Raw genomic sequence first — 72,089 nt, 5'->3', positions numbered from 1 at the left:
AGTAATATCCTACCGGGATGTTACAACACCCATCAGATAACAACAACCCTTGGATCATCTTGCTCATGGCCATGAACTATGGTGGTTCAACCTAATATGATGCGGCGTTGTGCACATATCCTCTGTTGTTACAATTATAATCATGGTGAATGCTCTGTCCGGAGAGTTCATCCCTACATTCGTTGACTTTAGGCTCTGCTCTTGTAGGATGATGGGACCTAGCCGCCCTTTCACGCTAGTGAGGTGAAGCATGATCTCTCTTTGACCTTCGAGATTCTTCCCCAAGTCTACTCTAATGATCCCAACATTCTAGAGTTGAAGATTATCGCTTCTTCGAGTGGTTGTGCAAGACTCTACTACTCGGTCGGAGTTTTACAATTACTTCTTAGGTTATTCCTGTTGGAGCGATCTCTCTTTCTCCATTTTGTCAAGCCTCTGGTTCTTTTACTTCCAAACAACTCTCTATGTTGTTGTTGCTTCTCTTACGCGAGCTTCTTTCCGGACTTCATGAATAAGATATAGATCAACTCAAAGGTTTTCTTCATTGTGTTCTTCACAAAGTGTTGTCTTGTCGATCTCTAGTAGCGAGTGACTCTCTTTTCTTGTGAGGAAGATTAAAGATGATTTTGGTTGAGATTTAGGCTTTAAACGAAGGATGATGTAAGTGAGACCACCGAAATTGCCAACTGTGCAATGCATATAAGTTTTTCTAAAGAGAAATATTGGTCAAAGTTTACCAAGTAGACTCCCAAGAAAGAGAGGTGAGTCACAATGGAAAAACTTAAGAACCTTGTCTTTCCTAGCCAAAGTTTTCCTCAGTGTTTGTTTAATAATTTCCTCTCAGAAATCCTTAAGAAGATCATACCAAGATTCTACTAAAGAGTATCATTCATACCTTGTGCATATCGATCTATTAGCATTCTCATGCAATACAGATTTTGTGGTCATCCTGATTGAGACCAATTTGTAAGTTGTCATCCTTGTAAGCTTTATCAAAGCTTCATCTCCAAGTTGGTGTGTTAGGCTTTCAAGACTCGAGCTATTGCATCTTTTTGGAAGACTTTGAGTTCTGATGAGAGAAGGGAGATCCACCGCTTTAGGCACTAATGTAAGGAAATGGTTTTTTATACAAGCTTGTGCATTTATTCCTGACGCCTCTAAGATAGCTCTTGAATGACTTTTCATCCAAGCTTATGCGTTATTCTTAACAACTCTAAGATAACTCTCGTATGAATTTTCATCTGAATTTACTATCATCAGTTCCTGCTTAAATTTGGGTTTAATCCATTTTATTCTCTTGGTGTTGAGATTTGACCTTGCCATTATATTGTTTATTGAAATGTTGCATGGTGGTTGATAGGCAGGTGAAGTTGGAATTTGTTGAACTTACTGCATACAGGTTGTGTGCAGTCATGCTGGCTTGGTAGATTAAGGGAAGTAGCTTTTGCTACCATAAAAAGTGTTCCTCCAACCACATAACTTTACGCTTGCATGGAAGATTCTCTTGATCAGGCTTGGATACTTCAAAAACGTAATATGGCTTGTTAAGACGATGTTTATGAAGCTTAGTGAAGTTATGTTGGTGTGACCCAATAATTACTATGAAGGGTCTAACATTCTAGTCGAATATTACGTATAAAGAAAAATTATAATTGAAAATAAATTCAAAAATAATTATTATTCCTAGAACATGGGAAAATTTAAAATCCTCAATGGCTGTAAATAAAATAAGTCGTAAAAAATTTATTACACGTTCGAAATCCAAAGCCAACTAGTAATTAAAATTTTCAAGTTCAAAAAACACATGTTTTTCATAAAACCCCAAGCTCTAGCCCTCGCTCCTTCTCGATGCTTCGCCATTAGCACCTGGATCATCAACACCTGGATTCTACTTTTGTGTGACAAGTCACACAATCATCGTCAAATACAAATAGAAAGAATGAGCTAAATAATTAAACATGCATAAATGAAGATAAATACTCCATACTCAAAATAACTTAACCATGTTCTCATTTTAAAGACCTCAATACCATGAGGTACAATGAAAACCCTATCTCATAATCTCTGCGAGATCAAGACATAATCAACCATGGTCTTAGGGATTTCATATGCTTCCACGAACTTACCCGTTCGTAGTCCAACTCTACGATCCTCCCTGTTCGTAGTTCAACTCTACAAATCTCTCCGCTTGTAGCCTAACATGCGTGAACACATCCTATTATGAACCTTCCCGCTCATAACATTCATAAGTGTGAGCACAGAACATACGAACCTCCTCGCTCGTATCCTTACACAAGAGTACATCCAATATGAACCCTATCACCTGGCGGTCACCCTTGTGTCACTATGAGCTATACCAGTAACATGAAATTATGGGTTTTTGCACCCTACAACAAGTTTTAATGATCCTAAGACTCCAGACACCTGATTCTAGAATACATAATAAAGATATATTTGTTCAATGGCTTAAAAATGCACAATCACACTCTCATGCATCAATCAATCACACACACACACACGCACACACACACACACACACACACACTAAGATTCATAAATAGCCATAACAGGGACCTCAATGCATATTCAGAAAGGTCAATATGACTTACTTGTGCAACTACAATTACCTGCACATCAATTTCATCTATATTGATATACATGCACTCACCAATAAAGTAATTCTTAAAATGTGAATAAAACAAAGGAGCATTCATGTTCATGGAAAGCTCACAACAAAACCCAACCATGCTTCCAACTCATGCCATATTGAACTTACCTCCAAACTAGTACCAATAATTTAGTTTTAAACCATTAACAACAATATGAATTGGAAACAATAACAACAATCTAGATTTAAACAGCAAATATCAAATTTATGATAATTCTACATAATAAAGAACAACCACAAGAAGTAGTATTAAGAACATCTCACAGAGATAGAAAGTCTTCTATTTTGAATGACTTTGTGGTTTTACTACAAGAGTCAAAAAATGACTTAAGTATTGATAATGATCCAGTTTCATTTTCAAAAGCCATTAATGGTGATAATTCTGATAAGTGGTTAGATGTCATGAAAGATAAGATTAAATCAATGGCACATAATGACGTATGGGACCTTGTGGAATTTTTAGAAGGATGCAAGAGAGTTGGGTGTAAATGGGTCTTTAAGATTAAGCGTGACACTCATGGCAATATCGAACGTTACAAGGCCTAACTTGTTGCCAAAGGTTTTACTTAAAAAGATGGCATTGGCTATAAAGAAACATTTGCGCTTGTTTCTAAGAAAGATTCTTTTAGAATTATCATGACATTAGTAGCTCTTTATGATCTTGAGTTTCATCAAATGGATGTTAAAACTGTTTTTCTGAATGGGGATTTAGAAGAGGATGTTTATATGTACCAATTGGTGGGGTTCACTAAAGAAGGAAAGGAACACATGGTGTGTAAACTTAAGAGATCAATATACAGACTTAAGCAAGCTTCTCGACAATGGTATCTTAAGTTCAATGATACTATTGTGTCCTTTAGATTTAAGGAAAACATTGTTGATCAATGTATATATCTGAAGGTCAATGGAGAAAGTTTATATTTCTAATTCTGTATGTTGACGATATCTTGCTTGCGACTAATGATCTTAGTGTATTACGTAAGACTAAGAGTTTTATCTCTAATAACTTTGAAATGAAAGATATGAGTGAGGCATACTATGTGATAACAATAGAAATATTTCGTGATAGATTATAAGGATTGTTAGGTTTGTCTTAGAAAACATATATTAATAAAGTAGAGAGATTCAAAATGGATAAATATTCAGCATCTCCCGTTCTAATACAAAAAGGAGACAAGTTTAGTCTCATGTAATGTCCAAATAATGATTTGGAACAGAAACAAATGGAAGATATCCCTTCATCTATTGTTGGAAGTTTGATGTACGCTCAAACATGTACGAGGCCAGGTTTTAGCTTTGTAGTTGGTATGCTTGGTAATACCAAAGTAATCTAGGACTGCAACATTACAAATAAAGTTTTAAGATACCTAAAAGGAATAAAAAATCACATGCTTATGCAAAATTTGATCACTTTGAGGTGATAAGTTATACAGATTTAGACTTTGCTGGCTGTATGGATACAAGAAAGCCTACATTTGGTTATGTGTATCTTTTAGCCCGAGGAGTGATTTCATGGAAAAGTGTGAAGCAGTCTATCATTGCTGCATCCACTATAGAAGCTGAATTTGTGGCGTGCTTTGAGGCCACAATTGCGAAACTTTATTTCAGAACTTGGAGTAGTCAACAATATTTCCAAGCCGCTGAAAATTTCTTGTGATAATTTCACAACAGTCTTCTTTTCTAAGAACTACAAGTATTCTAAAAGGTGCTAAGCATATGGAGTTGAAATACTTAGTTGTTAAAGAAGAAGTTCATAAATGTAGAGCGTCAATAGAACATATAAGCACAAATCTTATGATTGTTGACCATTTGACAAAAGGGTTACTACCCAAATTGTATGTTGGCCATATAAAGAAAATGAGCATTAAGTCTAGTAGTGAATGTTAAATGTTGAATGTTAATGTTATTAATGTTTATGTGACACTTTGAACTCTTTAATTTATAAGTTTCTGGAAGTTGTGTTTTCTTCTTTATGTTTATACATGCAAATTATGATGAAGAAAACAAATTATGTTATGTTATTACTATTGGAAAAAAAGGACATTATGTTTGAACCCATTATGAACTTCTCATCGTAAAGTCATATTAAGGAGAAAAAGATGATACAATAGTATATGGAAGGGATCATGTTGAGTGAATGATATGTGACCGTCATGACTCTTATTATGTTTGTGTCTTTAATTATGAATAATGATGGAACCAATTTATGTAAGGTCCTTTAATGCATATTATGTTTATGTATTAAATCACATAATGTTATGATATCATATGAGTCAAGTGGAAGAATGTTATAATTAATTGACGAATTAATTTTATTATGTGCTCATTTGAAATATTATGATGAGCCCAATTGTAATTCAATAAAATATAAGGACATATTACTTGTTAGGGGAAGTGGTAATAAAAATAAAATAAAGATAAAATAAATCCCAACCCAACTTGATGGACGTTGGCTTATAAAAGGGTATTAGGGGTTTGTCTCTGACCATAAGATTCTTTCATAGTCAGCCATCAAGAAAAAGAGTGTGAGAGGAGAAAGAAAGACAAAGAGATAGATTGGGAAAATGATGTTTAAGAACAGAGATTAAAGAACACATTCTCATTGGATCTCTCATGGATCAAGGGATAACAAAGATCGAAGAACACATTCTCATTGGATCTCTCATGGATCAAGGTATAATAGAGATTCAAGAACACATTCTCATTGGATCTCTCATGGATCAAGGTTATTATCCTATTATGATTTTTGTACGAGAATGTGTGAGAACAATGAATCTTAAAATCTTAAGATCCTAGAGTAGTTTTCTGTAATGAATTATTATCCCATACAAACTACAACATTAATTTACATTATTTGTTAAGCTATTTTTATCATTTCTTTAAAAGAATTCAAAATGTTAAATATTTTTTTCATTGTTGTGTACAATTTTTAAATTTTTCGTACTTTTTTACCAACGAGACAACAAATCAGTTAAATAATAGCTAGATAAGAGTATATTTTTGTGCACCCTATAGTTTCTTTTGCAATACTATAAATATGAAAATATTGTCTTATAAAATAACCACTTTTACATATGGTACAACTTGAAAGTCATTTCCTACTTTAAAATTATATAATTTGAAAATCAATTCTACGTTTCAATGGAGTGTGCAATTCAATTTTTTTTTACTCTTGGATTGTGCTGTAAGGCCCCTTATTTTTCTACCCTAAAAGTTTAAGGGCCTAGCCTCATCTGTTGGGCCTAGCCTCATCTGTTGGGCCTAAGGGCCAACCCATAGGGTGCCCCCAAGAACTCCCTTTTAGTCTCTTCGTTTTCCATTCTGCCCACTTTGCAAAAGCAGTCCCTTTGCTCATTTATAGTCAAGCTAGCAAAACTCCACTTCCATTTCACGTAAGTTGGTCCTCGACTCACACTTTCTCTGTCTAGCTTGTTTTTCATGGTTCCAACTAGGGTTCCTCGTAATGACTTCATTTTGTTCTAGTCTTAATATTCTCAACTCACCAAACTGTTCCTAGAACTGTGGTGCTTCTCTGTAGGGTGCTTGTGTTGGTTAGCCATCATCTGTCCTGGTAAGGTAAGCTAGGGTTTGCTTGTTGCTTTCGATATTCTGCCTAATTTGGTTCTATTTCATGATAGTGTGGCTTGTTTGATGTTGTGATTGCTTGGGAAATGCTAAAACACTGTTTGGTTGTGAATGTATGGCTGTTGCACGCGTGAACTGTGGAGGAACTTAGTGTTTTCGCTCAAGCGAGCGAGTCTCACCCAAGCGAGAGTACTAGAAGTGCTCCCTGGGACATGCACGAGTTGTCGCTTAGGCGAAGAGCTCTAGTTTTGAGCGAGAGTCCATCTCGCTCAGGCGAGGAGGTCTCGCCTAAGTGAGAAAGTGCAGAAGGCCACTATTTCTGCTTGTTGAGCTCTCACCTAGGCGAAAGGAGCTCGCCTGAGCGAGATACCCTCTCGCTTGAGCGAGAAGCTGGGCGAGAGGGTGTCTTGTTCCGCTTTCCCTCTGTTCTTTGATGAATGCCACTTGTTTGGGTTGGATTATTAGGTTAAAGTATGTTTTGAGTGATGTTGCATGTATTTACTGGTTCATAGATTGGATTGTGATGTGTTTGGTATGACTTTAGTATGGAATATGAATGAAGGTTGGTTATGAATGTTGGCATGAGATTAATATGCATGATACGTACATACTTGGTTGGTGGAACGTGATTTGTATGTGGTTAGGGCGTAATTCCACAATAGTTTTTTGGTGGTGCGTCATGGGTTAGGACATAATACCATTAATCTCTAGGTGAGATCTCATGGTTGTGCCTCAGTTGGTCAGGACGTAATTCCATGACCCCTGTTAGTGGGAGTTCATGGTGGTGACTCATTTATGTAAATTAGTAAGGATTCAAGGTAAATATTGCATCCTAACACTCTAAAGAGATAGTTAGTCTCACATAGAGCGTACTGACTCGAGTGGTGAGAGTAGCAGGAGGCCTGGAACACTTTAAGGGTTAACCTTGTGTGTGGGGGATGAGACACTGGAACATTTAGCTCGGTAGAGCAGTAAAGACCACCACAAGTGCAAGCATCCGCTGAATCTGACTGATTATATGTATCTGGATGAGTCGTGCCATGAGTCTTAGTGTATTGTTATGTGTGTGTATCTGGATGACTGATTATATGTAACTGTATGATAAATTGTTTTCTGCTCTAGGTTACCCTTTTGCTTGTTTGATTGTTATGTGTGTGGTTTTCTCTCTTTGCAATGATCATCAAATTATTGATGTGAGCAGATGCGAGAACTCCTCGTGGATTCCGTTTAATTGGACTTTCTTGTAGGGCTATGACCCATGTATTTATGTTGTCCTTTAGTATTAATTTGATTACAGTTGAACTTTACACTTTGTCTCGTATTGGTATCGTGGTGTGCCTTAGTATTCCATTTTTGGTACCCTGGATATCTTTAAGGAGCTATTTTATACTCCGCATTTTGGCTCTTTATATTATTCTGTGTAATATTCCATTTGACTATATTATTATTTAAATGAGGTGTTACAGTTAAAACATTTAATTTTTTTAATTTATTAGTGTTAAAGAAAAACAAAAGTCATGGCTAAAAAAACTTAAGTTTTTCGCATTCCTAAATTTGATAACAAGATTGGTAAAGTTCCAAATATGAAAAGTTTGTTTCTCTCAATCTCATCTCAATGTTTGGAACTCGACATACCAATGATGCATGTATTGCCAAAAGAAAAGAAATATGAATGAAGATTGAAAATAATTAACACTTAGAAGAAAAGTATTTGAGATTTAAACTTTAAACAAATGATGTAATTGTGACTCAATTTATTTGTGTTAATAAATTTAAGATGAATTTAATATATTTGGTTTTCCTCCATCAACATGGACATGCAGACCTGAACCATTTGGGCTGAGAAGCCCAGGGAAATGGTAGTGTATTTTGCTTCCTTCAAATAAATGGATTTTTGTTTTCAATTAATGACTTGTAGTGGTGTATTAATTCCATGTGGGGGTGATGATTAGTGTTTTTGTTTGCTTGTGTTGTGAGAGGTAAAGGGTGGAATAGTGGATGATTAATGATTTTGTTGCCCATTGAAATATCAGCCCATGTTGTCATGAATGAAGTTGTAGAAGTGGAATCTGCCAAGAGATGAACATAGCTTAGGCCTATTGCTAATCCACCTTCTTCAAATTCAGTCACCTGAAATTTATACCAAAATTCAAACCCATATAAGGATTCACTATTTCAAGATAAAAAAGAAAGTTAAGATTTTCTAATGGATCTTTCTATTTTATCTTCTATCGAAGATTAAAAATACACCGATGATATTTTAAAAATACCAAAATCAATGTATTTTGAAAAATACAACATAGGAACAACACAAAATACCAACAGATAATCCAAATTGAATTGATTAAAAGATTTTTAACTAGAACATAAAATGTGGACCAATAATAAGGTTAGTGGAACATGTCCTCCTAATGCACAAGTTGGATTTCCTTTTCCCTATCAACATTTGCAAGCCATTCTTCCACACTCCCTTTGGCTTTGGCCTCCACCACTCTCACACTTGCATCATTGCACTTGATCTTCCAATGTCCTCTTTCATCTCTTGTCAACCTTCCACCCACCATGGGGAAATGGGTCAGCATTTCTAACAAACTCTCCTAAACCTTGGTAATAACACACCAACCTAATGTGGTTGTGCTCCATGTGGTGATCCAAAGCTAATAAGGGAAAGTACTTCCCTGGCTCCACTGCCTTGGTGCTCACCATAGTTCTTTTGCAGATGATATGATTGGAAATGTGATAATGATGTTATACATGTGTGGGGTTTTATAGATGTGTTAGTTTTAGGCATAACTCAGTCACGACATTGGAGGAAATGAAAAGGTGCATGGAGTTCAACTATTTCTAAAGGAAACAAAGTTTTCATGCATACCATAAAAACAGCCCACTAATACATGAGGAAATGATGTTTTCATGAGCCATGAATGTTGTTGGCTTGATTTTGGGGTTTACACTATATGTGGAATTTGAAGTATCATGTGCATGCATGGTTTTCACAATCTCATTACAACAAAACACTTTTATAGATAATTGCAATAATTCTTAAAGATATTCTTGCAAAATTGGTGAACTCTCAAAAACATATAAAAAAGTTGAGTTCATCGAATCATTCATGAGTCATGTATGTTGTCAAAATCTTAAAGAAAACTTAACATGGGGTATTATAATGATGTTGTTCTCCAATTAAAATAACAATTTCGCATCAATGATTCAAATAATACAAGATTTCAGAACTCTCTTAAAATTAAGAAAATAATTTTTGGATTTCCAAAATACAAAATGGATAGAGAATTTGTTACTTCTGAAAAGGAAGTTTCCAACTAAAATTGAAGGTTTAATTACTCTAACGGTACTCACTTTGGTACAAATGTGTCGATATGGTACCCGTTTTTAAAAAAGTGTTAATTGCATCCCAACTTTTGAAAAAGTGCTTCAATTAGGTCCCTTTCAGACGGAGTTGACTAACGTCGTTAGTCAACGTGCCACGTGTCAGTTTATGGTTTTTTTTAATTTTTTTAAATTTAAAAAAAATAAAAATAAAAGTGCCATGTGTCAGGTCCCCGTGTGTGATACGTGGTATTTTCAGTGCCACGTGGCAATGCAATGCCACGTTTCAATGTCACTATCAGATGTCATTGTGTTGATTGCGATTTAGTCCCCATATATGTCTTTTTGTTTCAATTTAGTACCTACTTATGTGTATTTGATTCAATCTTAACCTAATTTTTTTAATAATTAAAATCCATTTTTTATAAAATTAAAAGTAATTAAGTATAAAATTTTTACAAAAATTAAGTATTTGATATTTATATTAAAATTTAGTTGTAAAAGTCATTTTATTAAGTCATTTTTAATAAAAAAAAAATAGTATAACATTCAGACAAATAGAAATTTTGGTTTAAAATTAGTAAGAGACAATATTGTTCTATTTTGAAAAAACAAAATAATTAACAAAAACATGAGTACTTAATAAAAAAGTAATTAATAAAGTAATATGTTAAAAAGTCATTTTTAATAAAAAATATTAGTAAAACATTTATGCAAATAATAAATTTGGTCTAAAATTGAGAGAAACAATATAAATATTAGTACTTAATTTTGTAAAAATATTTATACTTAATTAGTTTTAATCTTAGAAAAAATGGATTACAAAAATATTTTACTTATTAAAAAAATTGGGACAAAATTGAATCAGATAGACATAAGTAGGTACTAAATTGAAACAAAAAGACATATATAGAGACTAAATCGAAATCAACACAATGGTATCTGATAGTGACACTAACACGTGGCATTGCAATGCCACGTGGCACTAACAATGCCACGTGTCACACACAGGGACCTGGCACGTGACATTTTTTTTTAAAAAAAAAACACATACTGACACGTGGCATGTTGACTAATAACGTTAGTCAACCCCGTCTGAAAGGGACATAATTGAAGCACTTTTTCAAAATTTGGGATGTAATTGACACTTTTTTAAAAGTGAGTACCAGATTGACACACCTATACAAAAGTGAGTATCATCCGAGTAATTAAACCAAAATTCAAATATACACTTCACTTACTCTAGTTTAGCATGTTTGTAATAGTTGCAAATCTCGATCTTAGTTCCCTCTTGGCAAATGTTATTAACTAGTTAAAATGAACATGTGGAGAAAGTTGAATTTTAAAATTAAATGCCTTGAAAACTGTTTAATTAATGAACATGATTATGTACTTTTAGCATGCACAATAAAATGATAATGCGTGTATTATCTTTTTGGAACCTATGGGATCTCATCTTACTAGCTTACACTAACGTATTCCATAGCAGATTACCTCACTAAAACTAACTCTTGTCATGTTATTTATCAGTATACATTATACAATTTAGGGAAATAAATATAGTTCAGAAGTCAATATACTAAATGTTTTCAGTCATATATATTCTTCTTTCCGGATTGTGCTAAAAATGTCTACCAAATTATACATTATGAAAATCCTTTTTATTCCTTAAAAAGAAATCTTTTTATGAAATACAATCTAAAATCTGGAAATCAGTTTTACTTTCGGAGAAAATTTTTGGAATTGTAAAGTCAAAAAATAACTTTCAAATCATACAATCCAGAGTGCAGGAAGAAAGTATCCATTTATTTCGGTAATGTCACTTAAAATTTAGAAATTGATTTTCTGGAATTCTAATTTTTTAAGATATTGAACAATACGCACAGCAGAAACAAGTAAAAACTCAAAATATAATATACAGAGACAGGTAAAAGATTGGCATGATTCGAAAATTAACACTATATTAGAAAAGAGTTTCACAGAGAAGTATCATAATGATCTGATCCAGTTACAATGGAAATGACGCCATAAAAGATACCAATCACTTCATCTTAGCCTCTGTAAACAGAACATGACGATTAACCCTAGGATCAAATTTTCGAAACTCAAGCTTCTCAGTAAATTGCCTTGGCTTCCTCTTAACATAGAAGAACCCAGTGCCGGCAGCAGAAACTAGTTTTACAAACATCTGAGCCTTCTTCTTCTTGTCACCCATTCTTTACCCTAGAAAAAGCCAAATGAATCAATCTCATAATTGCAAGAAATGTACACCGTGATTAACCAGATACTCTTTTGTTCCATTAAAACGAAGTCATATATGGTAAACTAAAAAGCAAGTTCTCGTAAAAGCACTGAATCAGCTAGCAGTGCCTTTAACCAGGGATCAACACATTATACATGTAGTTGTTATGAGTATAGAAGTAAGAATCAGACCCAGATCATAATTTTATATTCCAAATATTTGACAATTTCAATAGATTTTTTTCATACCGTTCCACTAACCAGATTATTGTAACAGGAAAAATATCACAAGACAGATAGAATATTAGTAATGAATCCGAAGAATTGCAAATGAATGTATTAGTTCCATTGTATCAAACAATAGATAAAATATCCAGAAACAACTGAATTTTCTTTCAGACATAGAATTTACTAGTCTAACAGCAGATTGCAATGTGATCAAAATAGATTTGAGAAGCCAAGATTTTTTTTTTCGACACACTGCGATTCAAATGCATTTCTCTCTCTATAAGTTCTCTAAATATAAATGTTAAATCGTTAAGAAATAAGGGGGGAACTGTTCAGTTTTTTTAACAGAAACGAATCCCTATATATCATTTACACAGATAACAGAAGTGGATTAAAAAGGAAGATAAAGAAAAATTACAGCACTGAAGTGAACTAGAACAAAAAAAAAAAAATTCGATTATTGAACTGAAAAAGGAGTCATTTAAAATTCTAGAAATGTGCAAACAAATGCTTAAGCATGAAATTCTAAGTTCATTGGAAGATCAAAGTCCTGGAGAGAGAAGGTACCTTCGATGGATGTTACAATGAGTGAACCAAGTGGGTCGGGGGTTTTGGGAATTTAGGGTTTGGAATTTCAAAACAATTGAGTTGAAGCCTTTTTGAGGTTTTGGACCATGTTTATTACATTATTATTCAAAGGCAAGACAAAAGCATAATTAATCGATTTTTCTAATTACAAAAATTCCCCAAAATAAGTATATATTTCTGCAGGGAATGATATGTGTCACAACAACAAAAAACTGTAACCAGACATAAATATTGATTTTAAAAAATATAAATTTTAGAAAGGAAGTTGCGAAACATTTATCAGGGAGAACTGAGGAAAACTATGGAAACAAGGAAAATTATAGAAAACCTGAAAAGAAATGCTCTACGAAATCAAAAGAAATGTTCTGCTGCGAAATCAGTCTAATTTCAGTAGTCGATTACGTGGAGAATTTACCAGCACTCCTGTCTGAAGACAATTCTCTTTTAACTAAGTGTACAAAACTAATCAAAATTTCGAATATTTGTTTTTTCCTAAAAATCAAGAACAGACAAATGTGAAATAAGAAAACATTTTTAAATTTTTTTAATTGTGACTGACAAGGTTACATAGTTATTTTAAAAAAATAAACTATTTTAAAAATCTTGATTTGATTAATAATTATTTTAATCTCAAATTTTAATATATTTTTTATTCATACAGCAAATTCGAGACTTAACATGATAAAAAATTATTATCAGACAAATTTAATGATAAAAAATTATTATCAGATAAATTCAAGACTAGATATAGATATGATAATTATTTTTTAACTATATGAAAAAATTCGATTATTAAATAAATTCGAAACTTTAATAACCAAATTTTATTTAAATCGAATGAAAACTATAATTATCGAATAAGTTTGAAACTAACATAATAATTAAATTTTATTTAAATCAAATCAAAATTATAATTATCAAGTAAGTCGAGATTTAAAATAGTAATCAAAATATTTTTAAATCAACTTAATAATCAATAATCTCTAATATTAAAAATGCAATTTTGATTTAAAGAAAAAAAATGGATATATATGTCCTGAAACCCAAATAAAAATATGAAATGATATCGAAAACAGATGCAAATAACATAAGCCTCTAATTAATAATACAGGGTACGCAAAGTAATATGAGTGTAGTGTAGTCTAATTATTAATACATGGGAGTGTGAAAGTTTAAAATTGGGTATAGAGAGAAAAATAGTTCCTACCCAATCCTTTTTCTGCTAGGTTTTGTTTATCATTTTTTTTTTTCACTTATTCATTATCTCTTCTATTTTTCACTTAACCAAGCGAACGACTTTCGTTAGCGAGAGTAGCAGGAACCCGTCTCTGAGATTTTGCGCGAGTGGTTGCATAGGCGGTGAACTCTAGTTTTGAGCGAGAGTAATCTCGCCCAGGCGACGAGAGCTCGCTTAAGCGAGAACTCGCTAAAACTTGGGAGGCCACTGTCCGAGCTCTCGCCCAAGCAAGATGGGCTCGCTTGAACGAAAAGGTCTCTTTCACCTGAGCGAAAAGGTCTCTTTCACCTGAGCGAGGATCTCTGGCTTGAGCGAGATCAGTGCAAGGACTATTTTATTGTTGTTTTCTCCTCTGAATTGGTTGTTGTCTCTAGTATTGATCCGTACCTTTCTATTGCATGAAGCATGATTGCCATGTGTGTTTAATCCGACATGAGATGATTGCAACATATGTGGTGCTTGAGATGGCAAGTGGAATGTTATTGGTACAAGAGTTTCATGGGAAACTCTTGGTGATGGTGTGGTTAATGTATACCTTTATATAAGAGATGTCTAGATAAATGAAGTTATCCTGAACTTTAATAATCATTCACGCTCATATAGAGTAGAATGATTGATGTGGTAAGAGTGGCAGAAAGTCCTAGTCTTTGGTAGATTAATGGCCTTAGAAAATCATGGGATTAACCTTGGGGTAGGGTTGGATGATAACTCCTTGTGTCTAGACTCTTCAAAGTTTAGAAACTAGCACATGTGCATACTTCCTTTAGAATTCTATATCAAGAGTATAATCCGAATAATTCAGTCATAGGGTTGATAGAGACCGTACCCCACCAAATTAAAATAGTTAAATGCAGTATATGAAAGTTGAACTAAGTCGTCTCCCAACGACCAATATTTTCGTCCAAAGTTTCAATTTCCAGATGAACACAACAATATAACACATGGGGGTTGGCAGATTTAGATTGTAGAATTATGAAAATATATTTCAACAGTTTTGCAAATGTTAATAGAACGATTAAAATCAGTATTGACTCCTTAAATTTGAATGCAATTTTACTCATCATAGGTCTTGTAATTAGGGTTTTTGTCTCACCCAATCCACTCATCCAGACCCACTAAGTGAGGGTTAAAAATGTGTTTCAATATGCAATTAAGCAATGCATACATCCATTCATCTATGACAATTAATCCAATTCATTAAACATGAACGAAATCAACATGAACAACCAACCCAATCTGAAATTAAGCATTAACAGATTAAAAGTAACCATTCACCACAAAATCAAGATGAAGAGAGACAAAACATGAATCCAAAACAGAACCTCAAAGTTCAATTGCATCTCCTTCAAGTAGTCAATACATTAAGTTAAAATCAACCTTGCCACTAGTGGGGAAGATGATGGGTGCGACTGCATGAGCTAAGAGACCTCCCATTCATGTGGTCAAATCAACCTTGCCACTAGTATTTACAAAAATGTCACTCTGTCACTTAGAATTACAAAAATGCCACTACTAGCCTCAAATTTGGCTCATTCACTTAGATGACGTGGAAATGACGTGGAAATGACGTGGAAATGATGTGGCAACTCTATTCAACTGAATATTAATATCCAAGCTCCAAAATTGCTTCACCCAAATACCTAAAAATAATTAAAAACGAAAATTAGACCAAATAATGTGAAATTAACCCAAATTCGGAACAGTGGCCCAATAAAGCCCAACAGATGAAAACACACTAAAGATGAACAATTAAGCACTAAACAACTGTCAAATGGGTACACAAAGGCTAGTGAAATGGAGGAAAATGATGACTCATCAAGGGTCTTGCATTTGTTGGATACCACATGTTTGAATGCCTACTATTTTACCTATCTATGAGATGCTTTAATTATCTACTTGCCATACATGTTGAAAATTTTCTTTTACTCTAGTTTACCCTTTCTGCTTGATGTTTGTTTCTCTGTATGACTTTTTTCTTTTTGCAATGATCACCAACGTATTGGTGTGAGCAGATGTGGAAGCCTCTAGTGGTCACCAAGATGATGGAAACGTTACAATGTAGCATGCATGATTTGGAAATTCTACTCCATGAAGCATCTTTTGGGGCACTATTGCCTTGTAATTTCTTGCTCTATGAGCATTCTTCTGTGAAACATTTATACTCTTAAATTATGTTTTGTTCATGGCATCGTGGTGTGCCTTAGCCTCTCTTTCTAAGTATATTTATGGATAATTGTAAGGGTTGATACATATATACTCTTTGTCTTATGCTCTGCTTTATATTATATATATGTGATGTTTTATTTAGTAAATTTGTTCTATTTAAATGAGATGTCACATATAATATTGGATGTCGATATTTATAATAGGAAAAAAATTAAAAAAATAAAAATAAAGTATCGGATGTTAATATCCGTAGAATAAAATTAAACCCTTGATGTTGATATCCGTAGATAAAAAAATATAATACTAGATGTCGACATTCGTAACGGGCAAAAACATAAAAAAATAAAAAATAAAGTATCGGATATTGACATCCGTAGAATAAATTAAGGCAACAGATGTCGACATCGATTGAAAAAAAAAAGCTTGGGGTGGGTAAGTTAGAGAGAGAAAAAATGTAGTTACTTTTAACTAAGGGGTAAAGTGAGAATTTAAAATTTCATTGAAGGTGTAGAAGAACTGTTTGGAGGTGTAGAGATAAGCTCTTTACGTGAATGAATGAACAGGTTAGTGTGTGGTTATTGGGCTAGGTATTTTACTATTTGAAAAAAATGTGAATATAAATAAGGGGACTTCTTCTTGCACCTCCTATAGCTTCTTTTGTACCCCCAAGTGTCAGTTTTCATTACCATTATATCCTTACTTACCATGGTAGTTGAGGTAATTAAAAGAAGTTATTGAATTTCTCATGTTTTTAACCGAAACATTGAACCTCCAAATTTATCCCGTTTTGAATACATATTATGCTCTCCACACAAACCCTGCACCTCCAAATTTCTTACGTTTTAAATACACTCTGTGCTCTCCATCCAAACGGAGTTTTTCTGAAACGTTTTGCTTTGGTGCGCGTGGTCCCTAACTATTTGAACCTCTGGTGGTCGCCCTTTCCCTCTGGAGCCTTTCTCTTTCTCATCGTTCTTATTGTGTATCGTTTTGACACAGGTTAGTTAGCAGTTAAATTTCATTACACCTTATTTTGACTGTGTAACATCCCTACTTTTAATAAATTATATTATTTACTTTATATTTACTTTAAATATAAGAGTTAGCAAATCTTGTGTTTTTATTAGTGCTTTGTATTATATTTAGATATAGTTTGAACATTGAGAAAGAAATTAAGTAGTTTTTAAGAAACATTAAGAATAAATAAAATAAAAATAATAATAAATGACAACAATAATATATATATATATATATATATATATATTATCAAAAAGACAAGTTACTAATATATAGGTTAAAAATAAAATAAAATAAAGGAATATTCTAATCTTAAATCTAAGAGATAAGAAAGGATAAAGAAAAAATAAATAAGTAAAAAGAAAAAGATAAGAATATGGGAACATAAGAATAAGAAGTGATAAGATTGCATTTAATGCATGCAATATCACTTTGACACGACACCTAAAGCATATGTGTGAATGTGATAGGAAAGTGCAAAAGAGATGAGGGAAGAGTGATTAAGTAAGAAAAAAAAGAAAGATATAAGGTTTATCTCTTCATTAATGAAAATAATCTTTGCATTAATTACATGTTATCATGATTTGGAATAAGTGTGCACATGGTTTGCTTATAAAAGAATGGAGTGAAAGAGAGAAAGAAAAGAAAAAGAAAGAAGTAAAGGAGGTAAGAAGGAATAATGTGCATTTAAGGTAAATGTGATCATGCAATTAATGCACATGTATGAATCCTTGCACTTTGACTTATAAATATTGGTGAAATAGGGAGAGAATGTGGAAAAAGATAAAACTTATGTGAGAAAGAAAGAAGGAAAGAAGAGAGAGAGAAAAATACATAAAACATAGAGTGAAAAAGCGCAAGAAAGTTTGGAGCAAAAGATTCGAAGAGATCATAGTTCTCTTCAAGTATTACTAGTGTGTCCTTCAATCAATTCGAAGAGATCATAGTCCTCTTAAAGTATTATTAGTGTGTCCTTCAATAAATTCGAAGAGATCATAGTCCTCTTAAAGTATTACTAGTGTGCCCTTCAATCAACAAGGTAAGGGGGAGTGATGTTAAGTTCTTTCTATATTAATCTTGATAAACTCATGGATGTTATATTAACCTTTTATTTATTTTGAATCTTATACTATTTTATTTACTACCATTTAACTTATTTTCATTTATTATCCTCTTTAATTATTTATATTTATAGTATTTATTGATCTCTAGTTAAGTATTGGTGTTATTTATTTATTTACTTAATTTAATTTACCTTCAATTACTCACTAGTCATATCTAATTATTTTATTTAATTTAATTTACCTCAAGTTATGCATTATTCGTATTTATTTATTTCATCTTTTATCTCTAGTTATGCATTGGTCCTGCTTAATTATTTCTCTTACTTTATCCCCAGTTAGGCACTCCTATTTATTTATTTAATTTAATTTTTCTCCAGTTACGCACTGATCCTATTTGTCTATTTAATTCTATCTCAAGTTATGCACAGATCCTATTTATCTATTTTATTTAATTTATCTCTAGTTATGCACTAGTCATATTTATTTATTTCATTTAATTTATCTCTAATTATGCATTGGTCTTGTTTATTTATTTTATTTTATTTATCTCTAGTTATACACTAGTCATGTTTATTTATTTATTTAATTTATCTCCAATTATGCACTGATCCTATTTATTTATTTTAGTAATTTATTCCCAATTATGTATTGGTCTTATTTATTCATTTCATTTCATTTATCTTCAGTTTTGCACGGATCCTTATATTAATTGATAATTTATTTTATTTTATAACATTTTAATCCGTATATAGTTAATTATTTAAAGTTCTTTCTTTGATTTTTATTTTGTTTTATCATTGTTTTATAATTTGAAAAATATCAAAATAAAGTAAAAGCAAATATTATTTTATTCGGTGAGCTTGGATAAAAGAAAGTTACCTATATGTTTTATTGTTATTTTATATTCCTTGTATATCGTGTATATATGTTATTGGTCAAGGATCATATAACTTGATAGTCATCACATTTTATGATCTTTGAATATGTCTAAGAGTATGTCAATGAATAAAGAATCTTAAGTCTGGTTCAATAAGTTGAGATAAAATCAATGTCAGAGTGTTTTACCAAGTAGGTGAGTATCTAGATAGTTTAGAATAACATCTTGAGCTAGGATATTCATAGGCCAAACTTAGGACTATTTGATACCTACTTGGCATTGCCAAGGTTAGGTAGTGAGTATATATCTCTCTTATAGGCCTATAAATGGCTAGTATTCTTGAGAAAGCAATAATTATGATTGTACCAATGTTTTTTATGATAAATACTTAACTACATAATCATTTCCCAAAATAGTTTTTGCTATTCGTAAGTGGATCATCAAAAGTGGAATATGGATCTGTATGTCTAATAATATGGGATTGAGTTTTGTGGTTGTAACTCAAATTATAGGCCCTAAGTGTCTCTATTGTTTGTTGAGTTCATTAAGAGTAATATTTAAGGTTTATAAAGACCTCACTCATTTCTCATTTTTCTTTCATATGTACTAATATTAAACAAGCAGTTGGTTATTTAGAGATTTCTTTATTACCTACTCTTGTAAATCATTGCAAGATTTATGAGGATGATACTCAAACAAGACAAACTCAGTGGAGGCAAAGAGAGCCTTTGAGGCATAAAAGTAATGATTTCAATAATAAGAAACCCTTTCAACGTCCATCTCATGCTTCCTAGAATTCTTTGGGACAAAAACATTCCGGGCATAACCAACCCTATCAAATGTTTCCACTGTGGGGGACCTCATCTATCAAGAAACTACACCACAAAGATTGTAACTTGCTCCAGTTGTGGGAAGTTGGGTCATTATCGCAATGAATGCAAAAAATTAATTAAGGAGAAAAGAAATGGAGGAAGAAACAATGGAGGAAAGAATCAACTTGGAAGACCAAAGACAGCCGTAAGAGTCTTCACAATGAATGGTACTAAAGTTGTTCAATCTAAAGATCTAATCCAAGTTAAATGCATCATAAACGGTCACCTCGTTAATGTTCAAAGCATTCATTTATACCATAGAACACAAACGAGAAAGCCAAACGCAGCAGATCAAAATAATGGTTAACAATCTGAAATCTAACCAACTTATTCTCAAATATAATACGTAAAAATGAAAAAAAAAAAAACTTACTTGAAGGAAGACGCTTACGAATGTGGGAGCAAAAGCTTGCAAGATGCACTACTCTCGAATCTAGGAAAGCAAAAAGAGGCAAGGAAGGAGAAGGAAACATTTGTGGATGTAGAGGAGGCACAACTAGGTTAAAATTAGGGGTGGGCACAACTATGGGGGCATTAAACACGAAAGAGAAAACAAAATTTATATTTTAACAAAGGATAAACTGATAATTTTAAAATCTTATGGGGTACTAAAGAAGTGATTGGAGGTGTAGGGAAAAGTCCCCCTATAGACAAAAGGGGTTATGAATCAAAAAGCCTTTTTAACCAACATTGGACAAACAAGCACAACTGAAAAAATATGATTTTTCTTTTGATTTCTAATTAACTAATTAATCTTTTTTGTAAATTCTTAATTTTCTTTTATAAATCTTAATTCAACCTTTTTTATTTATCCATTATCATTTTTTCTTACTTATTATTATTATTATTCTTATTTTCTTTAATATATTTTATTTGTTCGGACGAAATTAGATGTTTACATTATGTCAACAAAACCATTTAATTTCATCTAGTAATAACATAAATCAATTATATATTACTTTTCAAAATTTTTGTTTTAACTAACTGTTCCGATCCAACCCAAGTTTATCCGGCACCCATCGTTAGGAACAACCACTACGTTCCTGAGGTATTGTCTACTTTGGAGCAGTGTGGAGCTCCGTCACGGTTTTGTCCTTAAAAGGCGCCTTAGAGGATGGAGGGAGCATTTAAACTATGCTTAACCTCGACTCCTGAGCGATGTAGGACTTATAGGGTGTACCGGAACAAGCCCCCCAATCGAGGGCAAGGGGAGTTATTAGTCCCACGATGGGCGCCAATGTTCCGATCCGACCCAAGTTCGTCTGACAGCCATCATTAAGAACAATCACAGCGTTCCTGAGCTATTGTTCGCTTTGGAGCAGCGTTGTGCTCCGTCACAGGTTTGTCCTTAAAAGGTGCCTCGAATGGTGGATGGAGTATTTAAATTGCGCTTAACCTCGACTCCTAAGTGATGTGAGACTTATTGGGTGTACCGAAACAAGCGATCTCAAGAGTCTCCTTCTCTGACTTATGCTCCTCATGACTTGTCTCTGATTGCTGCCTTGACGATACTCCTGGAGGGTGGGTACCTGCAGGCACTCTGACGCTCAAGTTAGGAATATTTTGAAAAGATATCTAAGGATGATTGAGCTTAGAAAAGCATACCTTTTGTAAACATGGGCCCTTACATTTATACTATTTGTCACTAACCTTAACTTTATTACCTTCCATTTTGTTTATATCCTTTCATAAATGTTAATAATTTTATCAATATCGTATCACAACTACCGATATTGTTGAGCGTCCCGTTATCTTTCCTTACTTCATTTGGAATTGCCACTACTAGTACGCCCATACATTGCTCATATTAGGCCAGGACACTCGTGCCCTTTGCCTTGGTCGAGATAAACCCGACCTTCTCTTTGCCTAGCTAGGCCAAGATATATATGACCCTTAATGGTGACCATCTTGGCCATCCTGGCTAAGCCATCATCCACCTCACCAATTGGAATAGGTCGAGATATAATCGACCCCCTAGCTCCTTTGTACACCTCTCAACTACTCCCGCACCTCCAATATTGGAATGGTTGTGTCTCCATGTTCCCAACCTACTTAGCTCTTTTGTACATTCGAGCTTACTTAGCTCCTTTGTACACCCAACATACTTAACTCCTTTGTGCACTCTAACATACTTAACTATTCTGTACATTCTAGCCTACTTAACTCCTCTGTATACCATTTGAAATAATATTTCAAATATCAACCAAGTTTCTTATAAAAGATCCAGAAATATCCATAATTCTTCGTATAGAAAAGTTATAGAACTATCAATTATATTTTATATATTTTATAGAATATGTATTTTTATAAAGCATTTCTTTAGATAGTCCTTCACTAAATATTATTTATCTTTGGACTGAATATAAGGATAGGCATAATTGTTTCTCTGATGCATTGGAAAGCGGTAAGTAAATAGAGATTAGAGAAATTATAAAACCTATGATTACGAAATGGCTAAATCAATCTAGAGATTGTAATTAAAGAAAGAATAAATCAATTATACAATCAGATATTTTCTTTTCTATTGCCGCAAAATCTATTTAAAATTATAAAATTGTGAAAATGTTCATGAAATCTAAATCTAAATCTTAAATCTTTTATAATTTTAAACTTTAATAAATTTTACGATAACTTTTGGATCTGTAGAAATAATTTTAAAAGTATGAGAATGTACTAATCATATTTCTATAATATTGGTATAAATTATAATAACTTTTGATTAATTATGTGGTCACTTCAGTTAGCTATTCTGTAAAAATATAAAAATTATACCACCACTTACTTCTTTTTTTTTTTAATTCTTTAACTAAAGTGATGCATAATAATCTTTAATTTATGTGGATTTAAACAATCCGACTACTTACAAATAGCATAAAATGATTTATTTAAATCTAGTGGACAATGATTTATTTAAATAATGTAGCTAATAGTTCAGCACTGGAACTACCCGGCAACAGTTTTGATATAATAGTTCAGAATATCTCAAATGCTTCCTTTAATGCCTGCAATCTTTCTTTCCCTCATTACCCTATCAAATTTTAACTTCCCTTATTACCCTTTCAAATTACGACAACCAGGTTTACCCTTATTATCACTCTCTTACCTCTCACTATGACATTTGGGAAAAACACCAACGCAGAACCTTAGAGAAAACCACCAACTAAGATCTGTGAGATAGGTGAATGCAAGAGATAACCAGTGAATCACGCAATTGTTAACCAGGTTCGTTCTGCATAAATCCTGACCTAGAAACAAACAAATTTACTGTAGGTTTTTACTATTATCTAGTGGTTAACTGAACTCGCTGAATCGACTCCAAACTCGCGATGTTACACGAGATTGAGCGAATTTGCTTAAGTTAATACGAGCTTACTCAAAAGTGATTCTACGTGCGAGTTAATTAGGCTCGAGGGTTTACGAGTTGAATAGCGATTTTGATGTGTGTAATGTGTTGATTTTAACTGATTCTCAATGTTTTTATATGATTTTCTTTTTGGGTAAAATGTATAACTTTTTTTAATTGAAAAAAAAAAATTGTAGTTGACCATGGTGAATATTTCTTGCGTTTATAATAGTGATAGCTTTTTCAAGAGTGAAGAATGGGTGACAAGAAGAAGAAGGCTCAGATGTTTGTGAAACTAGTGTCTGCTGCCGGGACTGGATTTTTCTATGTGAAGAGGAAGCCGAGGCAGTTCACAGAGAAGCTTGAGTTTCGAAAATTTGATCCTAGGGTTAATCGTCATGTTCTGTTCACAGAGGCTAAGATGAAGTGATTGGGTATCTTTTATTGGCTTCATTTCCCTTGTTACTGGATCATTCTTATACTTCTCTGAAAGGGTTTTCCAAGCTGGTGTTAATTTTGAATCGTACATATCTTTTCACTGTGTCTGGATGTTATATTTTCTTACTTCTTTCTGCTGTGAGATTTGTCCCTTTGGCTATGTGACTATTATTCCTTCTTCTTTTTTTTCTTTCTTGTTTATGGAGAAGTTGATCTTATTTTTCTTTTTTTTTCTTCTCTGTACCTAGAGAAGTCTTCCTAGAGAACCTGATCATTCGTTCAGGTCTTAGAGAATTTTCAGTCTATTTTTGTGCTTGGTTCTAGTTTCAAATCAGATAATATGAACAGAATTAGTAGTGATTGAATGTTTCTCACTTGTGTGGCTTTGAATATGTATGTAGACAAACGAATTTCTCTTCATAAGTAAAAGTTCTCTGCTGGCACAAGCCCTCAGTAGGTCCTTTTGGTTAACACAATACTTCTTTGTGGTCAATGCATTTGGATGGCATTTAGACTTATCAAATGGAGTAGCTAGCTCCTCTCCTACTTTTTTTTCCCTATGTGAAATAATTGGAATGCTTCAGCGAAATTCTTTACGGTGACAAAGTTGTAAGTTTCATCTTTACGTACCCAATATTGGCTTTGATCCTTTTTTTATGTAACCTGTTGCACCCCCACAAGAACAAAATTAACCTTCAATCCATAAAATATAAACAAGAAAAGCTTTAAAATCAATACCAAGTGAATCGCACTCATACTTGTAGGAAGTCAGCAGCTCCTTTTCTTTCAGGACACTTGAAACCCATAGATTCCAAAAACTCAATTACATTTTCCCCTTTTCTTTACAGGTTCCCAATTCTTGTTCTAAGCTATTTTTCATGGTGTTATTGATAAACAAAAACTACTTGTTGTGGTTCTCTTTTGCTGCCCTCCTAAGATCCCTCTTATCATTCCATCTCTACCATAATGTCAGCACGCACTATAAGTCCAAAAATCTACATTATTTAAAAAAGTAAAACATGAAAATATCATGGTGTTTCTTCATAAGCCTTCTATATTTTCTTTATTTGATGAATCTGAACTCTTACCTTAAGAATGTAATCAGTGACTAACCTCGTTCTCTGTCTTCCTAATGCTGCAGCCTACACAATATGATCCTATGAGTTCAGAATTTCAAACAAAGTTCATTGTCAAACCTTTTTATTTTCTCACCTTCATATAGGCATCATATAGGTATTTCTTCTTTTTTAAATTTGCTTTTATTACTATAGGAAAGTTTCATAGAAATGTTGTGACCCTTTTGAGATATATTTTCAAAAGAAACTATGCCTCAGTAGGTCATGTTTTCATTTTCAAAAGAGTAAACAACTCAGCTTTTGTTTGAATGTATGCTGCAAATAAAGTGGTGCTTTCATTCATAAAACAAGTCTCTAACCTGTCCATTCTCTCCCCGACTTTACTAACACACTCTATACACAATTTCTAAAATTCACCTTAATCGTGCTAAATATCAATTTCCTCCTATTTCTAATATAAAAAGAATAATTTATACTCACTAAAAAAATAATTAGTAATACTATTTTATTTTAAAATAAATACTTTTCTTTGCATTTAATAAAAAAATAGAAGAGGTTCATCGACAATAAAATGCCAATTAAATGAATAATATTTTAGATATGGTTTTGTTAAATAAGATCACTTTAGTTGAAATTTATATATATTTATACTAAATATTTAGTTATTTTTTCTAAAATAAGTAATGACATCTATTTCGCATCAAATTAGCAACTCACAACAGAAAGAGTATCAACGAGTGTTAGTAATCGCTTGCTCTTCGCTATGTACCAGAGATGTTAAAAAAATTCACACTTGTGGGTATTTATGGATAAAATCTGCAACAGGTAAGAAATGAATATTAAAAATGGATATTCGTGAGTAATGAGGTGGATACAGGTATTATAATATTTGTACTCGTGAATACTCGTACCCGTTATACTATAATTTAAATTAAAAAAAATAAAAAACAAGATTAAAATATTAACACATTGATTTTGAATGAGTTATGTTTCTGCGGAAACAAATAAGGGATGTCAAGGAACATAAGTAATGCCTTACCCCAATCCTTGACCTCTCGAGCTGGCTTCTTCTTGAGTTGTACATGTCGTCTCATAACGTAGGCGGTTTGGACCCTTAAGGGGTTACCTACGGAAAGGACTCCAACGATCAAGTCAGCAAAGGGATCTCAAAAGTCAAATCTCAGATTAGAGAATTAATGAAAGTGTACCTCTTAATTGTTGGGGTCCACGTGTATTTATAGAGTTATTAATTATGTTTGCCCCTTCTTATGGGTTGGGCCCCTTAATTGCGCTAGGCCAATTTTCAAATTTTGGATGGGCTTGAGCCAAGCCCAAGTATAGTGTCAACGAGTAGATGTAAGGGGCCTCACTTGCAATTTCCTAGGTTTTGAGTTAGCGACTCTTCATTATACGTTATCCTTTATATAGGTGGTCTGAGCCATCATGTGTGTTATGTTGTCTAGTTAGCCATTTGTCTACTCTATTTTATACTTAGACTATACGTAGGCGGTTTAGACCGGGTAGTTAGTTATCTGGGTATGCCTAGGTATAGTACATCAGTCCCCCAGCCTTTGGCGGGATATATCACGTTGAAGGTTTGGATGTTATCGGTTTGGAGTAAGTGATGAGCCGTATCAATGTTAGCTACATGTGTTGAAAATACCGGTTTGTTGATATTTGGTGATGTGGGTCATGTAGCAATCTGTGTGTTTACTTTGACGGTTTTTGGTTTTTCGCCAAGAAATAATTACTTCTTGGTATGGTGGTACGGTAGTCCCCCAGTCTTGAGATGTGATGAACATTGGTAAGACTATATCATAAGTGATGGAGGTATGTGAAGGGGTGTTAGTTGTCAAGGGTCCTATTAGAGGGATTCGCACAGCCATTTTTAACTTGCGATATTTCGCCTTCGTCGTGGCGTTTCCTCTTCTCATTGTTTTGGGCGGGAAAACCTTTTTATTGTCCAAATGTTAATTATAAATAGATTCAAATAGAAGCATTTGTTCATCTTGCCTCATTTGCTAAAGTTTGAGAAGAGTGATTTGTGTGCGTGAGATCTGTCTGATACATTCATCCTTTCTGTCGTCATCTTAAACTTAAAAAGGAATGTCAAGTGTTACCAGTAGCGTGTCAACATCTAGTTCGGGTAGTGGGAGTGGATATTCAAGGGGAGGGGGTAGTGGTCGGTCAGGGAGTAAGATTAGTGGTCAGTTAGCCGATGAAGGGAGGACCCCAATGGAAGTGACTACTGAAATAAGGGAGGATCCGCCAGAAGAGATAGCGGAAAGTAGCTTGCCGGCGAGATCCGAATACAAATGGGTGGTCGAGGACGTGTGAACCCAACATTCCTTGTTTAGATGGTCCCGGCTGTTAAACTCTTGGCTAAACTGTATACCTGTTTTGGAGAGGAATATCAGGCAGGATATCATGACTTTGGAAAGAGTAAGCACGATTGACTGCGTATGTCATGGCTAGGAGGGAGCATCAAAGGCGTTTTTCTATATGTAAATGTGTCACTTTTCTCAACTGTACGTGAGGTTGCCCCTTGATGATTTCACAATGGGGGTATTACGTTTGCTCAATGTTGCCCCAACTCAGCTGCATCCCAATGGTTGGGCGTACCTGCAAGCCTTCTGGGTACTATGTCGGTCTTTGTATTTGTAGTCGTCGCCACAATGTTTCTTGTATTTCTACGACACTCGCCCCAAGAGTCCAACTACCTGGCTGTCGCTGATAAGCCGACCCGAAATAAGCAGATTGAAGGCCTTCACTCAATCATTTAAACACTTTAAGGATGGTTTCTTTAAAGTTGTAGTAAAGGAGCCAGGATGCTCCTATTTTTATAACGACGATGGGAGTACGAAATTTCCATTCAGCTGGACCGACGACCCTCGACGTTATGAGGATATGAAGAGGGAGGAGTTGTCATTACCTAATATAGGGAAGTGGTGGAGACCTTGATGAAGTTTAATGATAAGATGACCACTAAGGGCTTAGTGAGAGTTTATTATTCTGTGCATCCCATTCTTGATTTAGAAGGTATCTTTTGGTGTTTTAACTGTTATGTTATGTTTGAGTGAACTAACCAGTGTTTTACTGCCATTGCAGGTCACATGGCGCAACTTGGAAAGAAGAACCTAAATCTGTTCTAGGCCCTTCGTAAGGAGAAAGCTGTCAAGGCCAAAAGCGCTGGGAATACTGAAGTCCCCAACCTTCAGGATCCGCTGGTGCAAGCGCATGTCCATGGTGGTACGAAGAGAAAAGTGGGGGTGCTCGTGAAGCAAGGTGGTGGGAAGGATGTAAAAAAGGTGAGGGCCACGTTGTTGGGGCCGAGATCTTCTTCCGATTCAAAAAAGCCTAAGGTCGGGTTAATCGAGTTGCTGGAGACTACAGTCCGACGTGATATTGAGATTAATCTGGCAGAGTCTTTGGTTAACTCTATCGACAAAATAGAACCCAACGCCAAAGTCAATGTTATGCTGGAGTTTAGCAGCAAGGCCTTGATCTTGGGACGCAGAGTGGGTAGCTTGTACCAAAGAGAGTTGAAGGAGGGTAGCTGGTCCAAGGTGGAGGAGCTCAAAAAGGAGTTGAAGGTCCAAACCAACAAGCACGCAGAGGAAAAGAGGCTTGGAAGAATGAGATGGAGGAATGGTTAGAGGAGAGGAAAAGGTTAGGGTCATGGAGAATCAGAGGTTTGGACTCTGAGAAAAAACTCAATGACAAGATTATTGACCTTGAGACCGATTACGACAAACTGAAAGAGAAACATGATGGGCTTGAGAGCAAATTGGAAGAACTGAAAGAGCACACTAACGAATTTAAGAAGGGTTTATGGCAGGCGGCCTTCTTCCACAAAGATATTGACGCGTTTGACGCCAAATTTGACATGAACAAAGATGTGGTTAATGGGCAACTCGTGAATGAAACGGAATCAAGCCCGGAGGAGGAGGTTGAGAAGGTGGCGGAGGAACCTGATGCGAACCCTGATGAGGCTGTGGCCGTGAAGGTGAATGTGAAGCAGACAAAGACTTAGGAGTTAGGGATTTGAACATTTGATATTCTTTTTTCATCCTAAGTCTGTAATAATTTGTACATTTTTTCTCTTGCTCTTTTAATATGATGAATGCTTTATATATATTTGTCGGATGAATGCGCTTTATGTACCTATTGCGTTGTATGATGCCACTAGCTCGTGTTATAGGCACATGTTGTTTGATGATCTTGTTGATTTGGACTTGTTATATATGTTTGATATTGACGTCATAGACCTTATTCTTTGCTAATTGGTGGGAAATTTTTTAGAAAATAACAAGAATGAGAAAATGACGTAACAATCTTGGATGTTCGACCCAAGTTGTCTACTTAGGTAGGTGGTGGGGAATTTAGAAAATCACTTAACGATTTTTGAGAAAACAACGCAATAGTTTTGATATTCGACCTAGGTCGCTTACCTTAGTAAGTGGTGGGGGGAGTTTTAAGAAATAAACTTGACGAGTTTTGAGAGAGTAACGCAATAATTTTGATATTCGACCCAAGCCGCTTACTTTGGTAAGTGGTGGGGAGCATTAAGAAAAAAAGTTAATAGTTTGTGTTCGACCTAGGCCTCTTACTTTTGGTAGATGGTGGGGAACTTAAGAAAGAAACTTAATAATTTGTGTTCGACCCATGCCGCTTACTTTGATAAGTGGTGGGGAACTTAAGAAAGAAACTTAATAATTTGTGTTCGACCCAGGCTGCTTACTTGGGTAAGTGGTGTGGAACTTAAGGTAGAAACTTAATAACTTATGTTTGACCCAGGCCGCTTACTTGGGTAAGTAGTGGAGAACTTAAGAAAGAAACTTAATAATTTGTGTTCGACCCAGGCTGCTTACTTGGGTAAGTGGTAGGGAACTTAAGAAAGAAACTTAATAATTTGTGTTCGACCTAGGTCGCTTACTTTGGTAAGTGGTGGAAAACTTAAGAAGTAATCTGTGAATCTGTTGAGAAGAGGAAAAACCCTTTGCTTTTATTCATGAAGTTTGGGTGCCTTGTTAAAAACTCCCTGGCCAAAACCCTCCTTAGGGAAAAAATGCCAGGTGAGGAAAAAGAGTATACAAACTATGTTCATTACATTGGCAGGATTAACTAAAGCAGAACTTTAAGTTAGATACATTCCACGTGTTCGGTATCTCTTCCCCTGATAATTGCTCAAGCTTGTAGGCGCTTCCTCCTACATCCTCTCGTATTCGATATGGCTCATCCCAATTGGTTGAGAACTTGCCATCCTTCTTCCTTGCACTACTGGTCATTCTCCAAACTAGGTCCCCTTTGACGAACGTTCGCGGGCATAGATTCGAGTTATATTTCCTGGCCGCCCTCTGTTTTACCGCTATATTTCAGATATGCGCTTTCTCTCGTAGCTCAGTCAGCAGGTCTAGGTGGGTGCATAAATTTTGTTCGTTGTGGTTGTGGTCGTACATTTGTCGGTGTAAGGAAGGTTCTCCAATCTCGACCGTTATCATTGCTTTTACTCCGTAAACTAAGCTGAAGGGGGATTCATTGGTGGCAGATTGAGAGGTGCATCTGTAAGCCCATAGTATTTCCAACAAATCCTCTGGCCATCGGCCTTTTACGCCATCTAATCTTTTTTGCAATTCGACTAGTATGACCTTGTTGGCGGCCTCAGCTTGCCATTCGTTTGTGGGTGTTACACTGAGCTGGTGATGTGTTTGATTCTCAGTCCAGTGTAGAATTTGACGAGTTCCTTATCTATGAACTGTCGGCCATTGTCGGTTATGATAGTGTGCATTATCTATGAACTGTCAGCCATTGTCGGTTATGATAGTGTGCGGGACTCCATAGCGGCATATGATGTCCTTCCGTACAAATTGTTGGACTTGTTGTGTTGTGATGATGGCTAATGGCTTAGCTTCTATCCATTTCGTGAAATAGTCAATGTCAACGATGAGGAATTTCACTTGTCCTTTCCCTGGGGTGAATGGTCCCAAGATGTCCATTCCCCTTTTTGCGAATGGCCACAGGGAGAGTATGGACTGCAATTGTTCTTGTTTCTGGTGAATGAGGTTGCCATACTTCTGACATGGTATGCATTTCTTAATGAAGGCTTGACAATCTGCCTCCATGGTTGGCTAGAAGTAGCCGGCTCTAAGTATTCTTGTAGTCATGGTCTGCGCACCTGAATGGTAGTCGCATATTCCTTCATGTATTTCTCTAAGTTGTTAGATTTGATGCACCAATATTTCACAACCAAGAGGGGGGTGAATTGGTTGTAACAAATTTTGCCCAGTTTTAGCAATTTCGAGACTATTTCTCTAAGTTGTTAGATTTGATGCACCAATATTTCATAACCAAGAGGGGGGTGAATTGGTTGTAACAAATTTTGCCCAATTTTAGCAATTTCGAGACTGTTTTGATAAACTCTTTGCTTGTTGAATCAATTGAAATAGTGTGATTGGATGCTTAATGTTTAGAGCATTTATACCATGTCAAAATATAGAGAAGAAGAGATAAAGCACACAAAAGATTTATACTGGTTCGATTCCTTAGAATCTACATCTACTTTCCCCTAGCAAACCACAGCTAGAGATTTTCACTATATCTCAAGAATTACAAGATTTACATATACACTTGGTAAATCTAAACTCTAAGATAAAAAGATCACACAAGCAAGGTTATACCACACACTTGCTTCAACAAACAAAAACAACAAGGCTATCACACACACTTGCTTTAACAACTAAAAACAACAAGTTTATCACACACACACACACACACACACACACACTTGTTTTAACCAAAAAATAGTAAAACATAGAGTTTCAAAGTATACTTAGAACACAACCTAAAAATTAGATTGAATACACCTTTTCCAAGTCTGAATTTTCTTCTTCTTGGCAAGCCAATTTGATGTTTCTTGATGAAATTCTCAAGTGGATCTTCCAAGATTGCTCCAAGTCTAGTGTCAACAAGTAGACGCTAGGGGCCTCACTTGCAATTTCTTAGGTTTTGAGTTAGCGGCTCTTTATTACGCGTTATCCTTTATATAGGCTACCTGAGCCGTCATGTGTGTTATGTTGTCTGGTTAGCCATCCGTTTACTCTATTTTATACTTGGACTATGTGTAGGCGGGTTAGACCGAGTAGTTGTTTGGGTATGCCTAGGTATAGTACAAGTTATTTTTTATCAATTGATTTTAAAAAATCTCCATTTATTTGTAAATGGTCATTGAATAATATTTAAATGAGTTATTTAGACTTTGTTTGAAATTTATAAATGTTATGCATTATATTTTTATTTGAATTTATAGTTAAAATTTGTTATTAAATATTAAAATTTTCTTTTTGTAAATACCCACGGATACCCGTGGATATCCATGGATTTTAAGAAAATATACTGGTATGTATATAACGGATACCCGTACGAATATGGATACCGGTATATGACAGATATTTATCCAATGGATAGGGTACGGAGGAGCTACTACCCGTGTCATTGACATCCATACTCTATACTTTTTTAATCTTGATTAGTTTCATATGTTTGTTTTATTTATTACTTTGTGAGTTGAACAAACCATTGACTATTTTTTATTAATTATCTATTCACCTCTTTACCTAATTTTTAAACAACTTATATTACTATTATTATTATACAGAAAGAATAATTAAGTGAATAGAATAGAATAGAAAAAAAATTGTAACTGTTTTATTAAATTTTAAAAAATATTATATTTCTATAAATAAAAAATAGTTACCGTACATATTGAATTTGAATAACATGTAAAAACAACTTTTAAGTTTGGCATTTGCATATATTTATGTGAGAAGATAGGCTAAGCAATATTATCTGAAAGAAACGTTACTTATATTATTATTAGGTTAAATCATTCCATAGGTCCTCAAATTTGTAGCGAATTCTTAAGTAGGTCCCCCAATTTTCATTTGTCTCAATTGGGTCCCTAATTTTGAAAAACTGCAACAATTCAGCCATAACCGTTAAAGTTGCGTAAACGGCGTTTTTAGATGATGAAGTGGACAAGTAAAACGGATACGTGTCAGTGGTATTTAAAATTTACTGTAGCCTACGTGTCAAATGTCAAATAAATCCAATGAAACCCTAAATGGATTCATCTTCCCCTCAACATCTTCTCCACTGAAGTCGTCTTCTTCATTGGATACATACCTGGTGCATTTCTTTCTTCATCCTCAAATGTCGTTTTGCCATTCTTATTCCTCTTGCACTTGTAATGGTTGGGGGAAGAAGAACCCTAGTTTATCTTCACGTGGTGTTGGAGGATCAAGGAGTTTGGGTTCACACCGCTTTGCTACTGTGGAGAGAAATCAGTTTTACGAACTGCGAAAATAGTAAAGAACAGGGGAAAACAATTTTGGGGTTGTTCAAAATATAAGGTGAGAGAGGTTGAAGGTATTTTTTTGTGTTTTTGAATGGTATATTGGATAACTGTTTCTGTAATTTTGTCGCAGAGTGGAAATGAAGATGGTGGATGCAATTACTTTAAATGGTGGACTGAAGATACAAATGAAGAGATTGGTAACAGTGAGAATTGCGAAGGAAGGGGTGAAATTTTGGTGAAGACTGAAGAAAGTGATGGTGATAGGAAAACGATTACTAACTTGGAGAAATAAGTTGCCATATTTGAGAAATGGATGAAGGTGTTGATTGGGATGGTTATCTTTGTTTCTGTGGTTAATGTAATAGTGCTGTCAGTGCTGATAAAGAATGCGTGATTAGTTGTTGTAGTGTCCCTTAGTGGTTATAACTTGGTATCTTATTTGGAATGGTTATTTCCAGTACTGTATTTATGTTTGAGTATGAATGAAATTGGAAGCTATTTCGATTTATTGTTTTAAGTGTATCCACATATGGTAATTTTAAATCTGATTGTACATACAGTGAATGAAAAGCATGAGACTTGTAATTGATAATAGATTCCATATCAAGAGGTAATTCATAATAGATTCCATATGAAGAGGTCCTGAATTAACACAAAGTACATCAAAAAAGTGGTCATCCCACTGAGTAGCAATATTAAATTACATAACAAAAGTGGTCCACCGACTGAGTAGTAATATTAAAAGATGTGTTCATGGAAGTAAAGAAATTCAAAAGTTTCAAAAGGACCTTAAAGGTTCACAGCTGTTACAAAACAAGATCACAAAAAAAACAAGACATGCAGCTTCATGCCATTCAACCCCTTCTAGCATCCAGTTTCACTCTGGCATTTGATGCACCTCGTGATGGTTGGTGTGATGGTTGTGGTGGAGGTGGCTGCTGAGATGGTTGAGGTGGAGGTGGCTGCTGGTATGCTTGAGGTGGAGGTGGCTGCTGGGTTGCTTGTGGTGCTATTAGCTGCTGGGTTGCTTGTGTTGGAGTTGGCTGCTGGGATGCTTGTGGTGGAGTTGGCTGCTGGGACGGTTGAGGTGGAGGTGGCTGCTGGGATGCTTGAGATGAAGGTGGTTGCTGGGTTGGTTGAGGTGGAGGCTGGGATCCTTCACCTGGACGACGTTGTTGGGCTTCCCTTAATTCAGCCATATGAATTTCAATAGCTTTCAGACAAGCCCTTCTGTTGTGCCCAATTTGCTTACAGAGACGACAAGTTTTACGTAAACCACCTTTTCTCAGTCTTGTCTCATCTCTTCTTATCTCCCATTGCTCCAATCTTCTTTCTTTCTTCGGTTTGCCTGGTAAAATTCTCTTCGAGGGGGGCAAAACATCAGGGTATGGAGTTTTCTCCCACAAACTCTGGCCATTGATGGGAAATATAATGGAAGTGTATATCTCTTCATAAGTGGACTTCCTAAAGACTGCTGGGATGAAGTCTTCTCCATTGAGGTTTAGAAACTGCATTGCAGATAGTGAATGACAGCAGGGTATACCAGTTATACTCCATTTCCTGCATGTGCAGGATTGTTGATCTATATTGATAACAAACCTCTCCCCTAACTGCGAGACGTGCCTAACTTCAAATAATTTCTCTGCTGACCAGCTGCAAGAACACACAGAACACCAATAATTAGACATCTTTCATTTTTTCAAGGTAAACAAAGTTCAATCCTTACCTAGGAATCCAATACTTTGTTAATTGTGACTCCTTTTCAAATCTACTCATAATTCTGGGACAAATGGATCTTGATATTGATTGTATCTTCATTCTGTTTTTTGCCCACCTTCTCATCAAGTATACCCGAATATCCTCCAACATGCTTATCACAGGCTTAGTCCTTGTATGCAGCAATACACTATTGAAGGCCTCAGACATATTGTTAACCAAAGTATCAGATTGAGCCTTTGTGGTAAATCTGGATCTCGACCAATATCTAAGTACAACAGAAATATTCCAATTATGATAGCATACAATCCCATTTGGTTGGATATAAAATCACTGACCATTGAAAACAATGCATTGAAAATTGTATTACCTGGGTGGGATTGCAATTAGATGCTTAAATGCATCTTCATTCACATCTTTTATATTCCTCATCTCCCTTTCCTATGCTTGTAGGTGTGTGGCTGCAGCTGCTCTCCACATAAGACGTCTCAGACTTTTGGCTGGAAATTTCTTTCTGAAATTGGCATACAAGTGCCTTACACAGAAACGTTGATCAACTCCAGGCAGAAGTTCTTGTATGGCTGGTAGCAGCCCCTGACAATATCATATATATAAGAATAGGTTAAAAATTTTCATATCAAAAATAAGTGGGAATTGAACTTGCATTTGAATGTACCTTTTGCTGATCAGATATAAATGTGTAGGATGTACACACTGTAGGTCCACCCAGGTCCTCAATAAGCAGCTCTAAAAACCACGACCAGGAATCCTTGTTCTCAACCTCCACTACTACATATGCAATAGGCAGCATTTAGTCATTAGCATCTCGACCAATGGCTGTTAACAGCTCTCCTCCGTATTTCCCTTTCAAGAAAGCCCCATCCAATCCAATTATAGGTCTGCATGAAATGAAATTGTCTTTGCATGCTTTCAAACATGCGTAAAACCTCTTGAATATTGTCTCCCCTTCATTCTCCTCCACATTAACTTTCACTGCTGATCCTGGATTTCTTACTAGAAGCTCATGCGCGTAATCATATATCCTTTTGTATTGTTCTTTAAAGGACCCTTCAACATTTTGTGCTGCAATGGCTTTGGCCCTATAAGCCATACACTTTGAGATACCAACATTCCATTTTCTACTAATTTTTTCCCGGATTTCAATTCCTTTTACTCTTGGATTTTCCCTAACAGTTTTTTCCAGTTTCTTACTCAACCACTTTGAACTAAGTACACATAGGTTGAATTCCCTACTGCATGTGTGGTTATCTACAATTTTACGCAACTGCTAGGTTTTAATAGCTTTAATGTAACCACAATAAGCTGTCCATGGGCATTTTCCTTTTCCACCTATACATCTCAACCTCACTCGTCTTTTGTCATTCTTAACAAACTTTATGTTTCTCCCATTTTCAAGTGCATAGCATTTGATAGCTTCTAAAAGTTCCTCCTTTTCAGTGAAATAGGTCCCCACTTCCCATTTATAATCAGTCATTGCCTTGGGCATTGTAAAAGTCCTAAAATTTCCATACCCCTCGTCATCACTATCTACTACATCACTCATATATTCATCAAATATCCATTCATTGTCCGACAACCCCCTAACATCATCCTCCACGTCAGTGTCATAGCTTTGGTTCACTTGTGGCCCACATGCAGTTGATTGTCCACGGGGACCAGATTCAACTTCAACTTCTACATTACCAGACCACTCCTTATGACGTAGTTCGTCATCAATATCACAATCAATATTAACATCAAGTAGGTTGTCAGCACTCTCATCCATGCTATCATCTGGTCCAGACTCAGTCCAACTGTGAACATCACCATCTTCTTCTATCTTAGTATGCCCCACATCTTCTGCAACTTCTTTAGTAACTTCAACATCCCTTAAATCCTCCCTCATCTCACCTGCAGGTTGAGGTTCACAATTGACTTCAACATCCCTTAACTCACCATCACCTTGAACTTCACAGTCAACTCCATCCTCCCTCATCTCAGCATCACCTTCAACTTCACATTGCACTCCATCATCCCTGATCTCACCATCACCTTCAACTTCATACTGCACTCCATCATCCCTGATCTCATCTTCACCTTCAGCTTCACACTCTAAACCGTCACTTAAAACACCACCAATATCAGCCTCAGTTCCCACTTCCCTTATCTCAACATCACATTCACCTTCACATCCAATATCATCTACTGCAACAGGAACACTCTGATTCTCAGCCTGAGGTTCACCCTCCTCCTGTGTCTCAGGTTCATCCGGATAATACTCCAACATTTCAATGACTTGGGGTTCAGACAATGAGTGTTCCACAAATAACACTTCACCATTCAGTCTTGCGATATTAACCATATGCAACACACCACTATCATCACACAGAAGCTGCAGTTTGTCATCCAATACTGAAGAACCTCCAACTGAGAACCACAACTTATTTTCTCCAACATACCCCATCCCTTTTATCACGTTTAAAACAACAAAATAGCTCCACATGTCTGGGTCGAACGATAACCTAGTAGTTTCCCCATATTCGTACCGCAACTTCCCATCACTTATGAATTTACCTCCATGGTGAAAAACCACCTCAAATTCCTCGTCCATCACGCAAACACGTATAGAAATAGATACATAAACCTATACATTAATCACATACCGACAAAAAAAAATATGAAACATATATTAAATACAGAACACACCGAAAAAGACACTACAACGGCACTTTAAACATGGGGACCACAACGCAAAACCATTTACACATAGTGGGCCAAAAAATGTATATTTAAACACCGACAAACAACAATCAATACTCCGGTTCCCCACACAAGAAACATCAGAACATGCACCGAAAAAATGATTCCCAAATTCAGAAAACCCATACAGAGAAACTCACCTTCTACGCTTCTATTTATACCAAATCGCGATTCAGATGATGGAAAACCACTAAGCAACTCGATTCCAGCACCTTCTGCCCCTTCTATTCTCTTCAGATTGTTTCGCTTCCCTTCACGCAAGAACCCTAGGTCGCTGCTTTTCCCCCAAATCTCTTTCAGAACAAACACCTCTGGTATTCTTGAGCATTTGTATTATTAATTTTTAAAATATAATTTTTAAAACTTAATTAGTAATTAATTGTGATCGAGCCACGTCAGTAAAAAACAACACCTCGACAATCCCATTCACTGTTTATTTACGAGTCTTTGACGGCCGTTAACGGTTATGGCTGAATTGTTGCAGTTTTTCAAAATTAGGGACACAATTGAGACAAATGAAAATTGGGAGACCTACTTGAGAATTCGCTACAAATTTGGAAACCTATGGAATGATTTAACCTTATTATTATTATTATTCAATTTTTGTAAAAGTAAATTTAAATTTAACCCAATGTTGAAATATATTATCTTGGTAAAAAAGCTAGTAATATTCAATTAAAAAATAACTCTCAACTTATACATATTAATCACTTCTAAACAATTAAACTTAGTGTATTATTTTAAAATTAAAAATAAATGTCAAATCTTCAAAATGACTTCCATAAGTTTAACATGTAAATCTCTATGAGCACCAATCCATCTCATCTCAAGCATCTTCAAAATAACTAGTATAGGCCTTGTTTTTTATTTTTCCCAATCTTGTTTGAATTTAAAACAACTTCAAAATAGAAAAATCATTAATGTCATTGATTATAAAAATGATAAATGAATTACTTGTCATTTTGATATGCTAATGGGTTGTGTGTATATAAGCTATGTTGAAACTAACACAACTATAATCACGTGAATAATTCACTATTTAGTACATATACTAAAATATTTACAACACAATCAATTATGTTTAAATATTAGTTATACAATTAACATCTTAACTTTTTCGGTGTGATTACTTTTATTCTTAATCGTATTTTATAAATAAATAATTAAAATTTAATATCAAAATAATAAGTAAAATTAATTAACGTAAATTTTAATATTAAGTAAAATAATTTTTTTGTATATATTATTATTTAAAGGCTTAATTAATGTTTCGGTCTCCTAGTTTGTTGGTTTGATTCAAGTTGGTTCCCTTATTATTTGTTGGTTCAATTTGGTTTTCTAATTCTTTAAAAATGTTTGATTTGGTCCCTGCATTAAGTTAAGTTGACGTTATACCGTCTTTGTACATGTCATTTTGTGGAATTTTCAATTTTATTTTTAATTTTGTTTTTAATTTTTTAATTTTTTTAATTTTTTAAAAATTAAACTGCCACATGTCACTTTATGGTTGTGACACATGTTAATTTGAGAATTTTTTTATCTTTTATTTTAAAAAATATATACTACCATGTGGCATGTCATTGTACCACGTGTGAAGCTAATATTGGTTATTTTCAATTTAGTCCCTTTATTTGAAATTTTGATTCAACTTAGTCTCCTAAATTTTTAAAATGATTCAATTTTGTCCTCTCTAATTTGAAACCAAATTAATAATTAAGTTTAATTATAACTTTTATAGTCATGTTAAAATAATTTTTATCATTTAAAAACAAGTTTAATTACTTCCTAAATACTCATGCTATTTTATTTCTTATATTTTTTGATTTATAATTTTTTATACTTGAAATTTTATACACATGTAAAAAAAATAATAATTTGAATAGTTAGGTGGAATAATTTGATATATAAATATATTAAAAATTATTTTAGCACGGAGAACTTGCTTTGGAGGTCATTGGTAGCCTAATCAACTCATACTCTTCCAAAGCTGATTGAAGGTTTTGTGGTCCCCATTCCTCCATGCATTTTCCTAACACAGTTGCATCTAATATGGACATGTTTGTGCTTCTAACACAGTGAGGAGTGGTGGGGTGAGCTGCATCACCTACCAATACCACTCTCTCCCAAAACATCTTCTCCAAGGGATCACTATCATATATGAAATTCAAGAAAGGTTCCCTTGTTTCTTTTATCACCTTTACCATTTCAGGAATCAAAACCTTTTCTGCTTCTTCATGCATCTTCTAGATCATCTCACTATTTACCTTCATTGTCACAGATGTCCCATGAAAAAGTGCCAACCAATGGAAGCATGAAGAATGACAGAAAAATCATTTCAGGATTATTAGCAATCAGGTTTTTAATATTGTAAGTAAAAGGATGAGCAACAAATTTACCTTCACTTCAGGCTCAGGCTGATTCACATGCCAAACCCAATTGAGTGTTTTTCTATGCAGCTCATACAGGATAGTGTGTGAACCTGAGGCCAAGTCAAAGTACAACATTTTCCTAAATCAGGGTATGCCTTTCTGATACCAGCCATTTTTTCTGAATTCTCAATTTTTGAAAAATCAAGAACCCCTCTCCATGCACAATAAAGAAAAAATAAAGGAGAAAAAAATAGACACGGAAAATTTAACATGGTTCGGCGTACAATGTGTATGTCTACGTTCATGACTACACTAGGAAGTATTTTTATTTCTAGTGTATCTCAAGCTTTACATAGGGTCTCTTATATAGTAAAATAGAGAACCACATCTCACAATTCTAAGTGATGTGATACTAAATCAAGCACCATAATACTAACAATTTTCCCACTTGGGGTTTGATTTACATTACCACCTAGTGTAGTGTCTTCATCATCAATTTTCTTGAAGGCCAGTTGAGGCAATGCAAAACCTCAACTTAGTTGTTGTGACAGTCTTGGTCAACATATCAGCTAGATTATGTACACCAGGAATGCTTCGAAGGACTCATCCTTGAGAGAAAGATTGTCAGGAATCCAAGTGTGAGTCTAAATCCCACATTGGCTATAAATGAGAAAGTAGAGCACTATATAAGGATAAAGACCCATAAATCCATTGCCTTAAGGTTTTGGGTTGAGAGTGGTGTCAATGCCTTATGTGGTTGGACTCAAGTCTCATTGGCTCGTGGTTGGGAATGCTTCTACTGGAGGGGGAGTGTACCAATGTATGGTTAGACTCAGTCTCATTGGTGTTTGTTCTTCCCAATAAAATCTCCTATGTAATCCTAACATAGCCTGAATATCTTTAAAAGATAAAAGATCTTATTAATGGACCTTTTCCAGATTAGATGTGTTATTCATATTACAACTCGTACAGCAATTATTCATACACAATTATGTCCATCTCTCTCCCTCGTACAATTTATTATATCTCATTCTTCTTTCTCTTTTTCTTCTTTTACTTGTGTTAGATTTTTTTCTTACTGGGACTGGAACAATTGACCACATCTGTTGTCTGAGTTGCTCATATAATAAACCTGAGACTGCCTCTAACATAAAACCTTAAGATTCAGTGTTTTTGGGTCTTCTTTTTTTCATAAGTTGTAAATTTGTGCATTAAATTTATTGTACAAATATCGTTTACATTTCCATATTGAGGGATAAGAATTTTGAAATACAAATGACAGGCAAAAGTCTTATCCCACTGGGTTGAAATACAAACCTCGGTTTAAAGTCAGGGAGATATTTCTGACGGATGGAAGAGAGACAACCATTTGCTGCAACAAACAAATCCCCTTGTATCTCTACAACCTCACTAGTTTATAGAACCTTGGCCTTTACTATGACAGAACCCTTATCATATAGAAGATGGAAAGAGAGAAAAAGATGACCCCACAACAATATATTTGATGGCAGAGCATTGTACAGAAGGCCATGAAGGTCTGCCCAATGCGCTGCTCTGAAATTCAAACTCTCATCCCTTGTCAATGTATTGTGAACCTTCCTCTCACTATCAGTTACACAGTTCTACTCAGGCAAAAAAGAAAATCATAACGGTATCTTTTTCTATTCTGCATATAAAATAAAATAAAAAATAGGGTTAAATACTTTTTTAATCCTGAAATCGGACAACAAAATTAAAATTTTTCTTTGATTCCTAAACTTAAAAAATGAATAGAGATAATTTCAATTAGGTTAAATTTAGTTGATATATTTTTGTTTTCAAGTTGATATTGAAACGGAATTGTATCAAATGATATAAATAACTCAGATATTAATATAAAACGTGTTTATCTCGTCGATTATTCATTTTTAAAGTTTGAAAATCATAATATTTCAAAGTTTGAGATATAGAAAAATTTCAATTTTATGTCAAAATTTATGAAATATAAGTTGAAAATTTGACAAAGGACTAATAGAAGTGATGAAAGACCTGAACAATGGTTAGAGGCAGAGTGGTGTTGTGTAGGAGTTGTTGTTGTGAGTGTGGAAGCCATGATTGAATGATTTGTTTGGAGAAAGAGTTGAGTCCAAGACCAGAACCAGTGAGTGGGGCTTCCGGTTGGACGTAAAGGTGTTTTCTCAAGCACAAGGACATTCCAACCAGCTAAGGTAAGAGCATGTGCACATGATATACCTGCTATGCTTCCTCCCACTATCACTGCCTTTCCTCTTTCTCCTTCTTCACCAGCCATTTTTCTGGGCTACTCTCTCTCTCTTCTTCCACCACCAAATTAATATCACTCACATCATGAATAATATATGCTCCATAACACTCAAACGCACTTTCTTTCTGCACCTCCAATATTTTCTTCCTGCACCCTCATGAATTCTTGCATTCTAAATTGTCTAATCTCAAATGTAAATTTTACTTCCGGAATATATAATTTGGACTGTATTTTTTTTTTATCCTAAAGAAAATACAACCTTTTATGCAATGTCTACAATATTATTGTACAATAGAATCATCAATTACAACCTTTTATTCAAACCTCGTTTATTTGTCTGAATATTTCCAATGTCTTCATATGGTTCAGGGACTTTATTTTTCAGCGTCAAATTAAGAGAGATTAGATTGTTTCGTCAAAAGTTAAATGAGATTCAGTGTAATAAAACTGTGTGTCATTTAGACTTTATTATTCAATCAAAAGCAAATCCACCTACATTAAATTAAATTAATACTAATTTCTGAAGCTAACTTCCATTCTAAAATCGAAAGTATCTTAAAAATCTTAGTCTGTAATGAAACTCTCTCCAGCTTACCGTAAGTAAGCCAAGACTTTTAAGTTTATCATTCTTGTTTCAAGCTCGATAAATTTCTTCCTGCACCCCATAAATTATAATATTTAAGATTATGCAATTCAATATATAAACTGAAATTTATCTTTTTTCCTACTGCTATAGCTGTAGCCAAACATATACGATGGCATGTATATTTCATCAAATTACGTCAGTATTGTGTCTTTGTGGATCTATCATTTTTCTTCTCGCGTTTTTGAATCTTTGGACCTTACCCCACATTAATGGCATGTGTTTGTTTAGATGCATGCTTCCTTCTCAGCAATGGTTGTATCCGTTCGTTACATAAATTACGATATTGATCTTCCAAAAATTTTGTCATCAAATTAGTCCCTTACATTTTTGTATTAAGTGTGTTATAGTGTCAGATTTTGAAATGCAGAGTAATTCAATTGAAGCAATGAAATTCCAGCCAACAGTGAAATTACATTGTTCTCTTCAAATGCTTTATCTCAACACAGTTTTAGTGATTCTTTTAGTCACCATTGTCATCCTATATAAAGACCAATGTGGTAATATAGTATCTATGGGACTAATTTGACCAATTGAATCCTTCATGGAATAATTTAGTGACAATCTTTGGAGGACAACTATAATGATTTAAATTTTGTCGGTCTAATCTGATTTGGTGGCCACAGTTTATAAAGAACTGATGTGGTGACATGTGTCACTTTGGAATATCAAATTGAAGGTTTTCTCAAATATAATATATTAACTCCAGAAAAATCAATGGTATTTACAACAAAAGGTAAAAATAAGGTCATGAAACCAAACAAGTTGACCAATAAGTTAGTCTACAAAATTAGCAATCCTCAGAATTTTTTTACCATTTTCATGCAACCTGATTTTGTACAATAGGGTTCGAAGAAACTGGGTGAATGAGTTCCACCTTATAGAATGTGAGGCCTTTGGGAGGAGATCAAATCAAAGAATAATGGATGAAATCAATTAATTTCACCCACTATAACCATAACTATCAAAGGGATTCTCTGTTTCACTCACTCTAACAATTGTGGAGTGAAAGTTATGTGACTATCCTTAGAAGAGCTAACATCCATTGCATAGAAAAGGATAAAAATAATTATTAATTGTTTTTAGCTATCAGTAAATCACAGGCTAAACCATTAAAATTTGAAAGCAATTCCACAAAATCACGGTAAACAAAACATGTGACAAACTCTTTCCATATCTTGTTCATCGTGATAGCAACTCACTCATTTGAATAAGGTACATAATATCCTTAAAGCTCAGGCATTCCCCTTCCTGTTTTAGCATCGTAAGTCTTCTCTAGCACAAGATCCATCGGAGTATCTTTGGGACCAACTGCCAAAAATAAATAACAAAGGATAATATTTTGGATTTAAGAAAAATGTGTTATAACGTATGTTTGAAATGACTGAGAATTGAAAAGGCATAGGTTTCACACTGAATTCTAATTTCATATGTCCATACAAATTTTGCAAATTTTTTACAACTGGAATAAGTAGTTTCTAACAACACTACGTTAATAATATGGTTATGGAGGATGAACAGGAGAATGAGTTCATGCCACTTACTATACTACGTTAAACCTAGCTTCTTACTCAAATATAACAGAAGAATTAATTCATCAATCCACATTACTCTGTCAATAAATTACAGTCTTATACCATACATATGTGCGTTTACTTACCCTTCTGCATATAAAACCATGTTAGTGGGTCAATATGAAGGAGCGGGGATCAACTAACAAAAGTACACAAAATAGAAACATGATTTTAAGGAAATGGAAGGCACTTAATGAATCCCGAATCTTTATGATTAACTCCATCCAACACCCTTTCCCAAAGGCTTTCTTTCTAGTGCTTACGACTGTTTTTTTTAGTAGTTTAGAGCACTTCTTTTGGGTGTTTTCTTGTTTTTATTTTCTGTTTTTAGATCATTTTCATTCTTTTTAGTAAAAATCCTAGTTTTAGTGAAAATGTATTAAATAGGGTATTTTTAGAGTAAATTTTGGTTTAGTAAGTTGAGTCTTTAGAATTAGCTTAGTGTAGTTGTAACTTTGCTTCATTTTTATTTAACCTTCTTGACTTGACTAACTTGAGCTAAATTTGTATTTTTCAGTGGATCTAAGATGAGATTTGAAGACTAATGAAGCCTAGAAAGCTGGCCGAGCAATGAATAGAAGCTGCCAAACCAAAGTTTAAGTGTCAACATCACAAATTCTAGGCGGCAGCAAGCATGGACAAAGCATCAAGCTGACTTGGACAGACTCATGGAATTGGCATCAAGAAGTTAGGAAGTAAAAAAGATTGGTCAAAGAGAAGCTTAGTCGGTTAGGATATACATTGTATACAAAAAGAATTTTTAGTTCTTCATTCTTTGTATTCTTTTTCTTTAAATAGATTAGAGTAGATAGAAGAAAAACAACAACACCATATACCAGCTCTTAAGTTTTTACGTACAAGCATAGTGCAGTTCCTTAATTTTAGATTTCTGAAGTTTTGGAGAGCTTTTGCAGGAAGGAAGTTGGAGAACCAGACTACAATGTGAGCAGAGTTTTTCCAACTATCCCATAGTAATTGTGATCTTGACTCCTTTCTCTTGTATTCAACTCTCAATTCAATGCAGCATTTTATCTTTCTCTTTACTGTTTTTCATTGATTTACTGCTTTTGAATCTACTTTTAGTTGTCATTTATGTTTCTTGCAATTTATAGCTTTCATTCATGAGTTCTTGCAAGTCTGAAGTTTCATGACAATGTTATCCAAACCCATTTGTCAGTTTAGCTGTCAAAATCTGTTCGTGAAGCTTGATTAATTGATTCCAGCCTTTATTTTATTTTTCTAGAATTGATTTCTGGATTCAGGATCAACTTCTAAGTAGTTCAATGTCACTAATTCAATCCAATAATTCCCAATGAATTGATTGATGTCAAAGGTTGAAACCCAAATTGATCAAGATTCAAGTTCTTGGTTTTGTCTCAAAACCCATTTTTCTGTTTTCATAACTCAATACATGATTTCTGTTTTTGATCTCTGGTTTTACTGATTCTTGATGTCTTTAATCTGTTTTCATGATCTTTGATGTGTTTCAATCATTAGTTTTAGGTTTAGAAATTAAAATCTCCAGTTTCTTGAAAGTTAGGTAATATAGTTACTTTTAACGCCTTTGGTTTTACCATTGATTTTGTGATTTTGTGATTCCGATGGCGATCTGAGCATCATAACATGTTTGTTTAGTGTTTTGAATCATGTTCGTATTGAGAATTACAGCTCTACATGCATTTTACAGATTTTCAACCATGTTTAAAAGTTAGATTTCATAAGCTTGGGTAGAATTAGGCATTTCATCTTTTCATTGATTCTTCTGATCAATTCACTGTTTTAGAAGTCAATTAGCATCATATCAAACATGCTTAGATGATAAAATAACACATTCATGCATTACATTTTATTCAAACCCATATCTGCATAAAAACCATTTGCTGTGAAAACTGGTTTAGTCATTTTGCTGTCAAATCTTGGTTTGATTAGTGAATTTGAGAATTCTAGGCATTTTGGCAATTTTAAACACATATCATGCACACATATATCCATTGAAACATGCTCCATACTTCAGTTTTGTACATTCTACATTTTTACTTCGTTTAGGCATTTCATCAAACACTTGGTGAACACTAGGGTTTCTTTTAGGGCTTTTCACAAACAGTTTTAGATTCTGCATTTTTACACTGTTATAGGTAGAACTAGGTCTCAGACCACATTGCATTCATAAATTCTTGCTGTCTTGCATATAAACCATCTATGTTACACCATTCCAACATCATTTGACCATTGAATCCACCATTTTCACATTCATTTTGGCACACAAACACTGTCATGTTTACAGCATACACTTTTTGCATCATTTTGGACTTTTTGCATTAGTTTCATTCATCATTTAAGAATAGTTTGCATATTTTATATTTCCCCCATCATTAGTTTCACTTCTCATGATTAACATAACACAATATAGTTACTAAGATTGGAGTTGCATTGGATAGACACCTAGGTTGCCACTCTACTACATTAGAGGGGGGATTTGGGATTTTTGTTACTCTCATGCGACTAAAAGAGTATTAACACTGTTAGAAAAAAAATGCTTTCTATTGTCTTCTCGGTTATTTTGTAAAAGCTGCTTTGGCTGTGGTTGTAAATCATACAGGGTCCTAGGTGTAGGTTTTCAGTCAGCCTATTTATATTTTGGTTAAGAGATATAAAAATAGATCTTCTGAGAGCCCACACTCTCAACCATTTTTCTCTAAGACACTTCTACTCTCATCTACTGCTAACATAATTACGGATTTCAACTAAAAAAGGACCAGTTTAAAGAATGTCTGTAATGTGCAAGGAAGCTCCCCTTCAAGGCCAAGTATAATAAAAAGCTTATGGATAATCACATGTGCTAGCAGCCTAACAGAATCGTAGCGAAAAAGGGCAGAGGTACATCAAGATAATTGAAAGAGAAATGTCAGCTACTATCACCAAAGGTTTCTTAATTTAATAAGTAACTATGTGTTTGGAGGATTGGACTATTTTTAGAGATTATGGTATGCTTCCACATAAAAACTGTTATAATCTTGTTTAGTAATTATTGTCTCTCTCTTTCTGCATAAGCCATTTCATTAGCATGTTGACACACATTCTGCATAGCCAATTTCTCACTTTCAGCCAATTCTCTCTTAGTTCTTGCCATTTTTAATAATAATTCAGACAAGAAACATGTATTAGCCTTTGGGATACTTACGGACAGTAGGTCTTGGGGTAGTTCGTATCTTTAAGATCTCAGGACGAGGGATTATAGACCCAGATGCTCCTATTCCTCTGGATACTCTGACTTTAGTACCATCTTCAAGATATTTAACTCCAACCTTGCAAGGCTTCCTGAAAAAGTAAAACTTTGTTAATTCAGTATATGTTATCCTCAAACCCAGAAGATGCAATCACAAGCATGCTCTTTAACAAATGTGCATACCCTGTCACTGGGTCAACAACTTGCACGTTGGAGGCATGGAGTGGGGCTTCGACTGCAAAGATTCCCCCTTCATGACCTTGCCCTTGCTTAATATGCTTCTTCACCTGCAAAGAGAAAGTCAATCGGCATTGGAAATAGAAACCAGTCAGGCAAATTTACACAATAACATGTCCAAATCTCAATTAGACAATTAACAAAGTATTTAATATTAGAAACATCGGTAATGGAATTGAAAATGCAACACTTAATCGAAAATTCGACAAGGAATAACCAAATTGTTATGGTGAGAGTTGTGTTAATCCCTCACCAGATTTTTACCCTCAACAATGACACGATTCTGAGAGCGAATAACACGCTTAATAGTCCCAGTCTCACCCTTATCTTTGCCTCTTATTATCATTACCTGTTACAAATGAATAAATGAATGACTGTAAAATAATAATTGTTATCATTTCAAAATAAAAAAAGTGGAAGTGGGAAAGAACAAGCAACAATATATATATATATATGGTGGAGAATTTGGCTTGGCTTACATTATCCCCTCTGAGAACTTTCCAGTGCCTAATGAGTTTTTCAGCTGCTTTCCAACCCATTTCACGATTCACTCTAAAACCACAAAAGCAGAGTCAAAAAACACAAAAAGAAATCTTTCACAAAGAGCTTCAATGTGTGATAAACTGTTCACAAATAGTGTTTCATGCGAACCTTCTCAGTTCCCACACAAATTATTAAAACCTAGATATTACTTAATACACCAAAAAGCTTAACCGAAATGGTTTTGATAAATGAAACTGATGAATTTAAAGGAAAATGATTTTGAGAAGAAAAGTACCAGAAGAGAGAAAATTGGTAACAGCAACCAGGGCTTGAAGCTTGAAGTCACTGATACAAGAATCGTGGTTTCGCGGTTCAGAGATTTGGGTTTGATACGCGACTCAAACGATTTGGGTTTCTCTTATAAGATAATATTTTAATTAATATTTTATATATGAAAAAAGTAAAACTAAATTTCCTAATAAAACTAGCTTGAGTTGATTAAAAGTTAGTTTGCCTAATATTAGGACTTGGAATTGCAATTACGGTTGATATAACTAGCCCACTTTAAACGATCTTACTTATAGAAATGCACATAATTTTTCAGCCAAAAACAGAGGATTTTATAGAATAAATAACTGCCCCAAATGACTTGGCTATTGTTTTTATTGATTTGGCTATTTTTTGTAAAACGAAAAGAATAAAAGAAACCATATTTTCTCTGGTATATCATGAAATGAGATATCACCCTTGTTTGAACTCCAATCACAACAACCCACAAAAGAGGATATATCACAGGGAATACATATTGACAGTATTTTCAAATTCATTTATCAAAATTGTTTCAAATATCAATTTGATTTGCTTTAAACAAGCTGTGCAAGTTTAAATTACGATCGATCATCATTTACTTTACTCCCACTTTCTTTTTATCTCTTCCAGATTTTCGTACTATAAACTTATCAAAACTTGAAGAATTACTATTTAGTTCATATGCAACTTACTATAATAAAAAACATGTCACTAATTATTACAAACATCCAAGACACAAACTATTATAAACATCTCTCAAAAAACAGAAACAATGTCAACATAACCTAGTTTATACAATGTCAACAATCAATAATAAGGATAATTATAAGCATACACATTAAGGAGTGAATCTAATTTGACTGCATCAGAATTTAAACTTACACCACTCGTAGCCAACCACATTAATATTAGGGTTTATGAGAAGTTGAATATTAAAAAAATTGAATTAGAAGATGATTTAAGAGAAAAATAACCCACAATAACAGAAGATCAACTTACAGAAAGGGAAACACTAATGAAAATAAAAATGCACAAGGAGAAGATGGTTTACACGGAAAGAGAGGATGGTTTATGGAGAGAAGAGGATGTGCTTCCGGGAAGAGAGGGAGAAAAAGATCAAATACGAAAAATACTACATTGAAAGAACTTTACCTAGCAAACCCTAAATACTAAGGTTGGCAATGCAGGCCGACCCAATCCATTTAGGCCTGCCTTGCATTTTGTGCACTTTACCCACAAAATGCAGGTCAGGTCGGTCTGTCCCGCATCCTTCTTGTCTCGTGGGCATGCAGTCTGTCCCGCATCCTTCTTGTCTCGTGGGCATGCGGGCTGGCCTACATTTCATGGTTTAGTAAAGACATATTTTATGGTATTCAGACACATCCCGGTTCATGATTTTTCGATTCCATTTTGAACAGAGTAGAAAAAGAAGAAACTTATTTTATTGCATCTTTGAATTGATTGTAGACTCTGACTTAGGATTGGGGGCGCAACGTGCAAGAGCTAAAACCATTTGAGTGATGCAAAAGTCAAACTTTTTTTTGGAAGCAGCATCTTCAAAGCCTCCTTTATGTATTGTCACAAAGATTTATTGTTTCACTAAATGTGCATAAACAACTGTTATCACAAAAAGCATGAGCTAAGTATTGCTGTTTATCACAATTTTTTTCATTTAATGTGCATAAACAACTGGTTGAATACTAATAATTGTGAATTAAAAATGATATCACATCATGCTTTGGACAAAACACATGAATTCATTGGTTTGGAAAATTTGTTATTTTAAATCATATTTAACCAATTATAGATTTATAATAATCACTCCCACCTCTCACTTGTCCAACTTACAACACCTTCATCTAGAACTGCAAAAATCATGTGCATTTAAATCTGATGTACATTTTTTGTTTATTTCCAGCACACAGCACGCTATAAACCTTGGTATTATTTGGTTGTTGAGAACATTTGATGAATGTATTTTCTTGTTTTGCAGGTACTGGGGCATGTCAATATCTAATCACTTGGTGGCCCTTCCTTACTCGTATATAATTATATATACTTTCAGTTATTTATTCTTTTTAGTATGCAAATATAGTTTCATTTGTTATTATGTTGCAACAATTGGAAGAGAAAATATTATCATATATTTACTAACTTGGTGTTTAAAACTGCAGCACTAGTACACTCAAACGGTTCAAACGTTTTTGGTTCAGTGTCAATGCCCACAAACCCCTCTTCCTATGCTTCATCATCTGACACCTTAAATAGCTTTGCAGACATGTGTTTCATTCTATGACTTAAAATTAAAGAGAAGAAGATTTTAGAGTGAATTTGAGTGTGTGTTCTCTCCTCTTAGGTTTCAATATTTATAGTACATGAGATACAATGGATGAGAGGAAAGAGGAGAATTCTAGAAGATGCTCCTAGGAACTAGAACTAAAGCATGCTCCTAGGAACTAGGACTAAAGCATGCTCCTAGGAACTAGATCTAAAGCATGTTCCTAGGAAAATGAATCTCTTTTAAGACTATTTATTCTAACACTCCCCCTCAAGCTGGAGCATACAAATTGTATGTGCCAAGCTTAGAACATATAAATTCAATCCTAGGACCTCTCAAGAATTTTGTTAATACATCTGCAAGTTGTTCATTTGATCCTACAAATTCTGTGCAAATTTCTTTGGTCATCAATTTTTCTCGAATAAAGTAACAATCAATTTCAATATGTTTGGTCCTTTCATGGAACACTGGATTAGAAGCGATGTGGAAAGCAGCTTGATTATCACAATACATCTTCATTGGTTGAATGTTGCAAAAACCTATTTCTTGTAGAAATTGTTTAACCCATATAAGTTCACATGTTAGGGATGTCATTGCTCTATACTCTGCTTCAGCGGATGATCGTGCAACAACATTCTGCTTTTTACTTTTCCACGAGACTATATTTGCTCCAAGAAAAACATAATATCCCATGGTAAAACGTCTATCCATAGGAGAACCAGCCCAATCAACATCACAATATCCAAAAACTTGAGTATTCCCTTTATCCTCATAAAGTAGTCCTTGTCCTGGAGCTTTTTTAAGATACCTTAGAATACGAATGACAGCATTCCAATGATCGATAGACGGATTCTGCATGAATTGACTCACAACACCAACTGCAAAGGATAAATCTGGCCTGGTAATAGTAAGATAAATAAGTTTTCCAACTAGTCTTCTGTACCTTTCTGGATCAGAGAAAGCTTCTCCCTATTCTGCCATTAATTTCTGATTTGGATCCATGGGACAATCCATTGGTTTACAGTTGATCATACCTGTCTCTTTAAGGATGTCAAGAGCATATTTCCTTTGAGAAATTACAACTCCTTCCTTTGATTGGGCTACTTCTATGCCCTGAAAATATTTTAGAGTTCCAAGATCCTTGGTTTGAAAATGATGGCATAAGTGTTCTTTTAACTGAGAGATTTTACCAACATCATTGCCTGTGATCACTATATCATCGACGTACACTATTAAGTACACACATTTTCCAGGAGAGGTAAGGCAATAGAAAACAGAGTGGTCTGCCTCACTGCGTTTCAGCCCAAAGTTTTGAACAATGTGGCTGAATTTCCCGAACCAAGCACGTGGAGATTGCTTGAGACCATAGAGAGAGCGACGTAACTTACAAACCAAACCAGACTCCCCCTGAGCAACAAATCCAGGAGGTTGCTCCATGTAAACTTCCTCTTCAAGATCTCCATGCAGAAAAGCATTTTTAATGTCTAGTTGATGAAGGGGCCAATGACGAATGGCTGCCATTGCAAGAAAGAGTCTGACGGTAGTCATTTTGGCTACTGGTGAAAAAGTATCACTCTAATCAAGCCCATAGATTTGAGTGTATCCTTTGGCCACCAATCGTGCCTTAAGTCGATCAATTTCACCGTTGGGTCCAACTTTAATGGCATAGACCCATCGACAACCTACTGTCTTTTTCCCAAAAGGAAGAGGAACTAACTCCCATGTTTTGTTGTGTTCAAGAGCCTGCATTTCAGAAATCATGGCTTGTCGCCACCCAGGATGATCAAGTGCTTCTTTCACAATTTTAGGAATAGTAATGGAAGAGACAGAAGAAATAAAAGAGAAATAGGAAGGAGATACCCTGTGATAACTAAGAAAATTGTAAATAGGATGAGGATTTCGAGTAGATCGTGTACCTTTGCGGATATCAATGGGCCAATTCAAATCATCATGATCAAGAGTCGTGGTACCAGGTGATGATGGAGAATGACCTTCAAAAGAGGACTCACCTTGGAGTATTGGTCTAGCCATTTGGTTCCTGTGTTGATAAGTAATAATGGGTGGTGACAATGGCTCAATAGGATCGGGTACGGTATTTTGGACTATCGGAGTCGGAGACTCAATGAAGGGAATAGGTAGAACATGTTGGATAGAATTTGAATCACAAGTAGCAGTAGGGAAGAAGGTAGATTGCTCAACAAAGGTGACATGGGCTTTGATACCATGTTGGAAGTGGGCTTTAAGCCTAATTCAACCCCACAAAACCAACTTGTAAGGTGAGGTTTGCACCTCACTTATATACTATGAAATTGCCTTATCTCTAGTCGATGTGGAACTTCCAACACACCCCCTCACGCCGAGGTATATTCATCTCGTGCGTGGGACAAGAAATTAGTGGGTGGTCTGTTAGCGGCCCGATATCGGGTGGAACAGAAATGTCCAAGAAAGTTCGCTAGGATAGGCTTTAACTTGGCTCTGATACCAACTTAAAACTAAAGAGAAGAAGATTTTAGAGTGAATTTGAAAGTGTGTGTTCTCTCCTCTTAGGTTTCAATATGTATAGTACATGAGATACAATGGATGAGAGGAAAGAGGAGAATTCTAGAAGATGCTCCTAGGAACTAGAACTAAAGCATGCTCCTAGGAACTAGGACTAAAGCATGCTCCTAGGAACTAGATCTAAAGCATGCTCCTAGGAAAATGAATCTCTTTTAAGACTATTTATTCTAACACTATGGATGGTTTCATTTTTGGAAAGAAAATATCTCTAAAATGGTCGAGAGTTGGATGCTCTGAGCAAACAAAATCTTGGATCAAGACCAAACTAGGCGGGCATCAAGACACTATCTACTCTAAAAATCTGAGATCTGCAATTCATATCTAAACATCGTTTGACTAATATCTTCAGTTTTGCTTCTATCACATTACATAACATCACGATTCAAATGAAAAATACCATATTTTTTCCACCACACCAATATTTTGTTACAACCATTACACTTTTGCCTTTTCTTTTCCATTCTTACCCACCCCAGTCTTATTAAAATACCTCCAACAATCAGAATCGGTTCCATCATTCTTTCTCTTTTTGTTAGTTTCAACAGTTTCATATATTGTTTTTCAATATCATCTTTTCAATCTCATTTTCACAAGAAGGGCACATTAATATCTTCTTCGTCCATTCTAAAAATAAATTAATAAATAAACATCCTAATCGGGATGAATAATGGAACAATGCAATATTAAATAGAACAATGCAACAACAATATAAATCAACAGAGATAACGAAACCCAACAGGTAATATCAGAACCACCAACTTAAATTAAGTAAGGATAAATCACAATTCAATTCTGTAACACAAAGCAATAATTAATTGAAGCCAAGTGATTGTCGTACACATTTGAAATACGATCAAGATGAGGCACAATGTAAAACTCCAGAGACGCGCGATTCTTAACAAGCACGAAAGTTTCAACAAAGTGCGATTGGCCATCTGACTTGCAAAACCTTAGGAAGAAAGAAAACAACGAATATTATAGAAATAAAAAAACATACCTTTTTGACAGAGGCAGACCAAGAGAGGGTGAGGCCGAGCAAGACGATGAAGAAGACCAGCTACAGATTGCTCACGATTCTCGAGAGATCACTCTTAACGCCGGTGAAGAAAAAGAGAAGACGCCGCTGGCTGGGGATAGGAGTTCCTTCCTCGTCGGCGGTGAAGACAAAGAAAAGAGCCGCCGTCGCTCACTGGAGAGAAGAAGAACAGCACGTTGGTAGAGAGAAGAGCAGCAGCGCAAGTCTCTGTGTGCGTTGCTTTTCTGATTGATTTCAATTTTTTTCGTTTAGGCTTTGTTGGCTCCAATATTATATTAATAAAGGATTTGATGGAGTGAAGTATGTAATTTATTTTTTTAAAGATTTAAAGTTACGATTAGATTTTGAAGTAAGGTTTATAGAAGTTTTTGAATTACTTAAATAATCTCATAAATAAAAATAAAGTTTTAATATATTAAATTGTAAAATTACAATTTTTTTTATATAGTTAAAATTAAGGGAAATGATACCTCGACAAAATTTTATCTGATAAACAATCATTTTTTATAAAATAAAATCCTAAATTTTATTAATTTGTTTTATAACATTTTTAAGAAAATAAAAAGTTACTTTATTTGATAACTTAACTTTTGTCAAAAGTTGGTTAGTTAAAAAATTATTTTTCTAAAATTAATATATTTTAACTATAATTATTTAATATTATATATATATATATATATATATATATATATATATATATATATATATATATATATACTTGGAAAAGGATCTAAGCATCATGAAATTACATCCAACATCAACATCAGTATCAACATCAGTAGGATCGATCCAATTTCATTACCTTGGATTCAATATCATTAGATTGGATTGATCTAACCTTCCTTGGAATCAGAACTAGTCTCACCCCTTCTCACTCGAATCAGATCCACCTTCTTGGAATTCGTCCTTCACCACCATGGAATCTACCACAACCTCCATCTTGTTAAGATATGTCAAATATTGTATTAGCTATAATTTAGGCATTATTATATTTGTGAGCAAATTTGTGCACTCATTCCTTTACTAGATGAGGAATTATAGCACTCTTGTATGTCTATATATGGTACCCTATTCTTTGAAATAATACAGCATAATTATTCTTTAAATCTTTTCTATATGGTATCAGAGCCAAACATCGTGATAGGGAAAACAACAACAAAAAATATACCAGAGAATGCAGCGGATATAATTTCCCCTAACTTGCAAGAATCTATGACGAGCAATAATCAAAGAGCAGCAATAATAAATCACCAAAAACACAAATAAAGGCACCAAGATTTTTAACGTGGAAAATCCCTCAAATCAAGGGTAAAAACCACGAGTCGTCCAGACCAAAGAAATAGCTCCATTATGATCAACAAGAGTACAAAAGAGTCTCAATCAATAGCACAAATTAGTGCCAACACCCAACCAAATAACAAAGCAACAAAGCTTTCAAAATAGAGAAGAACAAGAGAGGAAAACCTATAATATCACTGCTGCAGTGAGAAATTAATATCTCCCAACTCAGACCTCGTATCAAAGATCCGACCGGTCAGAATGAAAAGCAATGAGTTCCGAACCTGCTGTAAAAATTTCAGCCCGATCCAACGGTGAACGAATCCGCAGCGCCGATTCTACTGTGACATCTCTGTGAAAAACGTGAACAGAATTTTCCCTCTACCTCTCATTCTGTGTTAGGGCTTTCAGTGTGTTCTGATTGTATTATTCTGCCTCTCTCTTTATTTTATAGCCCCCTCTCCACTAGGTTAAATGAGACATGGACTTCTTAAGTTTTGGGCCTTTTCTCCACATAGGAAGGGAGCCCAATACCCAACAAATCTCCCCCTCACAACTATGTGGAGATGACCGCCAAACCGGCGATCTCACAACAAACTTCAAACTTCCCTCTTGGCAATGCTTTAGTCATCATATCAGCACCATTATCGTCTGTATGAACCTTTTCCAACTCCAATAACTTAGCATCCAAAGCATCACGTATCCAATGATACCTCACATCAATATGTTTGGATCTAGAATGAAAAGTTGGATTCTTACCAAGATGGATAGCACTTTGGCTATCAATGAACAATGAATAGTTATCTTGCCTAAAACCAAGCTCCTGCAAGAATTTCTTCAACCATAAAAACTCCTTGCATGCTTCAGTAATAGCAATGAACTCTGCCTCTGTAGTAGACAACGCTACACACCTCTGTAGTCTTGATTGCCAAGCCACAGCTCCCCCTACAAACTTTATCAAATAGCCCGAAGTGGACTTTCTGGAATCAATGTCCCCAGCCATATCTGAGTCTGAGTAACCCATCAAAGTAGGTTTATCACCTCCAAAACAAAACTTCATATTATCTGTACCATGAAGATACCTCAAAATCCATTTCACAACATTCCAATGCTCTCTACCTGGATTTGACAAAAATCGACTAACTGTACCAACAGCATGTGCAATATCTGGTCTTGTACACACCATCGCATACATCAAACTGCCCACCGCAGATGCATAAGGAACTCGACTCATATTGGTCTTCTCAACTTCATTTGAAGGACTTTATTTAACACTCAGTTTAAAATGAGTAGCAAGAGGAGTACACACAGCTTTAGCATTTTCCATCTGGAATCTCTGCAACACCTTCCTAATGTATTGCTCTTGTGATAGATAAATCTTCTTTTATCTCCTATCATGTGAGATATGTATGCCAAGAATCCTTTTGGCAGCTCCCAAGTCTTTCATGGCAAAAGACTCGCCAAGTGTCTTCTTTAACCTGTCAATTTTGGAAATATCTTTCCCAACAATAAGCATGTCATCAACATATAATAACAGGATAATAAAGTCATCATTAGAAAAACTTTTAACAAAGACACAATGATCAGAAGTAGTCTTCTTGTAACCTTGCTCACACATAAAAGACTCAAACTTCTTATACCACTGCCTTGGGGCCTGCTTCAAACCGTATAGACTCTTCCTTAGTCTACACACATAATCTTCCTTGCCTTTAACAAGAAACCCATCAGGTTGCTTCATGTATATCTCTTCCTCCAAATTACCATGAAGGATAGTTGTCTTCACATCCATCTGCTCAACCTCCAAATCAAGAGTAGCAGCTAAACTTAGCACAGTTCTGATGGATGACATTTTCACCACAGGTGAGAAAATCTTATTGAAATCAACACCCTTTTTCTGTCTGAAACCTTTCACCACTAATCTGGCCTTGTACCTTGGAAGTGTAGAATTTGAATCTTGTTTCACCTTGAAAATCCACCTAGTTTCCAATGCCCTTTTGCCCTTAGGCAATTTTACCAATTCGTAAGTGTGATTGTCATGCAAAGATTTCATCTCATCTTGCATTGCATCCAGCCACTATTTCTTCTCTTCACTATCCAAAGCCTCTTCAAAACACTCAGGTTCTCCACCGTCAGTCAAGGTTATGTACTCATCACAAGAATACCTTGTAGAAGGTTATTTTTGTCTATTAGACCTCCTGAGTTGGACTTGAGGTGATTCAGGTATATCACCAAGATCATCATCATCATGTTCCTCTTAAGCATCATCAATTGGAACCTCTACTCCACTTCCAAACTGTTGATCATCAATATCACCATGTTGCTCATTGTCTTGAGCTTCCGTTTCAACATTCTCCAAATTGTGAGCGGGCAACCTCATCGGATTACTATCAGTGAGATTACTATCTTTCTCGGGTGTGGTCTTCTCCACCTTATCAATGTCTTTAATGGTCTAGTCTTCCATGAATTATACATCACGACTTCTAACAAGCTTCTTCTCAACAGGATCATAAAACCTGTAGCCAAATTCATCCTCACCATAGCCAATAAAGATACATTGCCTTGTCTTTTTATCTAACTTGGATCTTTCATCCTTAGGAACATGAACAAATGCCCTGTAACCAAAGACACGCAAATGATCATAGCTAACATTCTTACCAAACCAAATTTTGTCTGGCACCTCAATATTCAAAGCAACTGCGGGACTGAGATTAATAACATGCACAGTTGCAAGCAATGCCTCTCCCCAAAAGTGCTTAGGCAACTTTGCTTCTAAAAGCATACATGTAACCCTTTTCAACCAAGGTTCTGTTCATCCTCTCCGCTAGACCATTCAACTGAGGAGTTTTAGGAGGAGTCTTCTCGTGTCTAATACCATGCAGCCTGCAATAAACATCAAAAGGTCCACGGTACTCACCACCATTATCACCACGGATGCATTTCAGCTTCTTGCCTGATTGCCTCTCAACCATAGCATGAAATTCCTTGAACTTTTCAAGTACTTGATCTTTCCGCTGAAGAGCATAGACCCATAGCTTACTGGAACAATCATCAATAAAAGTAACAAAGTAAAGTGCACCACTAAATGACTTTACCTTTAATGGGCCACAAACATCAGAATGCACCAATTCAAGCAATTCTGACTTCCTTGAGGGATGATGCTTCTTAAAAGATACTTTGGTTTGTTTACCAGCCATGCAATGAGAACATTTCTCCAATTCTGCATTTCTCAATCCCATAAGCACATCCTTTTTAGCTAAGCAGTTAAGCCCTTTCTCACTTATATGACCAAGCCTCATGTGCCACAAAGATGCCTCCATATACATAGCATTCACATTGTCTTTAGCAACCAAAGCTTTGGTCTAGTACAATTTAGATTGTTTCTCCCCTCTGGCCATAACCAAGTTACCTTTAGTGAGCTTCCATTTACTAGAACCAAAGTGATTGTCATAACCACAATCATCAAGCAACTGCATAGAGATTAAATTAAAACAGACATCCGGAGCATGTTTGACTCCTTTAAGCAACAACTGCACTCCCATGTTGGTTTACAGGAAAACATCACCAACACCAATCACTTTAGACTCACCATCATTACTCATCTTCGAACACTCCAAAATCACAAGAAGTGTAAGATGTGAAGAACTCCTTCCTAGGTGTAACATGCAGTGTAGCACCACTATCAATAATCCACATGCTCTCATCAGATACAAGATTAACGGACTCAAAGTCACGAAGAAGAACAAGATCACCATCTGTAGCAGTAGTGACACGATCATCATCATCATGGTCATTCTCTCTCTGTTTGCCCTTCTTGTCTTTGTTCTCCTTTTTCCACTTAAAACAGTATTTCTGAATGTGCCCAGTTTTATGACAAAAATGGCACTCTAAATTCTTGTATCTTGACTTGGACTTGCTCCTACTCTTCTTTCTACCACCTTTATGTTCCTTTTTCTGACTTCTCCCCCTAGCTTCTGTAACAAGCATCTCAGACTGAGATGAAGAACCATGTGCCTTCCATCTCATCTCTTCATTAAGAGCACCGCTTTTTGCCATCTGAAAAGAAACAACACCATTTGAGGCAGAGTTCGTAATTGAAACCCGAAATACCTCCCAAGACTCTGGTAGAGTATTAAGCAACCATAATCCCATAACTTCGTCATCAAACTTTATGCCCATTCCTGACAATTGATCTAGGAGCCCTTAAAACTCATTTAAGTGATCAGAAATAGAAGAATTCTCCCTGTACCTCAAATTCATCAAGCAATTTAACAAATACAATTTATTATTGCCCGACTTAGAAGCATACAAAGACTCAATCTTTTCCCACAAAGCTCTGGCATGTGTCTCATTAGCAATAGGATTATAAACATTATCTTCAACATATTGCCGAATAAAACAACATACTTGTTGGTGTTCAAAGTCCCATTCTTCTTCAGACATAGAATCTGGCTTCTGTGTAGTAAAGACCGGAAGATGCAATTTCTTGACAAATAATAAATCTTTCATCTTGCCCTTCCACAAATGATAATTTGTACCATTCAAAGCAACCATCTTTGCATTTGCCTCCATCATTCAAGCAAGTAAAAATATAGCCCAACCAAGAGCTCTGATGCCACTCTGATGGGGAAAACAACAACAAACAATATACCAGAGAATGCAGCAAATATAATTTCCCCTAACTTGCAAGAATCTATGACGAGCAATAATCAAAGAGCAGCAATAATAAATCACCAAAAGTACAAATAAAGGCACCAAGATTTTTAACGTGGAAAACCCCTCAAATCAAGGGTAAAAACCACGAGTCGTCCAGACCAAAGAAATAGCTCCACTATGATCAACAAGAGTACAAAAGAGTCTCAATCAATAGCACAAATTAGTACCAACACCCAACCAAATAACAAAGCAACAAAGCTTTCAAAATAGAGAAGAACAAGAAAGGAAAACCTATAATATCACTGCTGCAGTGCGAAATTAATATCTCCCAACTCAGACCTCGTATCAAAGATCCGACCGGTCAGAATGAAGAGCAATGAGTTCTGAACCTGCTGTAAAAATTTCAGTCCGATCCAACGGTGAACGAATCCGCAACGCCGATTCTACTGTGACAGCTCTGTGAAAAACGTGAACAGAATTTTCCCTCTACCTCTCCTTCTGTATTAGGGCTTTCAGTATGTTCTGACTGTATTGTTCTGCCTCTCTCTTTATTTTATAGCCCCCTCTCCACTAGGTTAAATGAGACATGGGCTTCTCAAGTTTTGGGCCTTTTCTCCACATAGGAAGGGAGCACAATACTCAACACACCGACATACTCTACAATATAGGAAGCAGTGCTTCTTTATTTGAATATTTCTGATGGCTCCTTCCGATAAAAATCAATTGGAGAAACTTGATTTTGGGACTTCCGTTGCTACCTATATGCAAAATGCTATTCCCAAGAGTCATAGTTGTCATAGTTCTATTGTTGCCGGATTTGTGACCAAGTCAGGTATATCTAACTCTGCTCTTAATCTTTCTGTTGTTACTAGGGGTGGTGATTGGATAATTGATTCAAGTGCTACTGATCATATGACTTGTGATCCACATAAATTTATTATTTTTCCCCTAATTGTTCTAAAACTGCTATTGTTAATGCTAATGGGATCTCATCTCCTATTGAAGGGGTAGGTACTCTATCCCTCTCTTCCTCCTTATCAATCTCTGATGTTTTATTTATTCCTACATTGAATTGTAATCTTCTCTCTGTCAGCAAGTTAACCAAATCACATTCTTGTGTTGCCTTATTTTATCCAACCCATTGTTTTTTCCAGAACATCCATTCTAAGGAGAAGATTAGCAGTGGTAGAGAGAGAAGGATTGTATTATCTTGAAAATGTCTCACAACAAACCCATAAAGGAACGTTGGCTTGTCTTGCGAATGAACATATACACGATAAAAACAAAAAGGAATTTTGGTTATGGCATAAAAGATTGGGACATCCCTCTTTTGGTTATCTAAAAAAATTATTTCCATCACTATTTCATAAATGCAATATTTCTGATTTTATTTGTGAAACTTGTGTTATGGCAAAAAGTCATCGTGTTGTGTTTCCTTTAAGCAATAAAAAAACAGATTTTCCTTTTTCATTAATCCACACAGATGTTTGGGGCCCTGCCCCACAATCTACATATAATGGGGAAAAATGGTTTATTAGTTTTGTTGATGATTGTACTCGGGTAACTTGGGTGTATTTGCTTAAACATAAAAGTGATGTGTGTAATGTGTTTCGTTCCTTTCATCATATGATAGTTACTCAATTTAATACACACATTAAGGTCATTCGATTAGACAATGGAGGGGAATATTTTAAGACTGAATTAATCGAGTTCATGAACTCCAAAGGCATCTTACATCAAACTACATGTCCTTATTCACCACAACAAAATGGGGTGGCTGAGAGAAAAAATAGACATATATTAGAGGTGACAAGATCACTTTTGATAAATGGTAATGTCCCATCCCATTTATGGGGTGAGGCTGTGAGATCTGCATTTTATTTGATTAATCGAACACCTTCTAGTGTGCTTAACTTTAGAAGGCCTTTTGATGTGTTGTCTGATCATTGTATCCTTCCTTCCATAGTCTCTTTACCTCCTCATATTTTTGGATGTGTTATATATGTTCACTTACACCCACATCAACGTACAAAACTTGAAGAACGAGCTTTAAAATGTGTTTTTGTTGGATATGGATCAACTTAAAAAGGCTATTATGCTTACCATCCACCATCAAAGAAATTTTATATCTCTATAGATGTGACATTTAATGAGCATAGTTTTTTTATGTTGATTCTACACTTTAGGGCGGCAATGAAAGTGAAGTGCATAATCATGATGTTAGTATGTTTGATATCCCAGATATAAAATTATACTGTAAAGATAAATTATCGTGTGAGGATCATTCTGCAGGAAGTGAGCCAATCCTAAATATGGAAACTTCTCCTTTGGATAATACAGTGTCTTTTGATCCTAACCAATTGGCTCAATCTTCTCCACAAGTTCGGCTTGACTCTTCATAGGTACTTCTGATCCTATCTTTGATAATACTAATGTAGTTGAAACTAATCATGAAATTGTTTCTCTTGATCCTATCCTTGATAATACTAATTTAGACGAAACCGATCATGAAATTGATCCTTGTCTGCATGAGACCACCAACACACCAAACATTAAGTCTACTACTGTCCAGTATAATCTTCCACCCCGTTCTAACCGTGGTCAACCTCCAGCTAAATATGAACCAGACCTCCAAGCCAAAATTAAATATCCCATTAGTAAATATGTGTCATCTCACAGGTTATCCCAGTCATATGCATCATTTGTATCTCAATTATCTTCAATTTCTATTCCTAGTAATATACAGGAAGCTTTGGCAGATCCTAGATGGACCAAAGCAATAGTTGATGAGATGGCAGCTTTAGAAAAAGATAACACTTGGGATCTTGTGTCCTTAGCAAGAGGGAAGAAGACTGTGGGCTGCAAATGGGTATTTACAATTAAGCATAGCGCTGATGGAACTATTGAGAGGTATAAAGCACGACTTGTGGCTAAAGGTTACACTCAATCTTATGGGGTAGATTATCAAGAAACGTTCGCACCAGTAGCCAAGCTCAATACTGTGAGAATACTTCTGTCACTAGTAGCAAACCAAGATTAGCCTCTTCTACAATTTGATGTGAAAAATGCTTTCCTACATGGAGAAATTTCAGAAGAAATTTATATGGATTCTCCACCAGGTATGATAGATTCAATTGGAATGAAGGTTTGCAAAATAAAGAAGGCTCTATATGGATTAAAACAATCCCCAGGAGCATGGTTTGGAAGGTTTACCAAGTCTATGAAGGCTTTTGGCTATAGAGCTAGTAACTCTGATCACACCTTATTTTTGAAGAGAGGTAAAGGAAGAATTACAACTTTGATTATATATGTAGATGACACGATTGTTACAGGAAATGACCAAGATGAGATTTCCAGTTTACAACAATATCTTGCATCTGATTTTGAGATGAAACAACTTGGAAACCTTAAATATTTTTTGGGTATTGAAGTAGCTAGATCAAAACATGGTATTTTTCTATGTCAAAGAAAATATACTATTGATTTACTATCAAAAACTGGATTACTTGGGAGTAAAAACCACTTGATACACCAATTGAACAGAATCATAAACTTTTTCAATGCTCAAATTTAGAAAACATAAACAAAGGGAGATACCAAAGGCTGGTAGGAAAATTAATTTATTTGTCTCATACACGTCCAGATATTACCTATGTAGTGAATGTTGTTAGCCAATTTATGCATGACCCCCGAAAGATTCATATGGATGTTGTTGTGAGGATTCTGAGATATTTAAAGTCCACTCCTGGAAAAGGAATTTTGTTCTCAAATCATGGAAACTTAAAAGTAGAAGGCTATACTGATGCAGATTGGGCATGTTCAAAAGATGATAGAAGATCTACCTCTGGATACTTTACTTTTGTAGGAGGAAATCTTGTAACTTGGAGGAGTAAAAAACAGCCTGTAGTAGCAAGATCTAGTGTTGAAGCAGAATTCTGAGGCATGGCACTAGGTGTATGTGAACTTTTGTGGATTAAAAATATGCTATCAGATTTGGGCTTTAAACAAAATGAAACTATGATTTTGTACTGTGATAATACGTCGGCTATAGCAATTGCTCACAATCCGGTGCAACATGATAGAACAAAGCATGTGGAGATTGATAGACATTTCATCAAAGAGAAACTTGAAGTTGGAATAATTTCCTTTCCTTTTGTAAGATTAGAATTGCAGTTGGTTTATGTTCTCACTAAAGGAGTGTCAAGCAAAGTGTTTAATGAGTCTCTATTCAAGTTGGGAATGTGTGATATCCATGCACCAACTTGAGTAGGGGTGTTAAGATATGTCAAATATTGTATTAGCTATAATTTAGGTATTATTATATTTGTGAGCAAATATGTGCACTCATTCCTTTTAATAGATGAGGAATTATAACACTCTTGTATGTATATATATGGTACCCTATTCTTTGAAATAATACATCAGAATTATTCTTTAAATCTTTTCTATACATCCTTCCTCGCCATGAAACCTGGTTACTCACACAATCTCTCACTGTTGAACCAACTGAAGCATATATATATATATATATATATATATATATATATATATATGTATATCAAATCTCCTTAGTTGAGGAAAGATTTGAAAATCCTATAATCTTCGCTAATCCATTCCTTCTCTCGCTCTTAAAATCCATGAATGCGAACAACACTCTCACTGCAAATCATACATCGCCATTCTCTTACCATAGTAATTATCCAACCCACAAACAAACATAGCCTTAGGGTTGGGATTGGGAGAAAATCTCAGCCCACCCTTATTTTTTCCTAAATATAGTGCGAAAGTGCGAAATATCACTTCCACTAAATACTATGCGAATATCACTATTTTTTTTCTTTCTCTAATATATAGCTTCATTTTAATATTTTTCTTCTAGTGAGGGAACGATATGTTAACAAAATTGTTCTTGTTGGGTTAGATATACCTAGAGGGACACAAATCTTTTACTTATGTTGAGACGTATCAGATAATTTCAGTGTTTACTTCTCTTTGTGTTTTTCAGTTGACCATTCTTCTTCTTATCCTCCTTATCACAAGTCTTGCTCACTACTCTTGTCAAAACCACTATTCTCCCTATCCTCTTGATCAGAAACCTTACTCATTACTCTTGTGGAGATGTTTTTTTCTTATGAAGGTGGTGTGGCCTCAATGAGAGCTTGTTAAGACACTCAGGACGCTTAAGTTAGTTACTGTGAATAATAGTGAGATTGCAATAAATGATATCACTGACTTATCTCGTGAACAATGTTATTTATATTACCTATATCTACCTTACTTGTTGGGTCTAAGGTTTGCAGGATTAACTCATCTTAGGATTTCTTAATGTGTTTACATGTCCTTAATCAATTTGCGATTTGTTCTTTTGCATAGATGGGTCCATATAGGAGTAGTGACATATATGTCCTTGGCTTCTTAGTACATGTCGAGGTGTACGTGTCCTTAGGTCTTCAATGTGCATTGGTCGAGGTGGTATTGACCTAGATGTCATCGTCCAACCACTATAGGTTGGGAGGTCCTCCTCCTTGACTCATGTAGACATGTATGACAAGGTGTCTTCCCCCTTGACTCACCAATACATTAGGTCCTAGGGTCAAGGAATTCTACCTGATAATTTTTGTGGAATTGGTCATAATATCCTAGGTATTGTCCTCGGTGTCCTCATCCAACCACTACAAAAACAATTTTATTTCTTCTAATAATAAAATAAATCAATTATATATTATTTTTTAATCCTAACGCATGTTAGATATTTGTATTAAATGTCTTCGATTTCAATTATTGTAGAATGTGGCTTTTGAAATAATATTTCATAGAAAAGTTAAGGAAAGACTTCAAAAAAATTACATAAATAACATAGAAATGTTATAGGAATATCAGTTTTATTATTATATATTTTCATAAAGCCTTTATCTAGTTCATCCCTCTCAAAATAGTCTTTACTTATGAATGAAATCTATTTGAAATCAAATATTCAAATCTGGAAATCTTTTATAATTTATAATTTTAATAAATTTTATGATAATTTTTGGGTCCTTAAAAACATTTTAAAAATATGAGAATGTGTTAATCATATTTTTCGTAATTTAACTACGGGATTGTTACATTATCGATTAATTTAACTGGTTCACTTTTAAAACATGTATAAATATAAATAAAGAAAGTGAAAAAGAATCAATTGGTAGCTCAATTTAGGAACAACATAATGTTTTTATGAGAATTTTTATATTAATTAATATTTTAAAGCCATAAAAAAATTATTATATTGATCCTATTTTTGAATATATATTACTTATTAAATTATATGCACTTTTTGTTTATTATCTTTCAACCAATAACAAAAGTAAATGAATTTAATTAACCTTTAATCTCAAGCAATAAGTTTTATTAGTGTTAGTTTGGTTACTTTTTTAAGGACATATAATTAAATTTAGTTTATGTAATTAGTCATTTTCTTTTGTATTTACCTGATCACATCTAGAATTCATAAATTTTATATGTAATTAATTATTCTCTTTTGAGGTATTTGATATTTTGCTAATAGCTTGTATACTAGGGATGGCAACGGGGTGGGGCGGGGACGGGTTTCGCTATCCCATACCCATCCCCGCATAAAAAATTCATCTCCATCCCCATACCCAAACCCAACGGGTATCAAACTTTTTTCCAATCCTCATCCCCACCGGGTAACGGGTATAATCCTGTACCCATACCCGTACTCGTGTTCTAACTACTTCAATATTAATTCTTATAAAAGAAAAAAAAAATTACGGTAAAGAAAACATAATATTATGAAATATTCAATATTAGGAGGATTTTCTTCGATGCCAAATATCTTAAAATAAATTATAATTGTTTACATTTTATATTAGAATACCAAATAAAATTTCATGTGAACCAAAACATTTATTAAATTTGCAAACTACAACATTGATGAACTTAGTTGATAAAATTAAAAAATATTTCAAAAAAAATATAAAAGGAAAACAAATATTCAAATTAAAATATATTTTAAATGTTTGTTTACTTCAATTTTTTAAATTCTAATGAATCTCTTTTTTATACACTAATAAAAGTTATAATATATCACTTGATCAAAATGACACAAAGAACAAATAATTAAAGGAAAACAAATATTCAAATTAAAATATATTTTAAATGTTTGTTTACTTCAATTTTTTAAATTATAATGAATCTCTTTTTTATACACTAATAAAAGTTATAATACATCACTTGATCAAAATGACACAAAGAACAAATAATAAACATAATAATAAAATTTTGACATAGATTTTGTATCTTTTGAACTTCAATATATGTTGGATAGTGACAAAAAAATATTCATAGAAATTACATTAAATTTTTATATTGTAGTAAATAAAAGTTATTTATACAATTAAAGTGAAAAAAATTACAGTATGATTAATAGTGAGTTATAAAATAACAAATAATTAGATAGAATATATCGAAATATTATTCTACATGATGAAAATAAACAATAAATAAAAATATTAAAAAACTAACAAATGTGTGTTTTAGAAATAATTTGAGAGATTATCGAAAGAAATCGCACAAAGAAAATCAAATGTATAATTAAGGTATGATAAAATGAAAAAAACCTTAGAGAACTAATTATTAAATTATGTTTGAAGTGGTTAAAAATAAATAGAAATATCATTAGTGACCAAAAAATTTGTCATTAAATTACAAATAAATTAGTAATTAAATTGGTCACTAAATCAAGTACCGATTCGATAATTGAATCAGTCACTAATTTAGTCATTGATTCAGACAATAAAAATCAACTACTACCACCAATGACGAAAAATAGTGACTGATATTGGTTACTGACTAAATCAGTCACCATTTCATGTTTTTCTTGTAGTGAATTATCATATACTATTCCTAAATATCATTATATATATATATATATATATATATATATATATATATATAATTTTAACCACTTCAAACAGAATTTAAAGTGAAAAAATTACATTATGATTAATAATGAGTTATAAAATAAAAAATAATTAGATAGAATATATCGAAATATTATTCTACATGATGAAAATAAAAACAATAAATAAAAATATTAAAAAATTAACAAATGTGTGTTTTAGAAATAATTTGAGATACTATCGAAAAAAATCACACAAAGGAAATCAAATGTATAACTAAGGTATGATAAGACGAAAAATATCTTAGAGAACTAAGAAAACTTTTCAAATATCAACATATATACTTAATGGTTGAAAAATAACGAAAATTATTTTAATAAAACAAAAGAGTTCTTCAAATTAAACAAAAATTAATAATAATAATAATAAGTAAAGAATTTTTTTTATATTACCTTAAATTGAGAGTATAAACATTCTCATGTGAAAGGAAAATTTATAATAAATAAAAATATTAAAAAATAATATAAATATTCAAATGTGAGGCATAATTTTTTTTATTAACATATCATTTTAACATAATTACATAAAGGTTATGATAAGATAAAAAATATATTGGAGATGAAAATGAGTTTCATGACAAATGAAATAATTAAAAGAAATAAAAAATAGAAAAAAAAAATATATATATATAGGGGTTACTTGATTAATTGTGAATATTTTAATAATTTAAACGAGAATGGAGATATGGTGGGGACGGATATTATGGCGGGTATATGTACATCCCCATACCCAACTGAAAAAGTCGGGGATTCCCCATACCCATACCCATACCCAGTCAATGCGGGGATTCCCCGTCAAAACGGGGACGGGTTCGGGCAATACCCACGGGGACGGGTTTATTTGTCATCTCTATTGTATACGTGGAATCTATTACATATTAAGAAAACAAGATACCACTAAATTTTACTACATTACCCATCTTCTTTTATTGACAAGTGTCAAAAAATTTAGTTTTTTCGTCATTTTGAAACTGTGTAACAAAAGGACCCGGGTTCAAATCCTACAAATCCCAATTTGTTTTTATTTTTTTATTTATTTATGATTTCAACTATAATATTAATTATAAGTAATATTATTATTTGTAATATTTTTATAAGTATTATTATTTGTAATTATTAATAATATTATTATTTGTAATATTTTTATAAGTATTATTATTATTTGTAATTATTAATAATAATATTATTATAAATATTATTTGTAGTGATAGTAATAAAATTATAACAAATATTAATATAATAATAATAATTATTATTATTATTATATGTTACTATTATATATTATTATTGGTATTATTAAAATTATTATTATATATTATTATTATTAGTAAAGAAGTAATTAGAAAAATTATTAACTATAATATACAGAAATTAATACTTAAATTAGTAGTGAAATTATTAGTATTAGTATTATTACTATTATATTTTGTTATTATAAAAATTATTAACATTATTAGTAATAGTAAAATTATTGTTGTTATTAGTATTAGTATTATTAACAATATTAACATATAATATATTAATATTATGATTATATATCATTGTTGTTATTATTAAATTTATTGATAATATTAGTAGTAAAAATATTAGTATAGTATTACTTATGATATCAATATATAATATATTAATATTTTTATATATTATGAAAAAAAACTAGAAAAATTTATTATTACTAATAATAATATTATTAGTTTTAATGATATTATTATTAATAAAATTATTCTTATTACTATTATTATTATTTACGGTTATTAGTACTATACTTATCATAAATAATATTAGTATTATTACTATTATTTCAATTTTGACACAAGATTGTACTTTAATTACCTACAATTTTATTATTTGGATTATAGTATTTAGATACACATTTTACTTTTATATAGTACGAGATTATATTTTAATTACTTGCATTTTTATTTGCTTCATTGTTGATTTGTCTTTATATTTGAGTAATTAGTTGAATCCGAGTAGTTACTAAAATTAGTAAAATAATAAAACTAAAATGTAGTTTTTTTATTATAAATAATCATTTAAATTTAAAAAATAATAATTAGTGTTAGTATTAATATTAATATTAATATAATAATAATAATTATTATTATTATTTTGTATTTTTATTTTAAATAATATTTATGTTGTTATTATTATATTAATATCAATCTTAGTGTTATTATTTGAATTGTAGTATTTAGATACACATTTTACTTTTATCTATTACGGATTATATATTAATTACTTGCATTTTTATTTGTTTTGTTATTGATTTATCTTTACATTCGAGTAATTAGTTGAATTAAAAAAAGTAGTTACTAAAATTAGTAAAATAATAGAACTAAAGAATAATTTTTTATTATCAATAATCATGTAAATGTAAAAAATAATAATTAAGAGAATATAATTGTAAAAACAAAATAAGAGACCATGTATTCTATATATGTAGTTGTGTATTATTATTATTTTTATCAATACAGGATATTATTATTTTAGTTAGACACTCATTTTATTTATATTTACTACATAATCATGTTCTAATTACTTACACTTTTTTGTTCCTTTTGTTGTTGATTTATCATTACATCGGAGTAATTAATTCAAAAAAAATAGTTACTACTATTATTATATATTATTATTATTATGAGTAAAGAAATAATTATAAAAATTATTAACTATAATATACGAAAATTAATACTTAAATTAGAAGTGAAATTATTAGTATTAGTACTATTATATTTTGTTATTGTGAAAATTATTAACATTATTAGTAATATTAAAATTATTACTATATTATTATTGTTATTATTATTATTAGTATTAACAATATTAATATATAATATATTAATATTATGATTATATATGATTGTTGTTATTATTAAATTTATTGATAATATTAGTAGTAGTAAAAATATTAGTATAGTATTATTTATCATATCAATATATAATATATTAATCTTTTTATATATTATAGAAAAAAACTAGAAAAACTTAATATTATTAATGACATTTTGTTATTAGTTTTTATGATATTATTATTAATAAAATTATTATTATTATTATTTATTGTTATTAGTACTATACTTATCATAAATAATATTAGTATTATTAATATTATTTCAGTTTTGACACAAGATTATATTTTAATTATTTACATTTTTATTATTTGGATTGTAGTATTTAGATGCACATCTTATTTTTATATACTACGAGATTATATTTTAATTATTTGTATTTTTATTTGCTTTGTTGTTGGTTTGTCTTTACATATGAGTAATTAGTTGAATCCAAAAAAGTAGTTATTAAAATTAGTAAAATAATAAAACTAAAATTTAGTTTTTTTTATTATAAATATTCATTTAAATTTCAAAAATAATAATTAGTATTAGTATTAATATTAATATAATAATAATTATTATTATTATTTGTATTTTTATTTTAAATAATATTAGTGTTATTATTATTATTACTATTATCAATCTTAGTGTTATTATTTGAATTGTAGTATTTAGATACATATTTTACTTTTATCTACTACGGATTATATATTAATTACTTGTATTTTTATTTATTTTGTTATTGATTTATCTTTACATTCAAGTAATTAGCTGAATTAAAAAAAGTAGTTACTAAAATTAGTAAAATAATTGAACTAAAGAGTAATTTTTTAT

At 33.6% G+C, this 72,089-nt stretch overlaps 3 protein-coding genes, 1 long non-coding RNA gene and 1 pseudogene across 7 annotated transcripts; 2 read left to right on the top strand and 3 right to left on the bottom strand.

Moving 5' to 3' along the window:
- Positions 1-11,508: 11,508 nt before the first annotated feature.
- Positions 11,509-12,844, bottom strand: LOC114188888 (50S ribosomal protein L33-like). Of its 2 annotated transcripts, none has more exons than XR_003605467.1 (2): positions 12,617-12,844; positions 11,509-11,803 (listed from the first exon to the last, which is right to left on the bottom strand). XR_003605467.1 is itself a non-coding variant. In XM_028077553.1 (2 exons), the coding sequence occupies exon 2, from the start codon at positions 11,793-11,795 to the stop codon at positions 11,622-11,624; it is 174 nt and encodes a 57-aa protein (XP_027933354.1). In that variant the 5' UTR covers position 11,796; positions 12,617-12,745; the 3' UTR covers positions 11,522-11,621. The 2 variants fall into 2 exon arrangements, 1 of the variants encoding a protein (XP_027933354.1); XM_028077553.1 differs by having other exon boundaries at positions 11,522-11,796; positions 12,617-12,745.
- A 10,232-nt stretch (positions 12,845-23,076) lies between these two features.
- On the top strand, positions 23,077-24,020 carry LOC114187359 (50S ribosomal protein L33-like). Its single transcript, XM_028075597.1, has 2 exons — positions 23,077-23,092; positions 23,446-24,020. The coding sequence occupies exon 2, from the start codon at positions 23,470-23,472 to the stop codon at positions 23,641-23,643; it is 174 nt and encodes a 57-aa protein (XP_027931398.1). The 5' UTR covers positions 23,077-23,092; positions 23,446-23,469; the 3' UTR covers positions 23,644-24,020.
- A 15,424-nt stretch (positions 24,021-39,444) lies between these two features.
- LOC114187586 lies at positions 39,445-42,446 on the bottom strand (annotated as a pseudogene).
- LOC114187587 lies at positions 39,760-41,563 on the top strand. 2 transcript variants are annotated; one of them, XR_003605285.1, is made up of 3 exons: positions 39,760-39,923; positions 40,013-40,074; positions 41,208-41,563. It is a non-coding gene; the product is annotated as an uncharacterized LOC114187587 (long non-coding RNA). The 2 variants fall into 2 exon arrangements; XR_003605284.1 differs by having other exon boundaries at positions 40,013-41,563.
- Positions 42,447-43,734: 1,288 nt separating the features above from the next.
- Positions 43,735-54,791, bottom strand: LOC114188970 (50S ribosomal protein L24-like). 2 transcript variants are annotated; one of them, XM_028077658.1, is made up of 7 exons: positions 54,495-54,790; positions 48,647-48,696; positions 48,348-48,420; positions 48,122-48,217; positions 47,815-47,918; positions 47,587-47,723; positions 43,735-44,142 (listed from the first exon to the last, which is right to left on the bottom strand). In XM_028077658.1, exons 3-7 carry the CDS (start codon positions 48,405-48,407, stop codon positions 44,060-44,062), a joined length of 480 nt encoding a protein of 159 aa, XP_027933459.1. In that variant the 5' UTR covers positions 48,408-48,420; positions 48,647-48,696; positions 54,495-54,790; the 3' UTR covers positions 43,735-44,059. The 2 variants fall into 2 exon arrangements, with proteins under 2 accessions (XP_027933459.1, XP_027933458.1); XM_028077657.1 differs by lacking the exon at positions 48,647-48,696 and having other exon boundaries at positions 54,495-54,791.
- Positions 54,792-72,089: the final 17,298 nt, after the last annotated feature.

This window comes from Vigna unguiculata, chromosome 6 (genome assembly GCF_004118075.2).
Source record: "Vigna unguiculata cultivar IT97K-499-35 chromosome 6, ASM411807v1, whole genome shotgun sequence".
Lineage (NCBI taxonomy): Eukaryota > Viridiplantae > Streptophyta > Magnoliopsida > Fabales > Fabaceae > Vigna > Vigna unguiculata.
The sequence above is the reverse complement of the archived record's forward strand: the minus strand, read 5'-3'. Positions and strand labels throughout refer to the sequence as shown.

Excerpts from the sequence above, each read along its gene's own strand:
- LOC114188888 (XM_028077553.1), bottom strand. The coding sequence starts at position 11,795 with ATGGGTGACAAGAAGAAGAAGGCTCAGATGTTTGTAAAACTAGTTTCT.
- LOC114187359 (XM_028075597.1), top strand. The coding sequence starts at position 23,470 with ATGGGTGACAAGAAGAAGAAGGCTCAGATGTTTGTGAAACTAGTGTCT.
- LOC114188970 (XM_028077657.1), bottom strand. The coding sequence starts at position 48,407 with ATGGGTTGGAAAGCAGCTGAAAAACTCATTAGGCACTGGAAAGTTCTC. Across the intron at positions 48,218-48,347 it reads AAGTTCTCAGAGGGGATAAT|GTAATGATAATAAGAGGCAA; the intron begins GTAAGCCAAGCC and ends CATTTGTAACAG. Across the intron at positions 47,919-48,121 it reads TTGTTGAGGGTAAAAATCTG|GTGAAGAAGCATATTAAGCA; the intron begins GTGAGGGATTAA and ends TTCTCTTTGCAG.